This window comes from Pseudorasbora parva, chromosome 11, assembly GCF_024679245.1.
Source record: "Pseudorasbora parva isolate DD20220531a chromosome 11, ASM2467924v1, whole genome shotgun sequence".
NCBI lineage: Eukaryota > Metazoa > Chordata > Actinopteri > Cypriniformes > Gobionidae > Pseudorasbora > Pseudorasbora parva.
Genome location: NC_090182.1, coordinates 47,169,524 through 47,241,612, shown reverse-complemented (window position 1 = coordinate 47,241,612; position 72,089 = coordinate 47,169,524). Strand labels below are relative to the sequence as shown.

Genomic DNA, 72,089 nt, shown 5'->3' with positions numbered 1-72,089 from the left:
AGAGATTCTAATTAACCCACTGATGTCACATATGGACTACTTTGATGATGTTATTATTACCTTTCTAGACATGGACAGTATAGTGTGCATACTGCATTATGCTCTGGGACTAAAATATAAAATATCTTAAACTGTGTGTGAAGATGAACGGAGGTCTTACGGGTGTGGAACAACATTAGGGGGAGGAGTTAATGACATCAATTTCATTTTTGGGTGAACTAACCCTTTAAATGACTCGCCTTGTCGCTCCACACCCGTAAGACCTTCGTTCATCTTCGGAACACAGTTTAAGGTATTTTATATTTAGTCCAAGAGCTTTCTGTCCCTTCATTGAAAATGTATGTACGGTATACTGTCACTTTTTATGTTGTTGTTTTTTTTGGACCAAAATGTATTTTCATTGCTTTCATTGCAAAAATTCTATCCAACCCACTGATGTCACATATGGACTACTTTGATGATGTTATTATCTTTCTGGTCCTTCTGGACATGGACAGTATACCGTACATACATTTTCAATGAAGGGACAGAAAGCTCGGAGTAAATATAAAATATCTTAAACTGTGTTCTGAAGATGAATGGAGGTCTTACGGGTCTGGAACGACATTAGGGTGAGGAGTAAATGACAGAATTTTCATTTTTGGGTGAACTAGCTTTTTTTAACCTTAAAAAAAAAAACGGCCCAAACATTGGGCAACATTAAACACAGCTGGTTAAGTCTTCCTTTCTTGTTACTTCTTTCTGCTACCGCCACCAGTCCTCTCAGGTGCATATTTCAAGTCTTTGGCCATGTATTCGTCTACTTTCATTGGCTTTAAGCTCAAGACCACATCTGATGAGAAAAACCAAAAAAACAGATCAGTATTAGCAAACACTACTCTCTCAAATTAAAATATTTAGCAAATATCAACTTTTGTGGCATTGCCAATGATCAAAGTATATCAATTAGTATTGATCAACATGCAAGGTCATTGATAATCATGTGCTTGAGCGAGCAACAAAAGGCAGTTGGTAGTAACCCCTGCTGCAGGTAGAGAAGTTAGTCTAGAGCCCAGAATGGAGTATTTTATATATATATATATATATATATATATATATATATATATATATATATATATATATATATATATATATATATATATAAAAGTTTGGACACATTACTATGTGTAATGTTTTTGAAAGAAGTTTCTTCTGCTCATCAAGCCTGCATTTATTTGATAAAAAATACAGTAAAAAAAAAAAAAAAAGTAATATTGTGATCTTATTACAATTTAAATATTTGGTTTTCAATTTATTATATGTTAAATTACAATTTATTTCTGTGAAAAGCTGAATTTTCAGTATCATTCCTTCACCGTCACATGATCCTTCAGCAATCATTCTAATATTCTGATTTATTATGAGTGTTGGAAACAGTTCTGCTGCTTAATATATTTGATGAATAAAAGGTTTAAAAGAACTGCATTTATTCAAAATAAAAACATTTTCAAATAATATAAATCTCCTTTACTATCAATTTAACACAGTGTTTCTCAAACTTTTTCAGCCAAAGGACCACTTTATCTTCCAATTTTTTTCTGAGGACCACCTACAGAATCCCACTCTAACACGCCCCCCAAAACCAACAAAATAGGAAGGATAAGCTAAATTTAAGTTTAATATGCAACTGTTTCAAGTCAAAAACGAATCATTCAAACATAAATGCAATGATTTGATCAGAAATTATTATATACATTTTATATATAAAAAGTCTTCCACATAAACCTGTATTTAAATTTTACAAAAATGTAACAAAAAAATAAGTTAAGGGTTAGTTACTTTCAGATTCAAATAGATGGTTGGGTTAGGTATGGGGACAACTTAACGTTAAAGGAGACTTTCAGGTCGTTTTTCCAAATCTCTGGAAAAAAGAAGAAAGAAGAATGTGACGTGCTAAAGATGTATAGATATTCTTATGCCTCTCCCTGATTGGGTAACGGTAGTACAAGACAAAAACATTCAAACTGATCTAATATGTATAACGTTAGCTTCATGGAGCGTACACACATACACGCCGGTGGAACGACGGACTAACGGCAGTTCGCGGTTAAACTAGTCTGCCCGTAACACTTAACGACGGTTCGCGGTTAAACTAGTCTGCCCATACGTCTACACACACACAGATAAGAACGGCGTTTGACGGTTAGCTAGCACTAACTCCGGTTCGTGGTTAAACTACGTTAGTCTGCCCATATAAACACATTATTAATTAACACAATACGTATATGGACCAGAGTCAGGCACACTCAACATTTATTTAGGAATTTTCTAGTTATAAAATGTGACTTCAAAAACTTTGCTTACCGTCTGAGCTGTTATGCCCAAATTCAGTCGAATCGGTCCAGGTCAGAACCTGCGAGGCTGACGATGACGACACAGACCCACTTCGCGCACGCGCAAGCAGGTGTTGTGTGGAAGTCGCTGTCCTCCAATCAAGCCATACATCTTGTATTCGTGTGTGTGTGTGTGTGTGTGTGTGTGTCCGTCCATATGTGTGTCTATATATATATATATATATATATATATATATATATATATATATATATATATGTGTGTGTGTGTGTGTGTGTGTGTGTGTGTGTGTATGTTTGTGTGTTATTTTTTTTATTTTAAGCGGTCTGTTAATTTTTTTCCAGAGCTGTGTAGGATATATATATATATATAAAAATTGGAAAAACCAACTGCTCTGGAAAAAAATTAACAGACCGCTTAAAATTAAAAAAAATAACACACAAACATAGCTTAATTTTTCTTCTAGCTCTGGAAGAAAAATTAAGAGACCACTTAATATAAAAATTAACTTAATATATACAACTTAATATATAAAAATTAAAATGCACCAGAATGCAGGAAATCACATCTACAAAATGTAAAATTGTATGGGGGAAATGTATATCCCCAGACCCCCACACAAACAGCCCCACATATAATATTTTCACCAGCCGCCACTGCATATATTGTTCTTGTATGGAATGACTAACCAAAATGATCAATCGGACTTGCTGTCAAAGTAAGCCATAAGATGTAGAAAGTGCTCAACAAACGTTTAATTCAGAGTTGATATTTCAACGTTGTATCATTATTCATGTATCAACTCTTTTTCAACAGTTAATTGATCAGCATTGTTTGGACGTTGTTCCAACGTTATTTTTCTACTGATATATTTCAACAAAATTTTTAAAAGTCATGGTTGTAAAAATAATGTTGATTTGACGTACAACTCAAAACTTGTTGATATTTCTATGTTGACTTCTTAGTGAGTTAACAACACCAATTCAACTATTTGGTGTTCAACGTTGTTTTGAAGTTGAAACAATGTTTTTTCATAAACTGACATTATTTCAACTACATTTAAACGTTTAATGTCAGTCGAATGCCAGCTGGGTATGGGAAACGCTCAGCGAACCAACAGTTTGTATGGGAAACGCTCAGCGAACCAACAGTTTGTATGGGAACGCTCAGCGAACCAACAGTTTGTATGGGAAACGCTCAGCGAACCAACAGTTTGTATGGGAACGCTCAGCGAACCAACAGTTTGTATGGGAACGCTCAGCGAACCAACAGTTTGTATGGGAAACGCTCAGCGAACCAACAGTTTGTATGGGAACGCTCAGCGAACCAACAGTTTGTATGGGAACGCTCAGCGAACCAACAGTTTGTATGGGAACGCTCAGCGAACCAACAGTTTGTATGGGAACGCTCAGCGAACCAACAGTTTGTATGGGAAACGCTCAGCGAACCAACAGTTTGTATGGGAACGCTCAGCGAACCAACAAGCTCCTTTAGATCGCTTGATCACTGATCAGACGGTCTCTCACTGACGCGCCGTATCACCCGCACTGGCAGACTCTCTCACTCAACACTCTTTGACTCGTAGTCAGACACTCTTCGTAGGAAACAGTAAGCACTGCTCGGCTCCGAAGTAGAAAGCGCTGATCTATCATTCCACTTCCTGTTTTATACCCGCGCTGCGGGGCGGAGCGTGGAATGCGTGATCGCATGCCAAATTTCATTGGCTCGTTGTTAGATGCTCGAAGTAGGATTGGTCTCTAAAGTAAGATCCCATTCGTCGGTTCAGTTCTGACGTACGTCGAACGTGACCGACTGAAAGGGAACCTCAGCTACCAGACCCTACCAGATGAAACAGAAGACAAAAAGAAAATGTTAATTACATTAAATTGAGCTTGTTTAAAGTAAAAAATAATTCAAATAAAAACATTTATTAAAAATCTTTTTTTTAAAAGACTTTTCTGAGAATCATAGTGTTCTTTTTTTCTTCCCAGATGCACCAAGGACCCTGCTGATTACTGGTATTTTGAAGGATTGTTCTTTATCTGCTTTATCTTCTGGTAACAAATCATGGATCTTTTTTTTTGTTTCTTCTTAAAACGCTTGTTAGAATTATGAATAAAAGACTGTTATATTTGTAATCAGAAATCTCGAGTTAGAGAGACGGTTTGTGGATTGTACCCCCCTCATTTGTGTTGAAATCCGATGGCTCAGTGAGGCTTGCATCGCCAGCAATGACATTTCGATTCTCAAGATCCATTAATGTACTAAAAGCATATTTAAATTAGTTCATGTGTGTACAGTGGTTCAATATTAATATTATAAAATGACGAGAATATTTTTTATGTGTCAAAAAAAACTGACCGATTTCAAAACACTGCTTCCTGAAGCTTCAGAAGCTTGACACGCTGATCGTGTGTAAAACCGCCAAACTGCTGAAATCATGTGACTTTGCCGCTCTGAACTATGTGATTTGACACACACATCTATAATGCTCCAAAGCTTCAGGAAGTTGTGTTTTGAAATTGGGCATCACTATATAAGTCGTTATTTCGTTTTTTTGGAGCACCAAAAATATTCTTGTCATTTTATAATATTAATATTGAACCACTGTACTCACATGAACCGATTTAAATATGTTTTTAGTACATTAATGGATCTTGAGAGAGGAAATGTCATTGCTGGTTATGGAGGCCTCACTGAGCCATCGGATTCAACACAAATATCTTAATTTGTGTTCCAAAGATGAACGAAGGTCTTATGGGTGTGGAACGGCATGAGGGTGAGGAATAAATTACATTATTTTCACTAACCCTTTAACATTTAATAAATAAATGCTGTATAATTTTAATAAACGTACATTTTGTAAAGTGTTACACAGTCTTGTATAGCCATAATCCTAAAGTTTGAGAATTTGATGAAACTATTGTTAATTAATGATGTAGTTTAAATGTTGTATTTTATTTATATCAATATCAATAATTTAATGATGGAATCATTCCATTTCATTTAGATTGTTTTACATAAGTTAAACACTATTAAATTGTGTAAACAAATGCTGCAAATCAGAGTTTGAGTTGATTTGAATTCTTTTTATACTGTTTTCAGACTTATTTTATCTGCCAAAATAAAATTCTTAATTTTAAATCTTTATCACGTCTTTACATTTTATTGAAAGAGTGACTGTAATAATCTGGTAAATGCCTGTAAAATAACAGTAATTATCCGTAGAACTATCAGCGCCGTCATTTTATTGAAGGAGTTTGACTGTAATAATCTGGTAAATGCCTGTAAAATAACAGTAATTATCTGTAGAACTATCAGCGCCGTCATTTTATTGAAGGAGTTTGACTGTAATAATCTGGGAAATGCCTGTAAAATAACAGTAATTATCTGTAGAACTATCAGCGCCGTCATTTTATTGAAAGAGTGACTGTAATAATCTGGTAAATGCCTGTAAAATAACAGTAATTATCTGTAGAACTATCAGCGCCGTCATTTTATTGAAGGAGTTTGACTGTAATAATCTGGGAAATGCCTGTAAAATAACAATAATTATCTGTAGAACTATCAGCGCCGTCATTTTATTGAAAGAGTGACTGTAATAATCTGGGAAATGCCTGTAAAATAACAATAATTATCTGTAGAACTATCAGCGCCGTCATTTTATTGAAAGAGTGACTGTAATAATCTGGGAAATGCCTGTAAAATAACAATAATTATCTGTAGAACTATCAGCGCCGTCATTTTATTGAAAGAGTGACTGTAATAATCTGGGAAATGCCTGTAAAATAACAATAATTATCCGTAGAACTATCAGCGCCATCATTTTATTGAAAGAGTGACTGTAATAATCTGGTAAATGCCTGTAAAATAACAGTAATTATCTGTAGAACTATCAGCGCTGTCATTTTATTGAAAGAGTGACTGTAATAATCTGGTAAATGCCTGTAAAATAACAGTAATTATCCGTAGAACTATCAGCGCCGTCATTTTATTGAAAGAGTGACTGTAATAATCTGGGAAATGCCTGTAAAATAACAGTAATTATCCGTAGAACTATCAGCGCCATCATTTTATTGAAGGAGTTTGACTGTAATAATCTGGAAATGCCTGTAAAATAACAGTAATTATCCGTAGAACTATCAGCGCCGTCATTTTATTGAAAGAGTGACTGTAATAATCTGGGAAATGCCTGTAAAATAACAGTAATTATCTGTAGAACTATCAGCGCCGTCATTTTATTGAAGGAGTTTGACTGTAAAAATCTGGTAAATGCCTGTAAAATAACAGTAATTATCTGTAGAACTATCAGCGCCGTCATTTTATTGAAGGAGTTTGATTGTAATAATCTGGTAAATGCCTGTAAAATAACAGTAATTATCTGTAGAACTATCAGCGCCGTCATTTTATTGAAGGAGTTTGACTGTAATAATCTGGGAAATGCCTGTAAAATAACAGTAATTATCTGTAGAACTATCAGCGCCGTCATTTTATTGAAAGAGTGACTGTAATAATCTGGGAAATGCCTGTAAAATAACAGTAATTATCTGTAGAACTATCAGCGCCGTCATTTTATTGAAGGAGTTTGATTGTAATAATCTGGTAAATGCCTGTAAAATAACAGTAATTATCTGTAGAACTATCAGCGCCGTCATTTTATTGAAGGAGTTTGACTGTAATAATCTGGGAAATGCCTGTAAAATAACAGTAATTATCTGTAGAACTATCAGCGCTGTCATTTTATTGAAAGAGTGACTGTAATAATCTGGGAAATGCCTGTAAAATAACAGTAATTATCTGTAGAACTATCAGCGCTGTCATTTTATTGAAAGAGTGACTGTAATAATCTGGGAAATGCCTGTAAAATAACAGTAATTATCCGTAGAACTATCAGCGCCGTCATTTTATTGAAGGAGTTTGACTGTAATAATCTGGGAAATGCCTGTAAAATAACAGTAATTATCTGTAGAAATATTAGTGCATCATATTATTGAATGTGTTTGATTGTAATAATCTGGGAAATGCCTGTAAAATAACAGTAATTATCTGTAGAAATATTAGTGCATCATATTATTGAATGTGTTTGATTGTAATAATATGGTAAATGCCTGTAAAATAACAGTAATTATCCGTAGAACTATCAGCGCTGTCATTTTATTGAAAGAGTGACTGTAATAATCTGGGAAATGCCTGTAAAATAACAGTAATTATCTGTAGAAATATTAGTGCATCATTTTATTGAAGGAGTTTGACTGTAATAATCTGGGAAATGCCTGTAAAATAACAGTAATTATCTGTAGAAATATTAGTGCATCATATTATTGAATGTGTTTGATTGTAATAATCTGGGAAATGCCCGTGAAATAACAGTTTTAAACTGTAAAAAAACAATCATAAAAAAATGGTAAGTGACTGGCAGCAGCGGCTGCCAAACAAAAACCGTAAAAAAAAGGTAAAACACCTTAATTTAAACAAGGAAAAAATCTGTAAAATAACATTGTTTTTCAATAAATCTTTTAATGAAAATTTCTGTAAAATTATTGTTTTTGCATTTTATTTGAATTAAGATATTTTACTTTAATTTTACGGTTTTTGTTTGGCAGCCGTAGCTGCCACAGGGTATCCGCGGGGTCTTGAAAAGTCTTAAAAGGTGATAAATCAATTTTGGGAAAATTAAGACCCTTATAAAGTATTAAAAAGTCTTATCACGGCTTTATAAAGTCTTAAATTTTGAAAGTATTTTGTTCAAGCTTTGTCAAAAGAGTTTGACTCCAAAAAGTATTTATGAATATATTTATTTTCATCCCCATAAGTGTTAAAAAACAACGGGGCGCTCAGTCTGAGATGAGCTCGGAGCGCGCGCGCCAGGGATGGAAATTAATAATAATAATAATAATAGATTTTATTTATAATGCACTTTTCATTCCGAAGAATCTCAAAGTGCAACAAGGGGGGGGGGGGGGGAATAACAAAAAAAATGAATAACAAGTAAAAATATAGAATACTACAAACAATCAACCAACACAGAAAACAGAACAGAAACAGAGCTGATGGTGAACAGAAACAGAGCTGATGGTGAACAGAAAACAGAGCTGATGGTGAACAGAAACAGCTGAAGATGAACAGAAACAGAGCTGATGGTGAACAGAAACAGAGCTGATGGTCAACAGAAACAGAGCTGATGGTGAACAGAAACAGAGCTGATGGTGAACAGAAAACAGAGCTGATGGTGAACAGAAACAGAGCTGATGGTGGACAGAAACAGAGCTGATGATGAACAGAAACAGAGCTGGTGGACAGAAACAGAGCTGATGGTGAACAGAAACAGAGCTGATGGTGAACAGAAACAGAGCTGATGGTGAACAGAAACAGAGCTGATGGTCAACAGAAACAGAGCTGATGGTGAACAGAAACAGAGCTGATGGTGAACAGAAACAGAGCTGATGGTGGACAGAAACAGAGCTGATGGTGGACAGAAACAGAGCTGATGGTCAACAGAAACAGAGCTGATGGTGAACAGAAACAGAGCTGATGGTGAACAGAAAACAGAGCTGATGGTGAACAGAAACAGAGCTGAAGATGAACAGAAACAGAGCTGATGGTGAACAGAAACAGAGCTGATGGTCAACAGAAACAGAGCTGATGGTGAACAGAAACAGAGCTGATGGTGAACAGAAAACAGAGCTGATGGTGAACAGAAACAGACCTGATGGTGAACAGAAACAGAGCTGAAGATGAACAGAAACAGAGCTGAAGATGAACAGAAACAGAGCTGATGGTGAACAGAAACAGAGCTGATGGTGAACAGAAAACAGAGCTGATGGTGAACAGAAACAGACCTGATGGTGAACAGAAAACAGAGCTGATGGTCAACAGAAACAGAGCTGAAGATGAACAGAAACAGAGCTGATGGTGAACAGAAACAGAGCTGATGGTCAACAGAAACAGAGCTGATGGTGGACAGAAACAGAGCTGATGATGAACAGAAACAGAGCTGGTGGACAGAAACAGAGCTGATGGTGAACAGAAACAGAGCTGATGGTGAACAGAAACAGAGCTGATGGTGAACAGAAACAGAGCTGATGGTGAACAGAAACAGAGCTGATGGTGAACAGAAACAGAGCTGATGGTGGACAGAAACAGAGCTGATGGTGGACAGAAACAGAGCTGATGGTCAACAGAAACAGAGCTGATGGTGGACAGAAACAGAGCTGATGGTCAACAGAAAACAGAGCTGATGGTGGACAGAAACAGAGCTGATGGTCAACAGAAACAGAGCTGATGGTGGACAGAAACAGAGCTGATGGTGAACAGAAACAGAGCCGATGGTGAACAGAAACAGAGCTGATGGTGAACAGAAACAGAGCTGATGGTGAACAGAAAACAGAGCTGATGGTGAACAGAAACAGAGCTGATGGTGAACAGAAACAGAGCTGATGGTGAACAGAAAACAGAGCTGATGGTGAACAGAAACAGAGCTGATGGTCAACAGAAACAGAGCTGATGGTCAACAGAAACAGAGCTGATGGTGGACAGAAACAGAGCTGATGGTGGACAGAAACAGAGCTGATGGTGGACAGAAACAGAGCTGACGGTGAACAGAAACAGAGCCGATGGTGAACAGAAACAGAGCTGATGGTGAACAGAAACAGAGCTGATGGTGGACAGAAACAGAGCCGATGGTGGACAGAAACAGAGCTGATGGTGGACAGAAACAGAGCCGATGGTGAACAGAAACAGAGCCGATGGTGGACAGAAACAGAGCTGATGGTGGACAGAAACAGAGCTGATGGTCGACAGAAACAGAGCTGACGGTGAACAGAAACAGAGCCGATGGTGAACAGAAACAGAGCTGATGGTCAACAGAAACAGAGCTGATGGTCAACAGAAACAGAGCTGACGGTGAACAGAAACAGAGCCGATGGTGAACAGAAACAGAGCTGATGGTCAACAGAAACAGAGCTGATGGTGGACAGAAACAGAGCTGATGGTGAACAGAAACAGAGCCGATGGTGAACAGAAACAGAGCTGATGGTGAACAGAAACAGAGCTGATGGTGAACAGAAAACAGAGCTGATGGTCAACAGAAACAGAGCTGATGGTCAACAGAAACAGAGCTGATGGTGGACAGAAACAGAGCTGATGGTGGACAGAAACAGAGCTGATGGTGGACAGAAACAGAGCTGATGGTGGACAGAAACAGAGCTGATGGTGAACAGAAACAGAGCTGATGGTCAACAGAAACAGAGCTGATGGTGAACAGAAACAGAGCTGATGGTGGACAGAAACAGAGCTGACGGTGAACAGAAACAGAGCTGATGGTGGACAGAAACAGAGCTGATGGTGGACAGAAACAGAGCTGATGGTGGACAGAAACAGAGCTGATGGTCAACAGAAACAGAGCTGATGGTCAACAGAAACAGAGCTGATGGTCAACAGAAACAGAGCTGATGGTGAACAGAAAACAGAGCTGATGGTGGACAGAAACAGAGCTGATGGTGGACAGAAACAGAGCTGATGGTGAACAGAAACAGAGCTGATGGTCAACAGAAACAGAGCTGATGGTCAACAGAAACAGAGCTGATGGTCAACAGAAACAGAGCTGATGGTGAACAGAAGCAGAGCTGATGGTGAACAGAAACAGAGCTGATGGTCAACAGAAACAGAGCTGATGGTCAACAGAAACAGAGCTGATGGTGAACAGAAACAGAGCTGATGGTGGACAGAAACAGAGCTGATGGTGGACAGAAACAGAGCTGATGGTGGACAGAAACAGAGCTGATGGTGGACAGAAACAGAGCTGATGGTGAACAGAAAACAGAGCTGATGGTCAACAGAAACAGAGCTGATGGTGAACAGAAACAGAGCTGATGGTGAACAGAAACAGAGCTGATGGTGGACAGAAACAGAGCTGATGGTGGACAGAAACAGAGCTGATGGTGGACAGAAACAGAGCTGATGGTCAACAGAAACAGAGCTGATGGTCAACAGAAACAGAGCTGATGGTCAACAGAAACAGAGCTGATGGTCAACAGAAACAGAGCTGATGGTGAACAGAAAACAGAGCTGATGGTGGACAGAAACAGAGCTGATGGTGGACAGAAACAGAGCTGATGGTGAACAGAAACAGAGCTGATGGTCAACAGAAACAGAGCTGATGGTCAACAGAAACAGAGCTGATGGTCAACAGAAACAGAGCTGATGGTGAACAGAAGCAGAGCTGATGGTGAACAGAAACAGAGCTGATGGTCAACAGAAACAGAGCTGATGGTCAACAGAAACAGAGCTGATGGTCAACAGAAACAGAGCTGATGGTCAACAGAAACAGAGCTGATGGTCAACAGAAACAGAGCTGATGGTGGACAGAAACAGAGCTGATGGTGGACAGAAACAGAGCTGATGGTCAACAGAAACAGAGCTGATGGTGAACAGAAACAGAGCTGATGGTCAACAGAAACAGAGCTGATGGTGAACAGAAAACAGAGCTGATGGTGAACAGAAACAGAGCTGATGGTGAACAGAAACAGAGCTGACGGTGAACAGAAACAGAGCTGATGGTGAACAGAAACAGAGCTGATGGTGAACAGAAACAGAGCTGACGGTGAACAGAAACAGAGCTGACGGTGAACAGAAACAGAGCTGATGGTGAACAGAAAACAGAGCTGACGGTGAACAGAAACAGAGCTGATGGTGAATAGAAAACAGAGCTGACGGTGAACAGAAACAGAGCTGATGGTGAACAGAAAACAGAGCTGACGGTGAACAGAAACAGAGCTGATGGTGAACAGAAACAGAGCTGACGGTCAACAGAAACAGAGCTGATGGTGAACAGAAACAGAGCTGATGGTCAACAGAAACAGAGCTGATGGTCAACAGAAACAGAGCTGATGGTCAACAGAAACAGAGCTGATGGTGAACAGAAACAGAGCTGATGGTCAACAGAAACAGAGCTGATGGTCAACAGAAACAGAGCTGATGGTGAACAGAAACAGAGCTGATGGTCAACAGAAACAGAGCTGATGGTCAACAGAAACAGAGCTGATGGTCAACAGAAACAGAGCTGATGGTGAACAGAAACAGAGCTGATGGTGGACAGAAACAGAGCTGATGGTCGACAGAAACAGAGCTGATGGTCAACAGAAACAGAGCTGATGGTCAACAGAAACAGAGCTGATGGTCAACAGAAACAGAGCTGATGGTGGACAGAAACAGAGCTGATGGTGGACAGAAACAGAGCTGATGGTCAACAGAAACAGAGCTGATGGTGAACAGAAACAGAGCTGATGGTCAACAGAAACAGAGCTGATGGTGAACAGAAAACAGAGCTGATGGTGAACAGAAACAGAGCTGATGGTCAACAGAAACAGAGCTGACGGTGAACAGAAACAGAGCTGATGGTGAACAGAAACAGAGCTGATGGTGAACAGAAACAGAGCTGACGGTGAACAGAAACAGAGCTGACGGTGAACAGAAACAGAGCTGATGGTGAACAGAAAACAGAGCTGACGGTGAACAGAAACAGAGCTGATGGTGAATAGAAAACAGAGCTGACGGTGAACAGAAACAGAGCTGATGGTGAACAGAAACAGAGCTGACGGTGAACAGAAACAGAGCTGACGGTGAACAGAAACAGAGCTGATGGTGAACAGAAAACAGAGCTGACGGTGAACAGAAACAGAGCTGATGGTGAACAGAAAACAGAGCTGACGGTGAACAGAAACAGAGCTGATGGTGGACAGAAACAGAGCTGATGGTGGACAGAAACAGAGCTGATGGTCAACAGAAACAGAGCTGATGGTGAACAGAAACAGAGCTGATGGTGAACAGAAAACAGAGCTGATGGTGAACAGAAACAGAGCTGAAGATGAACAGAAACAGAGCTGATGGTGAACAGAAACAGAGCTGATGGTCAACAGAAACAGAGCTGATGGTGAACAGAAACAGAGCTGATGGTGAACAGAAAACAGAGCTGATGGTGAACAGAAACAGACCTGATGGTGAACAGAAACAGAGCTGAAGATGAACAGAAACAGAGCTGAAGATGAACAGAAACAGAGCTGATGGTGAACAGAAACAGAGCTGATGGTGAACAGAAAACAGAGCTGATGGTGAACAGAAACAGACCTGATGGTGAACAGAAAACAGAGCTGATGGTCAACAGAAACAGAGCTGAAGATGAACAGAAACAGAGCTGATGGTGAACAGAAACAGAGCTGATGGTCAACAGAAACAGAGCTGATGGTGGACAGAAACAGAGCTGATGATGAACAGAAACAGAGCTGGTGGACAGAAACAGAGCTGATGGTGAACAGAAACAGAGCTGATGGTGAACAGAAACAGAGCTGATGGTGAACAGAAACAGAGCTGATGGTGAACAGAAACAGAGCTGATGGTGAACAGAAACAGAGCTGATGGTGGACAGAAACAGAGCTGATGGTGGACAGAAACAGAGCTGATGGTCAACAGAAACAGAGCTGATGGTGGACAGAAACAGAGCTGATGGTCAACAGAAAACAGAGCTGATGGTGGACAGAAACAGAGCTGATGGTCAACAGAAACAGAGCTGATGGTGGACAGAAACAGAGCTGATGGTGAACAGAAACAGAGCCGATGGTGAACAGAAACAGAGCTGATGGTGAACAGAAACAGAGCTGATGGTGAACAGAAAACAGAGCTGATGGTGAACAGAAACAGAGCTGATGGTGAACAGAAACAGAGCTGATGGTGAACAGAAAACAGAGCTGATGGTGAACAGAAACAGAGCTGATGGTCAACAGAAACAGAGCTGATGGTCAACAGAAACAGAGCTGATGGTGGACAGAAACAGAGCTGATGGTGGACAGAAACAGAGCTGATGGTGGACAGAAACAGAGCTGACGGTGAACAGAAACAGAGCCGATGGTGAACAGAAACAGAGCTGATGGTGAACAGAAACAGAGCTGATGGTGGACAGAAACAGAGCCGATGGTGGACAGAAACAGAGCTGATGGTGGACAGAAACAGAGCCGATGGTGAACAGAAACAGAGCCGATGGTGGACAGAAACAGAGCTGATGGTGGACAGAAACAGAGCTGATGGTCGACAGAAACAGAGCTGACGGTGAACAGAAACAGAGCCGATGGTGAACAGAAACAGAGCTGATGGTCAACAGAAACAGAGCTGATGGTCAACAGAAACAGAGCTGACGGTGAACAGAAACAGAGCCGATGGTGAACAGAAACAGAGCTGATGGTCAACAGAAACAGAGCTGATGGTGGACAGAAACAGAGCTGATGGTGAACAGAAACAGAGCCGATGGTGAACAGAAACAGAGCTGATGGTGAACAGAAACAGAGCTGATGGTGAACAGAAAACAGAGCTGATGGTCAACAGAAACAGAGCTGATGGTCAACAGAAACAGAGCTGATGGTGGACAGAAACAGAGCTGATGGTGGACAGAAACAGAGCTGATGGTGGACAGAAACAGAGCTGATGGTGGACAGAAACAGAGCTGATGGTGAACAGAAACAGAGCTGATGGTCAACAGAAACAGAGCTGATGGTGAACAGAAACAGAGCTGATGGTGGACAGAAACAGAGCTGACGGTGAACAGAAACAGAGCTGATGGTGGACAGAAACAGAGCTGATGGTGGACAGAAACAGAGCTGATGGTGGACAGAAACAGAGCTGATGGTCAACAGAAACAGAGCTGATGGTCAACAGAAACAGAGCTGATGGTCAACAGAAACAGAGCTGATGGTGAACAGAAAACAGAGCTGATGGTGGACAGAAACAGAGCTGATGGTGGACAGAAACAGAGCTGATGGTGAACAGAAACAGAGCTGATGGTCAACAGAAACAGAGCTGATGGTCAACAGAAACAGAGCTGATGGTCAACAGAAACAGAGCTGATGGTGAACAGAAGCAGAGCTGATGGTGAACAGAAACAGAGCTGATGGTCAACAGAAACAGAGCTGATGGTCAACAGAAACAGAGCTGATGGTGAACAGAAACAGAGCTGATGGTGGACAGAAACAGAGCTGATGGTGGACAGAAACAGAGCTGATGGTGGACAGAAACAGAGCTGATGGTGGACAGAAACAGAGCTGATGGTGAACAGAAAACAGAGCTGATGGTCAACAGAAACAGAGCTGATGGTGAACAGAAACAGAGCTGATGGTGAACAGAAACAGAGCTGATGGTGGACAGAAACAGAGCTGATGGTGGACAGAAACAGAGCTGATGGTGGACAGAAACAGAGCTGATGGTCAACAGAAACAGAGCTGATGGTCAACAGAAACAGAGCTGATGGTCAACAGAAACAGAGCTGATGGTCAACAGAAACAGAGCTGATGGTGAACAGAAAACAGAGCTGATGGTGGACAGAAACAGAGCTGATGGTGGACAGAAACAGAGCTGATGGTGAACAGAAACAGAGCTGATGGTCAACAGAAACAGAGCTGATGGTCAACAGAAACAGAGCTGATGGTCAACAGAAACAGAGCTGATGGTGAACAGAAGCAGAGCTGATGGTGAACAGAAACAGAGCTGATGGTCAACAGAAACAGAGCTGATGGTCAACAGAAACAGAGCTGATGGTCAACAGAAACAGAGCTGATGGTCAACAGAAACAGAGCTGATGGTCAACAGAAACAGAGCTGATGGTGGACAGAAACAGAGCTGATGGTGGACAGAAACAGAGCTGATGGTCAACAGAAACAGAGCTGATGGTGAACAGAAACAGAGCTGATGGTCAACAGAAACAGAGCTGATGGTGAACAGAAAACAGAGCTGATGGTGAACAGAAACAGAGCTGATGGTGAACAGAAACAGAGCTGACGGTGAACAGAAACAGAGCTGATGGTGAACAGAAACAGAGCTGATGGTGAACAGAAACAGAGCTGACGGTGAACAGAAACAGAGCTGACGGTGAACAGAAACAGAGCTGATGGTGAACAGAAAACAGAGCTGACGGTGAACAGAAACAGAGCTGATGGTGAATAGAAAACAGAGCTGACGGTGAACAGAAACAGAGCTGATGGTGAACAGAAAACAGAGCTGACGGTGAACAGAAACAGAGCTGATGGTGAACAGAAACAGAGCTGACGGTCAACAGAAACAGAGCTGATGGTGAACAGAAACAGAGCTGATGGTCAACAGAAACAGAGCTGATGGTCAACAGAAACAGAGCTGATGGTCAACAGAAACAGAGCTGATGGTGAACAGAAACAGAGCTGATGGTCAACAGAAACAGAGCTGATGGTCAACAGAAACAGAGCTGATGGTGAACAGAAACAGAGCTGATGGTCAACAGAAACAGAGCTGATGGTCAACAGAAACAGAGCTGATGGTCAACAGAAACAGAGCTGATGGTGAACAGAAACAGAGCTGATGGTGGACAGAAACAGAGCTGATGGTCGACAGAAACAGAGCTGATGGTCAACAGAAACAGAGCTGATGGTCAACAGAAACAGAGCTGATGGTCAACAGAAACAGAGCTGATGGTGGACAGAAACAGAGCTGATGGTGGACAGAAACAGAGCTGATGGTCAACAGAAACAGAGCTGATGGTGAACAGAAACAGAGCTGATGGTCAACAGAAACAGAGCTGATGGTGAACAGAAAACAGAGCTGATGGTGAACAGAAACAGAGCTGATGGTCAACAGAAACAGAGCTGACGGTGAACAGAAACAGAGCTGATGGTGAACAGAAACAGAGCTGATGGTGAACAGAAACAGAGCTGACGGTGAACAGAAACAGAGCTGACGGTGAACAGAAACAGAGCTGATGGTGAACAGAAAACAGAGCTGACGGTGAACAGAAACAGAGCTGATGGTGAATAGAAAACAGAGCTGACGGTGAACAGAAACAGAGCTGATGGTGAACAGAAACAGAGCTGACGGTGAACAGAAACAGAGCTGACGGTGAACAGAAACAGAGCTGATGGTGAACAGAAAACAGAGCTGACGGTGAACAGAAACAGAGCTGATGGTGAACAGAAAACAGAGCTGACGGTGAACAGAAACAGAGCTGATGGTGGAAGTCTCTGTAAGCTCCGCAGCACACTGTGGTCCACTCCATGTTTTAAATTTCTCCCAGCGGCAGTGTGTCCTGATGACATCGCCGAGGCAGGACAGCTGAAGACCAGATGATGGGTCTTCATGACGATTCAAATTGATGGGGATCGCCGCAGCACCATGCAGGAGGCAGAACATTTTTTCGGGCACTTCTGTGGACACACCGGGGTCGGCGCAGAAGTCCAAACCGCTCCACGGCCGGAATGCAGGACGGAACAGCGGCGCAGCCGAGAAGCGGAACATCCCAACATCATGCCGGACGCCGATTACGATGGCCCAGATGACGCTAGCCTGGTGCAAACTTCAGCCACCATGCAGCCTAAGCCCGAGGGAGACCACCAGTGAGCAGTCGCGGCGAGAAACATCAAATGTCCTCCAAACCAGAACCAACCAACCGCAGCAATTCAAACGTAAACATTAGGAGCGGTGGAAAACGGCGAAACGACGAACAACGTCCTCTCAGTGGCTGCCAGCAATCAGCAACAGCCCCAATTGTAGCTCTGACTGTTAGACTAGTCACAAACATAAGGAAATAAAATAAAATCTAAATCTAATAGTACATTAACATGATCATTTGTGGGTGGAGAAGCGGCGAACAGACAACGCCAGCGTCCTCTCCCCCCTAGCAACCAACTCAAAAAAAAAGTTATTAGCACCAATATCAAATTAGCGCCGCCACCAGCCAAATGCGGCTGATTTTGAGTTGTGGCGGTAAACTCGCTTCACCTACCGAGCTGTTTCACCTCTTTGTAAACTTTGTTCAATGCATGCGAGTGCTACCGTATGTGCGCATATAACCACTCGTTTTCTCCGTCATCACTCGCGTGCGCTGAGAGAAGATCTGATGCTGTGCATCATCCGAGAGCGCGCGCGAGTCTCACAGCGCGCAAAATGATTTCTCTTTCAAGTCTTGCGCTTAAACGGACAAGCTCACACAAGAAGTGTGTCAACATGTCCATCTTGATGAGTATCCTAGCAGACATAGTCTGAATATGCCTTAAGTGAACTGTATAGTATGCACAGTCGAGAAAGACGAGCATGTCCCTGCATCTGGTCTTAAAGGCGCAGTAGCCTTTACTGCTGCCTGAGTGATGTCCTTATATTTAGTTTGACATTAAACAATGCTCTTGATTGAATAGCTTTTGTAAGTTTAAAAAGGATTAATCTTTCATTTAAACGGTTAAATATGCAGTTATTTTACATTTGATTACTTTATTCAATTTCTGTACCTTTCTGCAGGCCAGTAGGCATGTACATTATTATGTAATGTACACGTGTGAGGTCAAGTTAAACATTTTAGTTTGAATTTTATTTTTCGGTTTTTGGCTTTGGTTTCTTCTTTTTTTGTTTTCGGCCAAGAATTTAGATTTCGGTGCATCCCTACTGACAATGTTCTGCTCGGTGTGTCGTCAACACGCTTCAAAGATGCCAAACTAATAGTTTCATTCTTGGGACTAAAAACCATAAAACTGGAAGCCATAAAAGACCACAAATCTTTGTGAAAATGTCAGTATTTCATTGAGACTTGAGATTAAATAAACTGCTTAAGTATTGTAGAGCTTGTAGTATTAATTTGTTAAAAACAAAAAAGTGGCTGGTAAAAACATGGAGTGGTATTTTCCATCCCTGGCGAGCGCTGTCTACGGGTGACGTCATGTATTTTGCGAAATGCGCAGTTAGGTGATGTGTCGCCCTCCATGTGTTGTGAAACAGATATGCAATATGCACTGTTAATTAAAGGTTTGTTGCCGATTAGAACTTGAAGTGCGATGAGGTCTTAAAATATTTTGAGAAGGTCTTTAACAAGTCTTAAAAAGGTATTGAAATTAACTTCAGGATTCCTGCATATACCCTGTGCCAGTCATTTACCATTTTTTTACGAGATTTTTTTTTACAGTGCAGTTGGGGACACTAAAAATATGATTAAAGTTATTCAACTTATTATACAAATAAAATGTATGAATTAGGTCTTATTTAATTCTATAAACTATAATACTGATCTGCCAACATTGTCTCTCTCTGATAAATTAAAATAAGCTGATAACATCACTGTTTACTCCAGTACGACTGTACAGCCAAATCTAATTTTGTCGCAATATTATCCTGTTTGACACTGAAGCTGCTTTGACACAATCGTGATTGTAAAAGCGCTATATAAATAAAGTTGATTGATTGATTGATTGATTGATTGACATTGCACATTCGTACTATTTATACGCATTTACATGTGATCGGGTTGAATTTGAATTACTTTCCGAGTTTGAATTACTACCATCAAATCGGAGGCACAGAGTCCCAAGATCAAAAAAGTGTACCAGGCTTTTGTGTATCAGGCTATCATAGAGTTGAATAAATCACTTAAGTAGAAATTTGCACTAACACTTTACAATATGGGTGCACTAATATGGATTAGTTCCTGCTTAACTAATGCACAGATAATAATGAGTTAATGTATTACTAATGGTGAACTAACCCATTTATTAATGATTACTTTATTAGCAACTAATGAAAATTCAACATGATTAATAGTGTCATAATGTATTAATTTCCTAATAACATATTATATTTACTAATAATGTAAATTAACATGTTAATTACCACAAGGGGTCCGAGCCATGCATTTCAATTTCCAGTTGTCTGCTTTAATTAATCATTAGCTAATGATTTATAAAGGTGTCATTATGTCCTGACTTTACTTATTGGGGCACATGACTATTAACTAATTCAAAACCCATAACCACAATTACATATTACTTAATCAATTAGTTAATAGTAATTTGCCCTCCGCCAGGGCCATCGATGACTAGAAGATTATGTACGGGACTTTTGTGGACTTTGCTATCAGGTAGAGTTTAATGATGCTGCCTTAAAGGGCATGTTCCTTACTTCTTGGGAGTTTTGGTGTAGGTTTCATGTTTCATGTTTTAAGGTTTGGGGTGACATGTCAGAATAATTTAGAGGAAACAAATTGATTGAATTTTCCAAGATTCTATCCTGCCTAATTCATTGGAGTTTGGGTGTGATGTACAGTATTATGTCATTTGTAACATTTCAGTCCTTTCATTTTTGGTTGTTGTGAAAGCCTTTGTTGGACAAAAGAAACTATAAGTGTTGCATTTCTTCACAGAATACTAACTGATGAACTGAATAAAAAGAGTGAAAATGAAAGACTACAGTGTTTTATATAAAGTAGACTAGTGTGTTCCCCCTGATCATTAAGTGTATTCATATGATGCAAGTGTGTATCATTTTGTCATCAGAGTTACATTTTCACAAAGGAATGTTAGGCTTTGATAGCAGAGTTTAGGTTTTGATAGTAGAGTTTCACAGATGTTGTGTCATGTTTACTTGTGTGTAGAGTTTTGGCACAACGAGCAAAGTTTTGCTAAATGTGTTCAAGCAACGGGAAAAAACTGTAAGTGAACTCAAATATACAAGACTCCTTTTCTCTCTGTTAAATTGAGGGAACGAGTTTACTCGATCGAGTTCAGTCATACTGGTTCATGACATCAGGAGAGATATGTAAGTCTGTTCCTCTTTCACTGTTAGCTCTTTCAAAGGTCTACCATTGTAACTGCCAAAGACTTTATCAGCTTCTACAATGACAGTTAACCCAGTTTTGTTTTAACAAACTTCATGATAGCATAGTACAAGGAAAATATTGAACGTCTTTATGAATAATCTAGGTAAATTAAAGACAAGTTGCTATATATTCTACCAAGATAACGGCAATTACAGTGCTATACTCGGCAGTGGAATTGCAGGAATTCAAATTCATCACTTTGAATATTGAGAGAGAGAACATTTAGGACAGAGGCAGTGAAATAATCTGTATGGCAAACAGGATTTGAACATATATTTCTCCATCAATTGGATGTTCTGCACCTAGAATACATTTCCAAAATATATTTCTGAATCCTATGACCCTAAACACATGAAGATCTTATATTTCCTTATGTCCATTGAACTAATCCAGCTATATATGGTTTAGACGTGTCTCCCTGTCATATTCTCTGCCTTAGAAAGAATAATAAATAAATAAATCTATCAATCAACTGAATTTCAAACCTCTAATGTAAAACCTTCTTATTGATGCCTTTATTGTTTTTTATACATTATATGAACTAGGGATACCAGACAAAGAAACACAGACAACAGAGCAAACATAGAGCACAATGGTAATTGTAAAGAAGTTTAACCACTGGTATATTATACAATGATGTCTTTTGTTTTTTTTTTAGGTCTGTATTTTTAGGGATTTAAGGATGTTTGTTGGAAACCTTTGCTTGTGTTCAGGAAGAATTAGTGGATCTGAGACATGAATTATTTTCACATTCAAAATGCACAGAAACTACCAAAACCACTTGTTAATTATGGTGCATTGTGAATGTAAATGAACTGCTGTGAAGCTGAAAGTTGGTTATGACTGTGTGTGTGTGTGTGGGGGGGGGGGGGGTACAGACTCATCTCAAGGGCAAACTCCTGTCACAGTTTTACAATCAGCAAACAGAGCTTTAGCAGAAAAGGGCAACAGGTTAGCTCTTCTGTTTTGAAATTGTAAAAATATATTTGTTACCGTGTACAAACCCAAGGCCATGTTTCCCCCTGTGTGTCATCCCCTCTTCTTTTTATATCAGTCTGCAAACGTCTGGGCACTGAGGAGACGAGTTGCTCAAGTTTAGGAATAGGAATGTTGTCCCATTCTTGTCTAATACAGGCTTCTAGTTGCTCAACTGTCTTAGGTCTTCTTTATCGCATCTTCCTCTTTATGATGCGCCAAATGTTTTCTAATGGTGAAAGATCTGGACTGCAGGCTGGCCATTTTAGTACCCTGGATCCTTCTTCTACGCAGCCATGATGTTTGTCTATTCATACGATGATTTGTATGTCATTTGGAAACAAAATACCAATTTTGAGAAGAAATAAGATTGTTTTGAATGTAAAGTCTCCTTTTGCAGGAGAATTGAGGGGTTTTGCTCATTGTGTGTGTGTGTGTTTTATGATTTGTGTGTAGAGTTCTGAGTTTATGAGGCATGCTTTTAGAAAATGTGTGTAAACAATCGAGAAAAACTGTAAGCATCAGTAAATGCTTGTTAGTAATTGTTAAAACTGTTATCGATTACTAATAATGGCATACCTGGGTCAGCTTTCATCGGAAATTGCAATTACAGTAGTTGTGTTTGGAATCATTTTATTTAATTCCATTGTAAATATTTATATTTCAAAATAATTCCTGCAGAAATGCACAGTTTGCCATCATTCTAGTTTTAATGTGTTTTTATCCATTTTGAAAGTGTGTTAAGGTCTTATATTAAGGTCCGATATTTTCGCATGCGTTTTTTCATATTCGTGATCCAAAAAATTTGTCACACACAGAGACCTTGCACACTGAGTCCGATGCGTATTAATGAATGCGTTACGGGAAAAAAATGCAAAACAAGACAAAGTGACGTCTAGTGTGGATGATTTGTTTGTCCTGAGGAGATATTGTGTTCATCCACTCCTGCGATCGCGTAGAGAAGAGAGTTTCCTCCTATCCAGCGGGATTATCCAGAACGACAGATTCAAAGTTTCAGCGGCTCAGTTTGAGATTTGCGATACTGCAATTTCCGTGAATCAATTGATCACGAACACCTGGCAGTATGGATCCGATCACACACACACACAGCCTTACAGAGACTTGATGTGCTATAATTATAGCTGTGATATAAGAATATTTGTGGTATTTTTGCTAGAATAATATGTATGGTGGCTCTGAGTTGTCAAAACCTCTCTCAAAACGCGTTTTTACCGATGAGAAAATACAGAAAATCGAACCTGTTCCGAATTTTTTTTTTGACGGACAAAAGTTTCGGAGGCAGTGTGCAAGCGTGATTGACCTAATGTGAGGTCGAATTTATTTTTTGACGTACGTAAATTTCGCATGTGAATTACGGGCTCAGTGTACAAAGGCCTTTAGTGTTTGAAAATTGTGCTGTAAATATATAGTGTTTTGCGGATGGTAAAGTATGAATATAAGAAATGTGCTCATCGAATACTTGTTTGTGTAAAAGCAATGAAAAATGATTCACGGTTCAGTCCAAACAGACTTCTGTTCCTCTGAATTTGAAAAGTTTTGATCATGCGGCTCCATTATTGACCAATGCTTGTTAGCAACTGAAAAAAAATAAAAGGACAGTTCTGACCACATATGAAAACGTGATAGTGCACGACTGTATTTGCATCAGGGCTGTGATATATACGAGTGCATTGCACTGCACAGGTGTCAGGAAGCTGAGAAGTGCTTTACGCTCATCAACTCTACAATTACAGGTGATAGCTCACAGGTAAGACATGGCACAATATTTCATATGTGACTTCAAACAAGCTGTCTCGTTTCTTATTTTATTTTAGGAATGTTCTGTCGAAATTTTGATATAAAAGATTCAATCATTATATAATGTGAGGCAAAATAGTTCCATAAAGTAAAATTTATTATAAGCAGTGATGTGGGTAATGCATTACAAGTCACATGGCTTATGTAATCCGAATACTTTTTTCAAGTAACTAGTAAAGTGATGCATTACATTTAAATTTACAGCAAAAGTAGTTACTTTTTAAAAAGTCACTTTGTTTTCCCATGTATTGACTGACAGCTCCTCGTGTTGAGGGAATCGAGAGTGCAGAGGCAGTCCATGTTATAGGAGGCTCTATGACACATCTTCTGAAAGAGTCCTAAATCTCATGATCAAAACACAGGTAAAGAAGAAGCAAAAACGAGTGATAGAAGCACATGTGAAATAACATAATTTCACATGTAATAAACACATTGTAAATCAAAACTGCCTAAGTACTGAATGAAATGTTGACCCAGGACGAGCTCTAGGACCGTGAAGCTTTGGGCTGTTGATGTCTCGATGTACTCCAGCTAAGTTTGATCATTGCTCTGAATCCGTGTCAATTGCTGTCTTCTCTGAATTTGCCTCGCTGGCACATCATCCTCAATAAATACGTCTGTGGCGTGATAGCCAGAAATTTTGAATATTCTGATATAATATGATTTCTGACTTGTAATGTTGCCAGAATAATAATCATCCACTGTGTGTTAATAGGCCAGAGGAGAACTGAGTCTGGTTTCTCTAAGGTTTATTTTTCTCCATCATGCCCTGATGGAGTTTTGGTTCCTTTGATCGCCTTTGGCTTGGCTTGCTCAGTTGGGGACACTAACATTATGATCCAAGTTATTCAACTAAATATACAAATAAAATTAATTTATTGGGTCTTAATTCATTGTATAAACTGATCTGCCAACACTGTCGCTCTATGATAAATTAAAATAAGCTGATAACATCACTGTTTTCTCCAGAACGACTGTACAGCCAAATCTAATTCTGCTGCAGTATTGCCCTGTTTAACACTGAAGCTGCTCTGACACAATCATCATTGTAAAAGCGCGATATAAATAAAGATGACTTGACTTGAATCCCATCTGGATGTAGTCTATGACTAAAACTAGGGCTGGGTTTCGATTCAAATTTCAAGAATCGTTTCGATTCCGATTCTCAAGATCTTGAATCGCAGAGAAGTCCAAATTAAACAATCCCCCATCGTAAGTACACACCGATGGCCTAAGACACCAAACGAGCGGTTTGTGTGAGAAAACGAACAGTATTTATATCGTTTTTACCTCTTGTACACCACAGGAAACATGCACGCGCGCCCTCGGATCAGTCGGACGTAGTTGTGTACAAGAGGTAAAAACTATATAAATACTGTTCGTTTTCTCACACAAACCACTCGTTTGGTGTCTTAGGCCATCAGTGTGTACTTACGATGGGGGATTGTTTCATTTGGACTTCTCTGTGTATGCTCTTTGAGGTGGTGACCATAGACCTGCATTATGTGAGGCACAGACAAGAACGGTTTGACCTAAAATGATCAAAATTGAAACTACTGGGGAAACAAACACTCCTACATCTCAGATGCCCATGAGGTAAGCTAAAACATATCAGAATTTAATTTCAAAGTGAACTATCCCTTTAAGAGCCATTTGAATAAATCTTGCATACAATATTATCAAGACGCTGCCATCTAGTGGAAACAGCCAGATCTACCTGCAGGGTGCTAGAGCACACAGGGCCTGATTTATACTATCTCAGACAATACTTAAACGCTTTAGCTGTGTTTTATGTAACTTCAAAGGGTTTCCTGTAAAACGACACAAAAGTTGTGTATTTAGAGACCACTGTATGTGGGTATGGGAAGCCTTTCTATTTGGGTAGGCCAAATCAAGGTAGAAATCCCCAAAGTGGTCCCAGAGCGCTGTTCCTTCTTTGATACATTACATGTTCAGATACACTTTTGTCGAAATGTGAATGTCCATCGGTTTAATCAAATGTCTCTCCTTCTCGTGTCTGTTTGGTGATATTTCACAGATACTGTGACAGAAAGGGACGATGGGTTTCAGCACGCTCTTCATCTTTGCTCTGCTACAGATCAGTCTGCTGTTGTCTACAGTCGACTCTACTGGAGTTAACTCTACCACAGAGGATCTCTCTAACATTCATAGCAATGGTAGTTCAGCTCCGGTTCTTGTGTTTCAAAGTTCTGCTCACGTAAACTAAACTATTATCCATGTGTGAAGTGGTAATCATAATTATTGTTAATAATCATTATATAATCAGTCTTGGGTTTGTGTAATCCATTTTGATTTTTCTTGCAGGTTCTTCTAATCACCGCCATGGTCGTTCATTTTCTCGTGATTATCGAATACGTGCGAAAAAAGAGGACCAGAGCATTCTTGACTCAACAACTTACTTGGAATTGTCAAACGATTCAGTTTCAATTTCTATTGAAAACGAATCTTATTACATTTGTATAAGTCGGACATGTGATAATATTAAGATAAAAGTGAAAGAACAAAAATCATCAGATGCACCGGCCATAGATGATAAGAAGTGTAGATTTCTAGTGAATAAAGACAACTTTGAAATGTTAGAGTGGAACACATGGGGAGATGTACACAATGGCCAAATTCCAGTTAAGCCAGTACTGATTTGTAAAAAATTCTACATTACTAAAGGGAAACAAGGTTTTGTTTCAATGATAAAACGCCGTTTTAAAATGACAGACATTAACACTGAAATTCTCACCCTAAACAATGACATAAAATCAGAGTATTTAGAAATTGATCAATATGATACAAACAAAGAGAAATTGTTCATCACGTCACAAGTGACAAAATTTTTCAAAGCTGAAAACAGGGACTGCAAGTCCGCCAAACATGTGATGAAGTTGGATCAAGGCAGAGACAGAGTAATCGCTTTACTAAAGGGCCAAACGATTACATCTGGAAAGGCGAAAGAGTTTTCAGTCACTGGAAAAATTCCAAAACTTGAAATTGGTTTAGGTGGAAAATATTCTGTGAAATATGATGAGAGCCGCTTGACTTCTGAAACGATATCCAAGTTTGATAAGGTCCTGCACTCCGTGAGTATGGAGATAGAGGTCCCATCCAATCATTCTTGCTCCGTTGACATTAGTAGCGAAACCATCCTTTTTCAAGTCCCGTACTCTGGTCAGCTCATCCGAGAATACGGGGACGATGAAGAACGCACAACAACTATTACTGATATGTATGATTATCAGGAAGTGGTAGATCTCCTAACATTTGTGAATCCCTGCACACCCCTAATAAACGGGACGAAATGTTGAAAAGCATGAAACCTGCGCAACTTCTCAAAAATAAATGGCTTGTTGCCATGTGTGTGTGTGTTCTCAGCAGAATGTCAAAAAAAAAAAAATCCTTGCTTTCAAAATGATTTCAAGATTAACCATTAAATTGCATTTTAACATGTAACCAGTGTTGTTATTTTATCTTTATATTGATTCTTTTCACTGCTAATTTTTTATTTTTTATTTTTACAAGCAGTTAAAAGCTATGTTTAGAAGAGCACATTTAAAACTACTAACCATAACCCGTGCTATTCTGATGCACTGATAAACCAGGGTTATTCAGGTACAGGTCCAAGAGGTGCAGTATCTCAGTCCCAGCGGAGGTCAGGACAATACTTTTGTTTATTTTTATAGTTATACATTTCTATCTGAGCAGCATTAGTAATCCTGGGGGCGGCAGTGGCTCAGTGATTCCTGTAGGTTGTCTACAAACCGAAAGGTTGGCGGTTCAATCCCCGGTTCCACCTGACCAAGTGTCCATGAGCAGGACACCCAACCCCAGCTGCTCCCGACGAGCTGGATGGTGCCTTACATGGCTGACACTGCCGTCGGTGTGTGAATGGGTGAATGTGAGGCAAAAATGTAAAGCGCTTTGGATGGCCATAGGGTCTGTTAAAAGCGCTATATAAATGCAGTTCAGTCCATTAACATTTGGTTAAAAAAAAAGAAAAAAAGTCAAAAGGTTCATCAAAGATGAGTATAGGGTCCAGGGTTTTGCTTTCTTCTACCACAATGTAACACTTTCTATAAAGCCCATAATAAATTATAGCCCAATTTATACTCATAAGTAAGTATTACTAATCTATACCTTTATTTATAGAAACTGTGATGGAAAATTGTAATCACTGATGAAGAATATGGATTATTTAGAGTTTGTTTGTATTCATACAGGAGCTAATATCTGTCTCTGCCATGCAGGACTCTTCTTTTTAACACTCTTACCATGTGTGGAAAACTACTGAGAGGGATTGTTTTGACCAGGGCCGGCTCTAGCTCTTTGGTTGCCCTAGGCAAGATGGATGCCCCACCCCACTCACTTTTATCGTCTCTATTCTAATTCAGCACATGTCTGTTTTCCTAGGCCTACCCCTAACCGAGAAGCACTTATTATTAAACACGTCCGACACTTTATTTCCACTTTTCAAACATTTTCTCACTTTTTATTGAAAATAAATGCCTTTAAATGCCTTATAGAGCGAGTGTGGCTAAAGGTGGGATCGAACCTCGATTTGCATCAAATCTTGATGCCATGTGTCTTACCACTACACTACAGCCACTGTAAAGAATTTGGTGAACACAGCATATTTGTGTTTAAAGTAAATAATATGGCATCTTTCGTTAGGCTGCTCCAGTAAAAAAAAAAAAAAAAACGAGAGGCCGTATTTATTTCCTTCCGACGCCCACGTAGAGAGCGTTTGTACTTTTCATAACTAACATGCATACGTTATCCATATTTATAACGAACTGGACTTTTGATATTTAAATGACATCCATGTAGGTTATTGTAGATTATTGTCAGTGAAGTTATGTTTGCAATTAGCCTAGAAATCTAGACGCACCCTAGCGGCAGCTAATTTAATTTGCCCGCAAAGTGTGGTCTAGCAACTCTCAATTCCTATCTGAGCTGTATTCCTCAGAATCTGGACGGCCCAATCACATCGTGTAGGTAGGCTATAGAGTCAGTGGGCGGGGCCATAATGACGACGGCCGAGTTGCGTTTGCGTGCTTCTAGTAACACAGTCTTCTAGTAAACACAGAAACTGGCGAACTGCGGCGGTCTTTCGAATCAGCTCTGACCGCGACTCTAGAAGACTTGGAGTTAAGCTTTCCTCTGAGAAAAGAACAAAGAGCGGCACTGAAGTCATTCTTAAAAAGGGAAGATGTGTTCGGAGTTTAGCCGACCGGATACGGCGAATGTTTAATCAGTCAGCGAGCTCCGCTTCACCGTCGTTGCTCCGGTTGGTGTAGCGCTATCCTATCGCGTGCAGAGGGAGTTTGAAAGACAACCGTTTATCCGCCCCTCGGACTGAGCCCTGTCTATGGTGAGTTTCCAGACCAAACATCTTGATGTGGGTCTGGCTTATCAGGCTAGTTTGCAATACGTATAGTATTTATGTAGAAAACTAGCAAGTGATAGCTTAGTGACAATATTAATAATATTTATAAAATAAATATTAGTTGATAAGATTGATACTAAGTAATTTTATTTAGTTTGACAACTTATTGGCTGAGATAAGAAGACTAACCTCTATACTGGGCTTTCTTTCGATTTTCTTCCTTTCTTTTTTTCTCTTTTTCCGTCCATGTGCATCCGCAGGTTTAGACGCCTTATTTTTGATGAACGCGCAAGATGAGCACTTGCTTGACCTAACGCCTGAACTAATAATCAATAATCACCATCAATTCAATCTAATAATCAGGTTGATAAGTAATTAAACGTGTGGCTGAGGGGGCGCCCTATGATGATCATGTTTAATGAACATTATGTTGTATTTCGCTTGTTCCGATTCTATGCTTAATGGGAAGTAATGGGCGGCACTAGAGCGCGCTCGCGCCCCTAACACAATTGTCGCCCTAGGCAACCGCCTAGCTCGCCTATAGCAAACGCCGGCCCTGGTTTTGACACTGGGGGTATAATAGAGATTCTGACTTCTGTTATGTCTTCAGTTCACACTCGATGCAGGCACTGATGACAGTGTGTTGACTGTGGCTTTTTCTTGCAAGAAATAAACCTTTATAATCATAATTGGCTAATGTTTGTCTCTTATTCAGTGAAGTTAATTATTTTGCCATTACAATTTGGTGTCAGAAGTGGGATTCCTTGGATGTGCCGTCTGGACCCCGTGAGCGGACGGTGACTGATCATCCTTCACGTTAGAGTAACAGCCTTACCCCGACAGATTGAGGGAGAAGGCCCGACCGCTCAGGGGGGTCCGGAGGGTCCGAACACTGGAATCAGAGAAACCCGAGGTGGCAACGGGACGCTTCTGATAAGAGACTTACTTAAAATTCAGGGGAATTTTAATTTGTTTAAATGAGTTTAATTTGAGAATTTGGTTTAATTTGAGAATTAGGTTTAAGAAAAGTTTTTATGAAAAACTTTATGCTAAAAGAGATAACCATAGTGGGGGTCTGACTCTGTGATCACCGTGATTATGATATTCTGAGAGAACTGAGATCATGGAACGTGGTCAAGAAGTTTGGGAGAATTGAGGTCACGTGGGTGATTAAGATATTCTGGGAGAATTCAGACCATGCAAGTGGTTAAGAAATTCGAGAGAATTTGAGATCACATAGAGGGCGCTTGGAAAAGCATCCGACCCTTCTGTCCTGGGTCAGAATCTGTACAAGACGTCCTACAGATTAATAGCGTGCACATGAAAGATCACAGAGATAGACTGCCAATATGGGGAAATACTAAAGCAAGCTAGCAGAATATACACCGGAATTTTGATAAATGAGAAATTATATGGCCAAAAATGCATGCAAGGTATAGGGAAGTAAAAATAATTTGGAGGGGAGATAAATCGAAGAGCTGTTGTGGGAAATGTGTGTGAGAAATGTGAAATGTGCTATGTGAAGCAGATAACAGGGAAAGGGAAAGCGTTGTCTCGTCACACAGAAGCCACAGCTGTTTAAAGATCGCTGGCGAGTATGAACTTTGATTAAGCTATGGATAACAATTTGTGTTAACTAAATTACAGCTAACAATTTGAGTGACATGATCAGTAACGTGATCAGTCGGGAAAAAGATTGAGACAAGAGAGAGCAAATGCCATAAGCAGCTCTGCTCTGAAGCCCACAATTTAAAGAAATAAGCAGATACTTATTAAGAAAATGGGCAGCAATGTTTTAATTATGTTTAAGAAAAGTAAACAGCAACTTATCAGGCTTCAAATAAATTGAGAACAAGAGAAATTCAAATTTCTAGATGTAAGAGCTTATTCATGGATTTTAAAACGGCCGGGGTGCCATTAAACCCCGGAGGGAAAATCCCACTAACTGAGGGATTGTATAATTGGATTACCAAATGTGATGTTTGTTTTGAAAAGCAGATGCAGGATACAATTAATTGCGAGGCAATGTATGTTTTATTGGACCCAAGCTCTCCTCTCTGACTGTCCAAGCAATCGCCGCTTTAGGCACCGCCTTAAAGACCGGAAGCCAGACTGAAAAATGCAAGGTTCCTGAAGTACAAAGATTGTTTTAATTGTGGTCAGCAGGGCCATTTTACACGTAACTGTGTACATGCACCCATAAGGTGTTGAAAATGTGGCAAATGAAGCCACCAGACTACATTCTGTAAACAAAACCAAGTAAAGATTTACACTCTATCTAAGAAAATAATGAAATAGCAATAAGGTTAATAAATGTAATTATTTTCGGAAGGAAGGAGCTTTGATGATTTTGTAGAGGGTTTTAAATGACAAACAACAAATTATAATAAATAGGTTCATGCTCTTCTCACTTTTGCAAAACTCTAATAATGCTTATTGGAATACTGGTTGTTGTTGAAATAACTATAGGTAGGTTAATATATTGAAACCATAGTTTTGGTTTCAAATGATAAGCTTGGGCTAAGCTAATAAAACAATTTGCTTATCTGAATCTAGCACCACCATTTAATTTCTGACTGGTTCTGTGGCCTAGCTTGAGTAACAGAGACTCAATCTGAATGGAAATGGATAGATTCATAAAAATATAAATGTATTGTGTGGGCAAAAGACAATTATAAAATTATGATTATTTGAAAATGTGTTTTCAGTCTAAGGTAAAAGGAAAAGTCTGATGTGTTTGATTTGAAAACAATTTTAATTTCTAGCCAGATCTAACACTGAGCTAGTGTGAAGAGTGAAAAGTTTATGCCGCATTACAAGAGCCTGCAAAAACAATACGTAACAATATACATGTAGTGAAGATCATCCAGGTAGTGCATTGGCTGAACCACATGTGTGGCTCTTAATGCTTAATATATTTCACCAGGAGGGCCTTTAACGAGCGTCTATTTCGCTTCAAATGCTTGATTTCTATGCGCCTCCAATTAGCTGCGGACGCGCGAATGGATTAAAAATGTTCAAACTAGACGCGGTAGACGCGATTTTGACGCCCAAATCGTATTTGATGTGAACACAGCGTAAAACTTAGGAAAATAAAGATATAATAAAGACACGACACACCACAAGTTGTTCACTGTGTAACTGTTTTCTTACTCTGTCATTTTAATGTCACAACAAGGATACAAGTGTAGAGGGCTCCACCTAGTGGTAAGTACCAGAATACATCACAATAGTTATGATTCTCCGATGTTTCTTGATTAAGTGTCAGTTGTTTATCAGATGGTTCTCCTAAAATTCCTTAGGAGAAACAAATATAGATACAAATGAGAGATGTCTAAGAGAGTCAAAACTGAGATTGTGGTGAGAGAAGCTTGGAAAATCTCTTTATTATCTAAATTAGGTGTCAGCTTTGTCTTCCCATGTTTCTCCCAAAATTTATTAGGAGAAATAAGAGTAGACACAACTGAGACATGAGAAATAGATAGATAGATAGATAGATAGATAGAAGTTTATTTGTCATAACAAATGTACAAGTACACTGCATGAAATGTGTCTTTGGAGCAAGCCTCCGGGCTGCAGCCATTTACCAGCGCTGCCACACGCTCTCCGAAGAAAAAAAATGCAGATTTTGCAAAGCATAGCATACGTACATACAAGAAACACAACATAACATAACACAGCACACGTGGTCACGTGATGGAATTTTTTGTTTGGATTTGGTAAGGGAGGAAGGGGGGGAAGAGGCAGACGGATGGAGGAGGGGATGGGATCGGGGTGGGTGTGTATGGTGCGAGTAAGAGTCTGAGATTGTGTTGTGAGAATGTCAGCCATAACTTAAGATGTTTACAGTTCAGTTCTGTGGCTTGCCCTTGATATGAGACGGATCTCACGAAAATGCGTATAAATAATACGAGTTTGCAATCTCGTGGAATGTATACGCCAAAATGAGTTTTGGCGTGCTTATGGTACGCGGTTTTTCGCTTGCATATGATACGCACTTTATGGCGTATTATACATACGAACCCCCCACCCCACCACCCTAAACCTACCCAAGAGCGTGTCATATACACGCCATAAAGTGCGTCTCATATGCACGCGAAAAACCGCGTACCATACGCACGCCAAAAATTAATTTGGCGTATACATTCCACGAGATTGCAAACTCGTACTATTTATACGCATGACCATGAGATCGTGTTGGAAATATCTGAGACTTAATTGAGATTCTTATTTAGCTCTTGTTGTAGTTAAGATAATTATCAGATAATTATCCTAATATCCATTAAGAGAAATAAGAGTAGACACAACTGAGACATGAGAAATATCTGAGAAAAAGGAGTGCAAAATGAGAAACATGGGCGTTCTCTTTATTGTCTTGCTGTGTTTTTGTTTTTGTTTTTTTGTGACATTGGGGTTTTTCACCTTTAATGGACAGGACCGTATGATAAGCGACTGGAAACAATGGGAGAGGAGGGAACAGGAGCAGGAAAGTTTACCTTTAGCTGGGACTTGAACTTGTGCTGTCTGAGGTGCTGCTGTGCCTCAATGTGCTGTCCACAAGGCTATGGCTCTGACAGAGCGTTCCCTAAGCTCAGGATACTAAGAGCTTATTATCTCTTATATGTCTCATTTAGGTTTCAGCTTTGCCTTCTGGTGTCAGCTGCATAAACTTTGACAAAGAAGTTCCTAAGTTACTATGTGTAATAAATGGAGGCCAGGCAGTGTTTAACAGAACTGTGAAATCTTTACTTAGTGCCTTTCTTCAGCATAGCAACAACGAACACGTACATTGTTCTGCAGTTACTTCCTCTCTATACTAGTGCGCGAACACTCTTAAAGGGGCCACGTAACATAAACTTAAACCTTCCTTAAAGGTACAATAACTCATTATATAACATCTCTCCCCCCTAAGAATCAACGTTACCACCCCCACACAGTCCAATAAGAACATTCCCTTCTTTTCCTTTTTTTTTTTTTTTTTTTACTTTCAGCAACCCATAAATCTATTTAACTGTGACTCTAAAATCTAAAGATTAAGCCTATTAGGTGCTTTCTTTGGGCGTTGTGATCTCCTTAAAGTTCCTGAAGTTTTCCCTGGGAAGGTTGGTACGCTTTCCAGAGGCGCCGTAACCCCTTGCAGCACAGCAACAGCAGTTACCCCAAGACTCTGTGTGGATGGCAGCTGTTGAGGAACGTGGCTTCCTTCAAAGTCAGAACTCCCCCTTTCCTCAGCTCCTCCAGACATCATGTCCATCTGACAACCTTACTACACATGAGCGGGGAACACTTCTTTTCACAATGGCTCCCGGTAACCAGCGCTGACCCGGGCAAAATTCCTGACAAAGACAGTCTCACTTTCCCCACAACTCCGTTCTCTCGCATGCTTGTCATGCCTAGCTTTCTGCTTCTCTTGCTGGACTCTCACTTTCTCCCCAACATCAGGAGGCAGCAAATCCAGGTGGGATTTTGGTTTCCGTCCCAGCAACATCTCTGCGGGTGCCAGGCCTGTAGTAGTCTGTGGCGTAATTCGATACTGAAACAGGAAACGAGAAAGGTTGGTTTCAACATTTGCCCCTGACATTTTCTTTAAGCCATCCTTCAATGTCTGCACCGCTCTCTCGGCCAGCCCGTTCGATGCAGGTTCCTGCGCTGTACAAATATGTCTGATTCCATTACGCTTTACAAATTCTTGAAACAGCTCTCCCGTAAAGGTCGGTCCATTATCAGTTATGACTACATCTGGCAGCCCATGTATGGAAAACACTTGATGCAGTGTATCAATTGTGACGGCCGCTGTGATGTTTTTCAAAATGTGTGCTTCCAGCCACTTTGAGCGGGCATCCACCATGACCAAGAACATCAGACCCATGAATGAACCTGCGAAATCCAAGTGCAACCTGGACCAAGGCCTGTCAGGCCACTCCCAGGGCTGAAGCGACACAGGTGGGGGCATTTTTTGGTTTTCTTAGCACTCCTTGCAGTGTTGGACCTTGTTTTCGAGATCTCGATCCATATTAGGCCAATATACATATGCTCTTGCTAAGCTTTTCATGCCTGATACCCCAGGATGGGCAATGTGGACTTCCTGTAACACTTTAGTCTGTCCTGGCTGCGGTACTACTCGTGAAACCCCCCAAGATCCAACCATCCTGAACTGAGAGCTCATCCTTTCTTTTCTTAAAAGGTTTCATCTCAGCATCCACAACGATGGATGGCCAACCCTGTAGCACAAATCTTTTGACTTTTGACAAGACCTTGTCTCTCTCCGTCCAAGTTTTGATCTGCTTTGCGCTCACTGGTGAGTCACTCAACTTTTCCAGTAGGAAAACAGTTTCAGGAGCCAGAGGAGTGGACACCGGGGTGTCTGGAAGTGGCAACAGGCTAAATACGTCTGCATTGGCACTTTCCTTCCCTGCTCTGTATTCTATGCGATATTGATAGGCCGACAATGTCAATGTCAGCCATCTCTGGATACGGGCCGACGCCATGGAAGGAATGCTCTTATGCTCACTGAACAGGCTCATCAATGGCTTATGGTCCGTGAAAACTGTGAAGGATCGGCCGTACAGATATTGGTGAAAACGCTTCACAGCAAATATGATGGCCAAGCCTTTCTTGTCTAGCTGAGAATACCCCTTTTCTGCTTTTGTAAGCGTCCTGGATACAAATGCAGTGGGTTTCTCTGAGCCCTCCTCCATCACATGTGACAGTACTGCCCCAATGCCATAAGGAGAGGCATCACATGACACTGTAAGCTCTTTCTCAGGGTCAAAATGGACTAACGCTGGCTGACTAAAGCAGATTTTTGACTTTGGTGAAAGCAGCTGTTTGTGCCGCTGCCCACTTCCACTGGCAATTATGATGCAGTAACTGGTACAGCGGAGCTAGCACAGTTGATAAATCAGGTAAGAACTTCCCATAATAAGTCACCATACCCAGGAATGACTTAAGCTCTGACACATTTCCTGGCTTGGGGGCATCATTGATGGCTCTTACTTTTTCTGGCACTGGATAGAGGCCCTGGGCTGATATTTGATGTACAAGGTAAGTTACACTCTCTGCCTGGAATGTACATTTACGTTGTTTTAGCTGTAGCCCTGCATCCGACATCCTCTTGAGCACCTGGTCCAGGTTACTGAGATGCTCCTCTTCTGTTTTCCCTGTGACCAGAATGTCGTTGAGGTACACTGCCACATGTGGAATCCCCTGCAACAGGTTTTCCATTGTCCTTTGAAAAATGGCCTGGCTGGATGCCACCCCAAACACCAGCCTGTTATATTTAAACAGTCCTTCGTGCGTGTTGATCGAGACATCCAGCAACAAATGGAGCTTGAGTGATCGAATGGAATTCAAGCGTAGTTCAGGCAGAACACTGATCGCTAAACGTTATCAGCTGACGCTCAGCTGATTTGTTACTCCACCTACTCTAATCAATTATAGTATTTAAGCTCATTTAAACTCATGTTCCTCAGTCTGTTGCACAGACATTTAAACCCACCTCCACCCCTTCACCTCCTAGTATCTTCATTATCGAGTATTGGATTCTGTGTAGAACTCTTATTGTTACCATTTATATTTTCTGTAATATTTGCTAAGAAACTTTTGGTTATTATGAAGGCTGGGGGAATTTTGCTTCAAGGATGAATCTCGAGCTGCCTAGTATGGCAGCACGAACATCTTTGAGCCTAAGCCTTTCGCCAAATCAAAGATTGTCAATAAATGTAATTCTCAAAGTGGTCCTGACTGAACTGCTGATAAGCGTGACTCATATCAAGCTTAGTGAAAGTTTTGCCCCCAGCGAGCATCGAAAACAAGTCCTCCACCCTTGGAATGGGGTATGTCTCCACCTTTGCTGCCTGATTGATTGTCAGCTTATAGGCTCCACAAATGCGGACTGTACCACCCTCTTTCAGCACAGGAACGATTGGGGCTGCCAATTAGAAAACTGAATTGACTCTATGACACCCAGCTGCTCTAGCCTTTCAAGCTCCTTTTCCACTTTCCACTTCATTGCATATGGGACAGACCGGGGTTTAAAGAATCAAGGTGTCGCATTTGGCTCCACACAAAGTTTCACCGTGGTGCCTCTCAGGGTCCCAGTTCATCCTTAAACACATCTGGATACCTCGCAACCACATCCCTTGCACAAAATCCTTTAATGAGCCTGATCTCACGTCCCAGTAGGCTTGGGCCTTTTCCTTTGACTACAAGCAAGCGAGCTTCAGCCGCCTGACTGCCATAGGTGATGTTCACTTCCACTGCCCCCACTACCGAAATAATTTCTCCAGTATACGTTCTCAGTTTAACAGAAGACTCACATAATGTTGGTGTGTGATCATTTGTCCATAACTTCCTATAAGTTTCCTCACTGATGATCGATGCTGAAGCGCCAGTGTCTATTTCCATCTTAAGGCTTGCTCCATTAACTTGAATTGTTGCATAAAGTGGGTCTGAACGAGTTTCACTCAAGTTAAACATTGAATAGGAACAGGTCTCCTCTGGTTCAGCCTCCACAATGTGATGTGCTCTTGAGTGAGGTTTACCACCATCCTTTGAGTTTCTCATTTTAGATGTGCTGCCTCTGCATTTCTTTGCCAAATGTCCCATCTTGCCACAATTATGGCACACTGTGTCTTTGAATTTACAATCATTTGCATAGTGAGCTCCCCCACATCTGTAACATTCCACTGCTTTCACTTTAACCGCTTTAGTCACATGAAACACATCACTCGTCGCACTGCCACTTGCTCTTTGAATGTCTTTTGCATGTAGTGCTGCCGACTCCATACCTTGTGCGATTTCCATTGCTTTTGTAAAAGAGAGCGTCGCTTCCCCCAGCAATCTGCGCTGAATTACATCATCATTAATTCCGCACACGAGACGATCACGCAGCAGGTCCTCCAGTACAGCCCCAAACTCGCAATGCTCAGACAACTGGCGCAGCTCAGCCACAAACTTTGAAATAGTGTCTCCAGACTTACGAAAACGGCTGTGGAACTTAAAACGCTGCACATTCACTGAAGGTTTCGGGCTGTGGTGGTTCTGAATAAGGTCAATTAAATCTTTATAAGCCAACTCTCCCGGCTTCCGCCGTGCTGCCAAATTCCTCATGAGCTTATAAGTCTTTGCACCGCACACACTCAACAATATAGAGCGCTTATTATCCTGGTCCGTGATCTCATTCGCAGCTAAAAAATGCTCCAGACGCTCCGTATACTCCAGCCAGTCACTATTTTCTTCCACAAACTCACCCACAGTTCCGAACATCGCCATTTCATCACTGTGATGCGTTCCGTGCCTGCAGAGCTTCTCTCACGTGCCAACCCATACGATTCGTCAGCCGAAGTGCATTGTTTATCCTCGTCGCCAAATATGTAATAAATGGAGGCCAGGCAGTGTTTAACAGAATGTCTTAAATTTTATTTTAGGATAAACTTACATTTTAAATTTGTACTAATATTGTAAATACTGAAACTATCATTCAAAAAGCATTATGTGTTTTAGAATATCAAGGGACCAGAAACCGAGGGTAACACAGATATCGTCATCGACAGGCCACGCCCTCGCATGTCCCGGTTCATTAGATAAAATAGCAATTTTCTTACAATTTACAAATAGTTGGAAACATTTGGGATATTGTAAGACCTCAACTGAACTAAATATATAATATTGGTTTTTGGATATTTCACACACACAAAAAAAAAAAACATACTGCACCTTTAAGCTAAATCATGAGTTTTTGGTTGCAAAATGTACTAAACTTATCCAAGATGCAGGATCACAGAAGGAAACAATGACAATGAACACCATTAACACACTAACACACTCTCCCTCTCTCTCTGTTTTATGCTTGTATGTATATGAAAGGTAGGTTAATTTATTGAAAACGTACAGTTACCATAACATTATGGTATGCATACAGAACATTAACAACATATACCGGTAATTCAGGCTAAATTCCAGTGTAGAAATATGGTAACAAATACGTAGCAAAACTAGGCTACCAGAAGTGCACTGTAAACACTTAACCATACACGGTGATAATTATAGCTAGGTTAATAATCAGCGATAAGCGTTCACGTATGGCTTTATTTGAATGTTTCAGCGAGGCATTGTCATGTTCTCTTTACTGTCCGTGAGAACCTTTTACCTACATTTCCAGTTATAGACCCTTTTCACATTTCTGGGTTTCTTAGAGCGGAAGTCGTCATAGTTGGGTTAACTTTTAAAGCGGTGAATGAGAGATATTAAATATATATTTTTTTGTGAATAGAAAAAGAAAAACGCAACAATGTGAACACAGAGGGAACGAATAGAGTGAGATTGATAACGGCAGTGAAAAGAGAGAAAGATGTTATTTTTTACCATTACTCCCTGAATTAGAAACTCCCTCACAGCAGCGGTAAGTTGTTTTGTGTAATTTGATGCAAAAGTAAAATCATAAAAAACTGTTATAAATGTACATACAATTAAAAAAAATTAAAGTGCAAAAACGTTGCAAGATTTATACTATTGATGACCGTGTGAAAAGGGTAGCTGAGCGTGAGATAAATTAGTGATTAACCCTGTTGAAATGAAAAGGGCTCCTAAAGAGGAGTCGATTCCTCACGATGGAATCGATTCCAAACTTTAGAATCGACTCTCAATTCACAACGCCTTTGAATCGATTCTTTTTGGAATCGATTCCCAGCCCTTCAACACACTTAGTTCAGTCGGAATAGCGATCTCTCACAGGCAGAAGCTGATCGTCAGAAGTAGCTGTACTTTTCAAGGTGAGTATGTGATGACAAATGACTATTTGGGGCTCATGACCATTCTTTTTCTAACAGATGCCTTTGTTGGTATCTTTGTAAGCAAGGAGTCAACAGGACAGCCAATGTATGACGGGCAGACATAGACTACTTGTACAAATGGAAAAAGGATTTCTGGTGAATTAACTGTAAAAGTATTTTAATGTCTTAAGAAAGACAAACAAAGGAGCTTTTTGTTGAAAGCTTTGTAGAACAGCAAGAACAGGCACTTTTATTTTCTCATACGGCACTTCCTGAACTCTCCTCATTAACCCCATAAATGCTGGTGCTAATTTATTTATCTATTTATTATAGTGTTTTGTGTAGCTTTGAACCACAATTTTGTGATCAAAGACTGTTTGTATTACCATAGTTCTTTTTGGACAAATATCACGATTAAATGGTGCATAACATTGTATCTAAAATATATAAGAAAAAAACAAAAAGACATAACACTAGCCTGGTTAAAACCAGAGCATTCTCAGTAGCTGAGTTATGGTCTGGCAAAGCTTCATAGACAAATAATTTCCAAAGGTGTGTGTGTGTGTGTGTGTGTGTGTGTGTGTGTGTGTGTGTGTGTGTGTGTGTGTGTGTGTGTGTGTGTGTGTGTGTGTGTGTGTGTGTGTGTCACCAACGGACGATGACGTATGCAGAGTGACGGAGAAACATCTGAGATGGCAATTCTCTGTTTTTGATTTTGAGGAAGATGTTGCTATGGATTCTGACGACTTTAGCCGTTATTGTAAAAGAAATATGATAATAGCTGATAATAGTGTCCACCGCCACTCCATCAACATTTGTGCCAAATTTGGAAAACCTAATCGCATCTCAGAGCGACTGAAACATCTCGAACTGACGGTCGAACAGAAAACGTCGAGCTCTGATTGCATTCGCCCCCACTGTAAGGCATCTGTATTACAATTAGAACGCCATTTGCAATATTTTGAAAATAAAATAATATTGATGAGAAAATTGTTTCACAAACTGTATTCAAATTCAGTAATTTCAGACTATTTCGCCACCAAAGGGACAAGCTGTTTTATCAGACTTTTGCCTTATCCAGTCGGTAAGACAGCGATCAGGGCCGTACCCACCATTGAGGTCCCCGAGGTCCGGCCCTCGGTAATTCTCGGTTGCAAAATAATAGCCTATTAAGGCGGTGTGTACAAACAGGTGTTCTTGCCTCGTCCGGCGGATGTTTCCAATTGTTTCTAATCCACAACTTTCCCGAACTCTGACCTTTTCCATGATTGCTATGGCAACGTAGAACACGCCGGTAACGAACTTCCGGTTTACGTTAGTGTGTACTGTTATTTGCTAAACGTTGGTTGCAGGGATGGAAATTAGCACCCGCCACCAGCCAAATGCGGGTGATTTTGCGTTGTGGCGGGTAAACTCGCTTCACCTACCGGCCACCGTGGCGGGTAAATAAAAATAGCTGTTTCCCCTCTTTATAAACTGTGTTCAGTGAATGCGAGTGCGGCCGCACTATGTATGTCCGAATATGACCAGTCGTTTTCGCCGTCATTACCCGGATGTAGTGCCAGAAGACGCGAATAATAACCATAATAACTCGCGCGCACTGAGAGAAGATCCGTCACTCATCCGGAAGCGCGCACCCGTCTCACAGCGCGCAAATATTGAGTTCTCTTTCAAGTCTTGTGCTTAAACGGACAAACTCACACAAAAAGTATGCCAACATGTTCATCTTGATGAGAATTCTAGCAGACATAGTCTGAATATGCCTTAAGTGAACTTTATACAGTCGTGAAAGATGACGCATATCCCTCTATTAGGTCTTAAAGGGGCAGTAGCCTTTACTGCTGTCTGTTTAATGTCAAACAAACGATAGGGACATCACTCACTGCTCTTGATTGAATAGCTTTTGTAAGTTTAATAAGGAATAATCTTTCATTTAAACAGTTAAATATGCAGTTATTTTACATTTGATTACTTTATTACATTTTTGTAGGCTAGTAGACCTGCCTAATTTTATTTTATACTGTTTGATGTTGCAATGTGCTAAATAAATATTTGCATAATTTGTAATTGATTTATTATTTGAAACCTTAATATTAATTAATGCAATGCCTTGATTTTTAGTAAAGTTACTCAGTCATAGCATTAGCCATAAATGCAATGGATAATTGGCATAATTTCTTTTAGTGCTTCGGTTTCAGCCAATAATTTTTATTTCGATGCATCCCTACTGACAATGTTCTGCTCGGTATGTCGTCAACACGCTTCAGAAGATGCCAAAACTAGTAGTTTCATTGTTGGTACTAAAAACCTAAAACTGGAAGCCATAAAAGACCAAGAATCATCCAAATGCCACATCCAGGTAAAAAAAAAAAAAAAAAGAGAGAACATAGAGCCCTACTCATTTAATGAAATGTATATCAGTTCATGGTTTGTGTGTGTATAAGAGTGAAAAAATGTCAGTATTTCATTTATATTTGAGATTAAATAAACAGCTTAAGTATTGTAGAGCTTGTAGTATTAATTTTCACGTGCAGTTACACATTGTCGGTTAAAAACAAGAAAGTGGCTGGTAAAAACGTTGAGTGGCTGGTAGATTTTGAAATCCACCAGCCACAGTGGCCGGTGGACAAAAAAGTTAATTTCCATCCCTGGTTGGTTGTATTATCAGGATTCAGGAGTAAACTTTTATAACAACGCTTCAGGCAAAATGATCACATGTCCCAGATGGTCTCATGGATCTGACTATCTTACAAGAACTTACTAAAATCTTTGGCACTAAGCGGTTCATCTGAGTTATGCGGTGCAGACATTTTGCCACTGTTTGGTGGTAGGCTTGGCTGTTCCTATGAACCATGTGAGAGTTACCTTCCTTCCATGCGCCTGTAAATCAATTTTATTTTATTATAAATAAAGGTTTATTTGTTTCTAGTTATTTATTTTGTTCACCCGCATCCGCATTCACCATCAGATATGATCCCGCGCCGCACTCGGTTGTGCTGGGTCCCGCGGGAGTGCAGGTCTCTATTTAACGTTAGGCTGTTAGAGCGGTCCTGCTACACAATAAATCTGTAAATTATTGAAAACAATAAACATACCCCTTGCAAAAAATTAAACAGTTTTACTGCAGTATTTTAAATAGGTTAAACTAATATATAAACTCAATAATTACATTTACGGCAATTAAATGTTAATTTTTATAACAATGCATTTAAATTCATTGTAGTTCATCATCTATTTTCATGTTGATTAAAAAAAAGTACTGACATTGTCTGACATGAACATTTCAACAATTACAAAATACAAATATTACTTCTACATCACAATTCTTGAGTTTATTTGAAGCTCGTTGGGCATTGAATGGAAGGTGTAGGGTGGTGCTAGCAACATGTCAAACGGGTCCGTTTATGTGGCATGGTTTATGGAAGCAAGGTTTCGTCGACCCAGACGATCAGCAGCACTCAGCGCTCATTAACCCCGGCGAGAGCAGCCTTAACTCGGCTCGTCCTTCTGCCGACTGCCGCTGCCTGGCAGAAGCCCCTCCCGTGACGCAAATCCGCATCTGTTGTGTAGTGAATGAAGCGAATGGATTCAAAATGTTTACACATCCAACTTCGCACGAATTGCACTATTTATTCGCGCCACTCGCGTCTGGTGTGAACGCTGCATAACTGTTATGTGTGCTAAACCGGAACTGAGATACCGTCAACCGGAAGTATCGAGTGTCATGGCGACACCCACGAAGACTTGCAGGAAAGTTGTGGATAGATGCGCCACACTTTTCAATAGCGCCAACAGCTGGCAGGTTTTGTCCAGTTTTACGCGTTGAGCGCCCACAGTTTAACTTTGGGTGAACATCAATGTCCAATCACAGTGGAGGAGAGGCCGGACAAATGCCACAACCACCAACCGGCGCTTCGAACAACGACTGATGTTTGACATCACAACACCGCGAGAGCGCTTAATAATCAGGGATGCAAACTAATAACGTTTTCTTTTCCTGATTTTCTTGAAAGCCTTCAGTAAATTTACCTTTACAACTTAATTTTTACCGATACAGACGAAAATGACAAGACTGCTTCAAACAAAGCTCAGCTTTGAAAAGAGAAAAGATACAGGGCAAGAGAAGGAGACTGGGGAAAAAAGAAAGAGAGATGATGGCGATGAGACAGAAAGAGCAGGTAGCCCACTGTGCTCAGAATAGAGAAAGCATTAGCCTACAATATATTCCTAATTGCTACACATAATGTGACTCTTGTCTGTGAAAATCCAGACTAAAGTCTCATAATCTAATATTGAGATTAGGAGCATCACATTTTGATTTCACTCATTGGTTATATTTTCACATTGATTTCTATCTTTGACATGATCTTACTCATTCAACATTAAATATATCAAGGTTATATGTTCAAATAATGTTCTTTACATATTGTAAATCACAAAAAAATAACTTTAGCTAGGTTTTCAAAGACGGTGTCACACATATGTCGTCTTTGGCTCAATTTAACAAAACTGATTTTCAGATTTTTTAATTTGGAGTCAATTTTTTTTTTGCAACATTTAACCAGATTCTTATTTATAAAAATCTGTTGTGTTCTTAAAATAATTTATACTGCACACTGACATGGTTTTAAAGCTACAGTTAGCTGTACTGTTATTCTGTACTGGTGATCCGAAAGATCGAACGTGTCCGATAGAAACGGTTCTCGATTCTGTACTGGTGATCCGAAAGATCGAACGTGTCCGATAGAAACGGTTCTCGATTCTGTACTGGTGATCCGAAAGATCAAACGTGTCTGATAGAAACGGTTCTCGATTCTGTACTGGTGATCCGAAAGATCGAACGTGTCTGATAGAAACGGTTCTCGATTCTGTACTGGTGATCCGAAGATCAAACGTGTCTGATAGAAACGGTTCTCGATTCTGTACTGGTGATCCGAAAGATCGAACGTGTCCGATAGAAACGGTTCTCGATTCTGTACTGGTGATCCGAAAGATCGAACGTGTCTGATAGAAACGGTTCTCGATTCTGTACTGGTGATCCGAAAGATCGAACGTGTCCGATAGAAACGGTTCTCGATTCTGTACTGGTGATCCGAAAGATCAAACGTGTCTGATAGAAACGGTTCTCGATTCTGTACTGGTGATCCGAAAGATCGAACGTGTCCGATAGAAACGGTTCTCGATTCTGTACTGGTGATCCGAAAGATCGAACGTGTCCGATAGAAACGGTTCTCGATTCTGTACTGGTGATCCGAAAGATCGAACGTGTCTGATAGAAACGGTTCTCGATTCTGTACTGGTGATCCGAAAGATCGAACGTGTCTGATAGAAACGGTTCTCGATTCTGTACTGGTGATCCGAAAGATCAAACGTGTCTGATAGAAACGGTTCTCGATTCTGTACTGGTGATCCGAAAGATCGAACGTGTCCGATAGAAACGGTTCTCGATTCTGTACTGGTGATCCGAAAGATCGAACGTGTCTGATAGAAACGGTTCTCGATTCTGTACTGGTGATCCGAAAGATCGAACGTGTCCGATAGAAACGGTTCTCGATTCTGTACTGGTGATCCGAAAGATCAAACGTGTCTGATAGAAACGGTTCTCGATTCTGTACTGGTGATCCGAAAGATAGAACGTGTCCGATAGAAACGGTTCTCGATTCTGTACTGGTGATCCGAAAGATCGAACGTGTCTGATAGAAACGGTTCTCGATTCTGTACTGGTGATCCGAAAGATCGAACGTGTCTGATAGAAACGGTTCTCCATTCTGTACCGGTGATCCGAAAGATCGAACGTGTCCGATAGAAACGGTTCTCGATTCTGTACCGGTGATCCGAAAGATCGAACGTGTCTGATAGAAACGGTTCTCGATTCTGTACTGGTGATCCGAAAGATCGAACGTGTCTGATAGAAACGGTTCTCCATTCTGTACCGGTGATCCGAAAGATCGAACGTGTCCGATAGAAACGGTTCTCGATTCTGTACTGGTGATCCGAAAGATCGAACGTGTCCGATAGAAACGGTTCTCGATTCTGTACTGGTGATCCGAAAGATCGAACGTGTCCGATAGAAACGGTTCTCGATTCTGTACTGGTGATCCGAAAGATCGAACGTGTCCGATAGAAACGGTTCTCGATTCTGTACTGATGATCCGAAAGATCGAACGTGTCCGATAGAAACGGTTCTCGATTCTGTACTGGTGATCCGAAAGATCGAACGTGTCCGATAGAAACGGTTCTCGATTCTGTACTGGTGATCTGAAAGATCGAACGTGTCCGATAGAAACGGTTCTCGATTCTGTACCGGTGATCCGAAAGATCGAACGTGTCCGATAGAAACGGTTCTCGATTCTGTACTGGTGATCTGAAAGATCGAACGTGTCCGATAGAAACGGTTCTCGATTCTGTACTGGTGATCTGAAAGATCGAACGTGTCCGATAGAAACGGTTCTCGATTCTGTACCGGTGATCCGAAAGATCGAACGTGTCCGATAGAAACGGTTCTCGATTCTGTACCGGTGATCCGAAAGATCGAACGTGTCCGATAGAAACGGTTCTCGATTCTGTACCGGTGATCCGAAAGATCGAACGTGTCCGATAGAAACGGTTCTCGATTCTGTACCGGTGATCCGAAAGATCGAACGTGTCCGATAGAAACGGTTCTCGATTCTGTACCGGTGATCCGAAAGATCGAACGTGTCCAATAGAAACGGTTCTCGATTCTGTACCGGTGATCCGAAAGATCGAACGTGTCCGATAGAAACGGTTCTCGATTCTGTACTGGTGATCCGAAAGATCGAACGTGTCCGATAGAAACGGTTCTCGATTCTGTACTGGTGATCCGAAAGATCGAACGTGTCCGATAGAAACGGTTCTCGATTCTGTACTGGTGATCCGAAAGATCGAACGTGTCCGATAGAAACGGTTCTCGATTCTGTACTGGTGATCTGAAAGATCGAACGTGTCCGATAGAAACGGTTCTCGATTCTGTACCGGTGATCCGAAAGATCGAACGTGTCCGATAGAAACGGTTCTCGATTCTGTACTGGTGATCTGAAAGATCGAACGTGTCCGATAGAAACGGTTCTCGATTCTGTACTGGTGATCCGAAAGATTGAACGTGTCCGATAGAAACGGTTCTCGATTCTGTACCGGTGATCCGAAAGATCGAACGTGTCCGATAGAAACGGTTCTCGATTCTGTACCGGTGATCCGAAAGATCGAACGTGTCCGATAGAAACGGTTCTCGATTCTGTACCGGTGATCTGAAAGATCGAACGTGTCCGATAGAAACGGTTCTCGATTCTGTACCGGTGATCCGAAAGATCGAACGTGTCCGATAGAAACGGTTCTCGATTCTGTACTGGTGATCTGAAAGATCGAACGTGTCCGATAGAAACGGTTCTCGATTCTGTACTGGTGATCTGAAAGATCGAACGTGTCCGATAGAAACGGTTCTCGATTCTGTACCGGTGATCCGAAAGATCGAACGTGTCCGATAGAAACGGTTCTCGATTCTGTACTGGTGATCCGAAAGATCGAACGTGTCCGATAGAAACGGTTCTCGATTCTGTACTGGTGATCCGAAAGATCGAACGTGTCCGATAGAAACGGTTCTCGATTCTGTACTGGTGATCTGAAAGATCGAACGTGTCTGATAGAAACGGTTCTCGATTCTGTACTGGTGATCCGAAAGATCGAACGTGTCCGATAGAAACGGTTCTCGATTCTGTACCGGTGATCCGAAAGATCGAACGTGTCTGATAGAAACGGTTCTCGATTCTGTACCGGTGATCCGAATGATCGAACGTGTCTGATAGAAACGGTTCTCGATTCTGTACTGGTGATCCGAAAGATCGAACGTGTCCGATAGAAACGGTTCTCGATTCTGTACTGGTGATCCGAAAGATCGAACGTGTCCGATAGAAACGGTTCTCGATTCTGTACTGGTGATCCGAAAGATCGAACGTGTCCGATAGAAACGGTTCTCGATTCTGTACCGGTGATCCGAATGATCGAACGTGTCTGATAGAAACGGTTCTCGATTCTGTACTGGTGATCCGAAAGATCGAACGTGTCCGATAGAAACGGTTCTCGATTCTGTACCGGTGATCCGAAAGATCGAACGTGTCCGATAGAAACGGTTCTCGAATCTGTACCGGTGATCCGAAAGATCGAACGTGTCTGATAGAAACGGTTCTCGATTCTGTACTGGTGATCTGAAAGATCGAACGTGTCCGATAGAAACGGTTCTCGATTCTGTACTGGTGATCCGAAAGATTGAACGTGTCCGATAGAAACGGTTCTCGATTCTGTACCGGTGATCCGAAAGATCGAACGTGTCCGATAGAAACGGTTCTCGATTCTGTACCGGTGATCCGAAAGATCGAACGTGTCCGATAGAAACGGTTCTCGATTCTGTACCGGTGATCTGAAAGATCGAACGTGTCCGATAGAAACGGTTCTCGATTCTGTACCGGTGATCCGAAAGATCGAACGTGTCCGATAGAAACGGTTCTCGATTCTGTACTGGTGATCTGAAAGATCGAACGTGTCCGATAGAAACGGTTCTCGATTCTGTACTGGTGATCTGAAAGATCGAACGTGTCCGATAGAAACGGTTCTCGATTCTGTACCGGTGATCCGAAAGATCGAACGTGTCCGATAGAAACGGTTCTCGATTCTGTACTGGTGATCCGAAAGATCGAACGTGTCCGATAGAAACGGTTCTCGATTCTGTACTGGTGATCCGAAAGATCGAACGTGTCCGATAGAAACGGTTCTCGATTCTGTACTGGTGATCTGAAAGATCGAACGTGTCTGATAGAAACGGTTCTCGATTCTGTACTGGTGATCCGAAAGATCGAACGTGTCCGATAGAAACGGTTCTCGATTCTGTACCGGTGATCCGAAAGATCGAACGTGTCTGATAGAAACGGTTCTCGATTCTGTACCGGTGATCCGAATGATCGAACGTGTCTGATAGAAACGGTTCTCGATTCTGTACTGGTGATCCGAAAGATCGAACGTGTCCGATAGAAACGGTTCTCGATTCTGTACTGGTGATCCGAAAGATCGAACGTGTCCGATAGAAACGGTTCTCGATTCTGTACTGGTGATCCGAAAGATCGAACGTGTCCGATAGAAACGGTTCTCGATTCTGTACCGGTGATCCGAATGATCGAACGTGTCTGATAGAAACGGTTCTCGATTCTGTACTGGTGATCCGAAAGATCGAACGTGTCCGATAGAAACGGTTCTCGATTCTGTACCGGTGATCCGAAAGATCGAACGTGTCCGATAGAAACGGTTCTCGAATCTGTACCGGTGATCCGAAAGATCGAACGTGTCCGATAGAAACGGTTCTCGATTCTGTACTGGTGATCCGAAAGGTCGAATGTGTCCAATAGAAACGGTTCTCGATTCTGTACTGGTGATCCGAAAGGTCGAACGTGTCCGATATAAACGGTTCTCGATTCTGTACCGGTGATCCGAAAGATCGAACGTGTCCGATAGAAACGGTTCTCGATTCTGTACCGGTGATCCGAAAGATCGAACGTGGTTTTAAAATGTGTATCGACTTAGAAATAAGAAAAAAGCTGTTCCTGAAAAATCTTGCATTATTGATAAAACAAATAAATGTTTAATTTGAACGTTTTACAATCCATTGTTTCCAAACTTTAAAATAATACAGTGATGAGACAGCTTTGTTATGATGTTTCCAAACGTGATTAGATTTATACACTTAAAACTCCTCTGAACAAATAACACGCATGCGCAGCTCATCGGCTCATCGGCTCTCAGTATCGAACGTGTCCGACAGAAACGGTTTTCGATTCTGTACTGCTGATCCGAGGATCCGACAACTGGTACGTTCGGTTAGACGCGCATGCTCAGTATCAGCTGCTCGTGAGCTCTCACAGCAAGTCTCACTTCGGCTAATGGTTGGAGTTAATACACCTACTTCAAGATATTAGTTTATTTCTAGTCGGAGAAACTGTCACTCATGTCAGAAAGTTATAACTATAGAAACTTGTGGGATCAGCGCTGATTTTAGACGCGAACCATTTAGAACGATTCAGTCCGATTTGGTGAAATTGACGCCATAATTTATATTATAAATTAGGGCTGCACGTTTTCAAGTTTTTCATTATCCGTTAACCGAGGCCCTTAGCAGTTAATACTTGGTTAACCATAGTGTGCGTCAGGGTTATTTTTAGTTTATTAATTTGACGACCGCCATCTCCGTAGTGAACGCGCCTATAGAGAGAAATGAACATCATGGAATACATAATCAGAGAGTAGCCTATTTCTTTTCGTTTTAAATTGTTAAAAGACATTTCAAGCTTTCTTAAGATATATTTCATGTCTGTGAGACCTACACTGAGTTTCGTTAAATTAGGATGAGATGCGCTCCAGTTCACGAGCAATGCGAGTGGCCGTGAGGGCCCCTGCATGATTAGGGCATTAGTAAAATATGCAGCCGAGAATGATTCCCACAGCGTTTGACTCGCGCGGCGGAGCCTCTCCCGGCAGAGTGATCAAGCATCTGTGGACTCGTTCCTTCAGCTCTGGCCATCTTGCTTTCAGTCCGCGATTAGCTTTTTTTGTTTTCTTCATTACAGTTAAAGTAACGTCTGCTTTTCTCTAGTCATTCACAAGTTTCTCACTTCAAACTTTCTTTCTTCTGATCCGTTATGCACAGCGGGTGCGGCTCCCGCTCTGCTTCTGCCCTAATGCGACTGTTAGTCCAGTGCGACGCATGTTATTTTCCTCTTCATGACGCATTTTTTGACTGATGCGACTTATTCTCCGGAGCGACTTATAGCCTGAAAAATGCGGTAAGCATTGCATTGCAATTACCGTTTTGCCCCGTCACTCTCAATTTTAAAGTGCTCCCACGCTGTACTTTTCTTTACCCGCTTCATGTTAGAAAGCTGGTCATGACTTCTTCTTGTGGATATTACAAATGTCTGGGAGCGCTCTGGCGGTCTCTAGTGGTGCAAAAATATATTACAACTAAATTCAAAGCACGTCATTGACGCCACTTAACCGAGCAAAATGTTTCACTCGGTTACGCAATTTTTAACGGTTAATCGGTTAACCATGGACACCCCTATTATAAATATAAACTCGCAACACACTGGGCCAACTGACCAATCATTTTGTATTTCTGATGGAGGGGCTTCATCAAAACGAGCGAGAGAGAGAGAGAGAGAGAGAGAGAGAGAGAGAGAGAGAGAGAGAGAGAGAGAGAGAGAGAGAGAGAGAGAGAGAGAGAGAGAGAGAGAATAAATGTTAAATATACAAAAATCATGTTGTTGTTTTTTTGGGACAATCCAGCATGAAAACATTCTTGTACAGCCCAAAAACGAAATCAAGACTTCGTTAAAAGGTTCTTGAAAGAACGGAGGAAAAATAGCTCAAAACCATATATTCAATTTTCTTTGAATTTTCTATACCATTAGATCTGAATATTGATTGATTTGTTTGTTTGTTGTCCTGTGTTGCAGGTTAAGGCAGGATGGCAGGTATTATTCCCAAACACAAAATAAGAGGTGTTGACTTCTGTGGAACAAAAGACTACCAATATATAATCCGCTCTGATCTTGGCTGCTATATGAGGTCGACTGATTTCAAACAAGGGTCAGACCTCAGTATTTATGATCTGCACCCTGCCTGCCAAAATGGAGACCATTACTTTGCTGACGGATTAAACCAGTTTTACATCATTAAGGGTAATTCCTACCGCAGAGCCACTGACCTGTCAGCAGGCTATGACTCTGCAGTCTTCACCCTTCATCCTAATTGTCAGGCTGGAGATCACTACCTGGCAGCCTTTGGCTGGTTTTACATCATCTTCCAGGAAAAGGCCGTTTTCAGAAGAACAAAAGACCTGAGTCAAGATTTGAGTTCTGAAGAGTTTCCGCTGCATCCCAATTGCAGAAATGGTCTCTATTACTGGGGTCTGCCAGATCACTACAACTTCCTCAAGCCATCCTCAGATTGGGGAGTTGAATACTACAAAGGTGACGACTTTGAGAAAGACAGCTGTGTTGGTGTCTATTCGGTTCACCCCAGTGTTCTTAACTTCCTGCCAGGCGGGCTGGCGATAACCAGCGGCCCAACATATGCCAAGTGGAAATACATTCGCACTGTTATTAATGACAGTACCACACCAGTGACATGGCAAAATAAAATTACTAAAAAAGTTGGATATAATAAGGAGATGATGTCCCAGATCACAAAGAACTGGAAGATAAAAACACAAGGCAAGATCACAGCTGAAAAACTTGCAGGGCTAATTGCACAGTGGCAGTTCTCCTTTTCGGCAAATTATGGAGGTCCAAGTGTAAATCCTGAGAAGGAAAACTGGAATGAAGAGACTACGGTGGAAGAGCAACTATCATTTGAGCTGAAGCCAAACCAGTGTCTGCATCTGTGGCAGTACCAGCTGGGTCTCGGATCAGATCCGGTGTTGTTCTACCAGAATTTGAAGATTACCAATCAGCCGTACGCTTAGATTTGTTAATAACGGGTGCATCAAGAAAATACCTTATTTCTGACTTTGTTAGCAATTATTAATACTCTATATCTGCCACAAGCATTGCTTTAAAAACGGGCAAAGAGGAGGCTGGTTTATAGCAGAATATACACTCACCTAAAGGATTATTAGGAGCACACACTAATACTGTGTTTGACCCTTTCGCCTTCAGAACTGCCTTAATTCTCCGTGGCATTGATCAACAAGCTGCTGAAAACATTCTTTAGAAATGTCGGCCCATATTGATAGGAGAGCATCTTGCAGTTGATTGGGATTTGTGGGATGCACATCCAGGGCACGAAGCTCCCGTTCCACCACATCCCAAAGATGCTCTATTGGGTTGAGATCTGGGGACTGTGGCGGCCATTTTAGTTCAGTCAACTCATTTGCATGTTCAAGAAACCAATTTGAAATGATTCAAGCTTTGTGACATGGTGCATTATCCTGCTGGAAGTAGCCATCAGAGGATGGGGACATGGTGGTCATAAAGGGATGGACATGGTCAGAAACAATGCTCAGGTAGGCCGTGGCATTTAAACGATGCCCAATTGGCACTAAGGGGCCTAAAGTGTGCCAAAAAAACATCCCCCACACCATTACACCACCACCACCAGCCTGCACAGGGGGAACAAGGCATGATGGGTCCATGTTCTCATTCTGGTTACGCCAAATTCTGACTCTACCATCTGAATGTCTCAACAGAAATCGAGACTCATCAGACCAGGCAACATTTTTCCAGTCTTCAAATGTCCAATTTTGGTGAGCTTGTGCAAATTGTCGCCTCTTTTTCCTATTTGTAGTGGAGATGAGTGGTACCCGGTGGGGTCTTCTGCTGGTGTAGCCCATCCGCCTCAAGGTTGTGTGTGTTGTGGCTTCACAAATGCTTTGCTGCATACCTCGGTTGTAACGAGTGGTTATTTCAGTCAAAGTTGCTCTTCTATCCGCTTGAATCAGTCGGCCCATTCTCCTCTGACCTCGAGCATCAACAAGGCATTTTCTCCCACAGGACTGCTGCAGACTGGATGCTCTTCCCTTTTCACACCATTCTTTGTAAACCCTAGAAATGGTTGTGTGTGAAAATCCCAGTAACAGCAGATTGTGAAATACTCAGACCGGCCCGTCTGGCACCAACAACCATGCCACGCTCAAAACGGCTTAAATCACCTTTCTTTCCCATTCTGACATTCAGTTTGGAGTTCAGGAGATTGTCTTGACCAGGACCACACCCCTAAATGCACTGAAGAACTGCCATGTGATTGGCTGATTAGATAACTGCATTAGTGAGAAATTGAACAGGAGCTCCTAATAATCCTTTAGGTGAGTGGATATGCGACTACAGATCTACCACGTTATATAGTATATTAGTGGTCTTATTAAATGTTTTTTGTTTTACTTGCTTTCTGTGTAAAACGAATGGGTGTAACCTGTATCCAGCATAATAATTTACTGTCAATAATCTGCATTATATACTGTAATTCTGTTAATCATTTTGGTCATAAGTTTATCATCTATTATTTGGTATCTTACAGCTGTGATAACACTTATACATTAATAAAGTAATGATGAATCTTGCAAACTATTAGTTAATTCATGGTTTATTAATAGTATTGTTAACACATTAACAGGACATATACAGTGGGTACAGAAAGTATTCAGACCCCCATTCATTTTTCACTGTTATATTGCAACCATTTGCTAAAATAATTTAAGTTCTTTTTTTTTTTCTCATTAATGTACACACAGCACCCCATATTGACAGAAAAACACAGAATTGTTGACATTTTTGCAGATTTATTACAAAAGAAAGACTCTTTATATCTCATGGTCCTCAGTATTCAGACCCTTTGCTCAGTGTTTAGCAAAAGCACCCTTTTGATCTGATACAGCCATGAGCCTTTTTAGGAAAGATGACACAAGTTTATCACAGCTGGATTTGGGGATCCTCTGCCATTCCTCCAGCAGATCCTCCCGTTCTGTCAGGTTGGATGGTAAATGTTGGTGGACAGCCATTTTCATGTCTCTCCAGAAATGCTCAATTAGGTTTAAGTCAGGGCTCTGGCTGGGCCAATCAGGAACAGTCACGGAGTTGTTGTGAGGCCACTCCTCCGTTATTTTAGCTGTGCTTTGGGTCATTGTCTTGTTGGTGAACCTTCGGCCCAGTCTGAATTCTTGAGCACTCTGGAGAAGGTTTTCGTCCAGGATATCCCTGTACTTGGCCATTCATCTTTCCCTCGATTGCAGCCAGTCGTCCTGTCCCTGCAGCTGTAAAACACCCCCACAGCATTATGCTGCCACCACCATGCTGCACTGTTGGGACTGTTTTGGACAGGTGATGAGCAGTGCCTGATTTTCTCCACACATACCGCTTAGAATTAAGGCCAAAAAGTTCTATCTTGGTCTCATCAGACCAGAGAATCTTATTTCTCACCATCTTGGAGTCTTATTTCTACTCTAATTATACAATATTACCTGTAAAAAAGGAGGGGTTAATTTTACAGTATGTATTCAGTAGTGCACTGTATTTTTAGAATACAATTGTAATTCATGTTTTACAGTACCCTTGTAAATTTAGTGTTACTAACAACTATAATTGCCAGTAAGTTGCTGTGAATTTACAGTAAATTTTTTACAAAGCTTGCGTCACTCACTCCGTTGCTCTGATTGATTGGTCTATCCAATTGAGTGCAGAGGCGTTTTCACCCCTTAATTGCAGCCATATCACTCATTCTGACTAGAATCCAAATATGGCGATGTCAGGCTACATGTTTTATTGAAAAAACAAACACAAAAAAACACCTTTATCCGACTCAATTGCGTGCATGAGTTACGTGCAGCTTGGTGTTTCCATCCAACGGTTCTTAAGCGATATTACAAAATGCGCATAAACACTGCAGTAGGCAACATTTTCACCAACATTCAGAACATCTGAATGCATCTGTATGTGCAAATCAAAATGGCACAACACCAAACATACCAGAAAGACCAGACCTTACTTTAATATAATTTGACAGGTTCATCATAAACCACACATTCATAGAAAACAGTAACACCACATGGATAGGAACAGAGCAGAGAACTACAGCGATACAAGACATTGTGAAAGAAATTACATCTCAGGCTCATTAATGGTCACAAAGAGCTTAACCAATTAATGAGACAGACACACACACCACACACGTTTTTGACAGTGTGAAAGAGCTGAGAACAAACTTTAGCATTTGTTTACATCAAACATCTCAGGCTCATTAATGGTCACAAATATCTTATTAATAATACAATTAATGACACACACACGATCATGTGTTTGTGACAGCACATGCCACTAGTGAAGTGAAACCAGTGGACTCCTGGATGTCTCAAACAGGTTCTTTAGCCCATGTCCTCAGTGCTGTGGGTTGTAGACTGGCGGCAGAACTCTGCGTGAGTTTGCTTTGACCCATGCGTGCTCGATCACGCTCTTGAGCGGCAGACGCATGGACGGACTGTGGCGGAGCAGCTTCGAGATCAGATCACGAGCCCCGTCAGAAACCACTTTAGGAAACTGAAGATCCACCTGCGGCAAACAAGAGAACCTCTACATCAGCATAATGTGAACATGATAAGATAGCAGTCGAGCGTTAAGTTAAAGGAAGTGTATGTAAGATTGTAACCAGAACTGGTACTGCAGGTGTATCCCCCTTCCCCCTGACTCGAGGTTGCCAGATTGGCTGCAGGATCAGCAGATGTGGTAACCCCAAACACTACTGACTTGGTGATTGGTTGATAGGTGGAGGGCGGAGCTTCAGGCCAAAACACATGACATCATCAACATTAGCTGAGCTGCAACAACAACTTTATAATGACGATATCTTGGCCGGACTACTGTTGGCAGTGATAGAAGTATCAGGGAACTACACTGCCACCAAAATGGTCGCATATGTGACCTTTTGAAATGCCATTGCGACCCTAATTTCTATGGGGTCACAAATGTATCCCTGATTATTTTTGTACCTACCATATGTTTTATGCAATATACTATGATATGATTTACTATGAGCATTTATTAATACAGAAATGTGTATTTTAAGAATACGTTTTACAACGTGCTCTGAGCATTCAACACATCAAGTTGTTTTCAACCCCGCGACCCCCGCCCCCTCCCGAAATGTAGGCGAGGCGTAGCCTAACGTTGATTTAGAAAAATATACCTCTCGTTAAGACATACACAGCAAGCGCATATATATCTCAACATAGCCTACAATCTGTACGTGTTGAAATGAAGCGGATAATTGACTCATATTGTAAGAAGGGAAGCTCAAGTGTAACAGAACCATCACTTGATGTTGATGCGACATGTCAAACGGAGCCTGTGAGTGAGAATGATGAGGCTGAGAAGGATTCGTCAGGGAAAGCACACGCGGGAAAAACGAAACGGACATATGAATTTCGACACCAGTGGCTCGAAGAATACCAGTGGTTAAGGAACCAAAACGGAGCAATGCACTATGTGTACTGTAAATTCTGTGGGCCATGAATTGCGGGACTGTCCAAATTTGTAACTGCGTCAAAACAATTCAAACACGAATCATTAGCCGCCACGTTTACATGCACACTTTTTTTGTCATTTCAATTAAAATAATTCTGATTGAAAGATTCAGTGGACTGTTTACATGAGACGTTATCTAAACCGATCTGGGGTTTACATGAGCTGACTTTCAATCGCAATCATCACAGAGCAGTTTGTCTGCCGCATCAGAAATGTCGACGCTTCTCTCCAGCAGCTGAATGTGTTCACGGATGCCATTGTAGCAACTCTCAACGGCCACCAGGACTTAACCGGTTTTATAAAAGCTATTTATTTGTTGTAAAGTGTAATAATCATCTCAGAAAAAAATGTATTCTTCTGTCAGGCGCAGTTGAAGTAAAAAGTGCCTGGGACAAACGCTGTCAAGACGAGAGGATGTAGCCAGGCTGTCTTTGTCATTATGCCAACATTATCTTCATACGTTCTTAAGAAATAAAAAGTTCACCCCTCAGAAAAATTAACTTTCCTCTCAACATTATAGCCTGCGTTTAAACCATAGACTGTAAAAAAACGCGGCGCGCGGTCAGTGGTGAAGACACGCGCTGTATCTGTATCACGTCATATAAGGACGCACACTCAAAAGTAATCCGGTCAGGTCGTTTACATGGTTACATTTTTCATGAAAGGGTTTATCCCACCCCTCTCAAACCGATTACAATTTCATTCGGTTTGGGCATTTTTATTCAGATTGAGGTGTTTATATGGAGCATTTTCATTCGGATTGGACTTTTAAACCGATTACAGTGCTTCATGTAAACGCACTGAAGCTTCACAATGACAGTATGAAGCACGCGAAGTTTAGAGACAGGTACATATCCCGTGACGCAGCGGCACTCTCTACTGCATTTCGGTGTCGAGATTTAGCAAACCGATGCATTTGCTAGTGAGGAATCTGAATTGATAATTAAGTTCAATGTAGTTTATAATGTAACCAAAGAGGAAATGCCTTTCACCAAATTTAAATCGCAAATTATTCTTTTGAAGAAGAAAGGGGTGGCCATTAATCCAACATACGCTAACCACAAATCATGTGCTGAATTTATTGGAGTAATCTCAGACACTCAAGCAAAAGACCTGTGCCAAAATGTGGATTATATTTATTTTATTTTTCCTTAAAAGTTCAGGAGTCTGCCCATCTGTGCCCACCACAGCATGTTGAAATGCAAAAGAAATTCATTTTGCACTTTGTGTACTGTATTTTTTATTGCAATAAATCTATCCCAACCAATGTTAAAGAAAACAAGAAGGCATGTGGTTTAAAAGATGGCAAGTAAAAAAAAAAGCACATCTATATGCAATACAGTTTCATTATTGTTCATTATTATCCAGAGTGGCTTACTATAAATAATTTGTGCGACCAAATCATGTTTTGTGCCAGTAACTGAAAAAGTTAGTAGCGCAAGTGCCACCAGTGGAAAAGGTTAGTGTAGTTCCCTGAGTATTAGAAATTAACATGATTTATTAATGTCTAGAGACATATCAGGGCCATTTTATGATTAATTGAAATGCATTTCTTACATACAGTTCCTTTAAGATTTTTGAGAAGCCATTTTCAGCAGAAATAAGAGGCAGTAATAAACCTTAGTGATGCGCTTGTATGTTTCCGAGTGGCTGGCCGTCTCGAAGGGAGGGTTTCCCACCAGACACTCGTAGCACAGCACGCCGATGCACCACAGATCCACCTTCTCATCGTGTGTGTGGCCTTCGATCATCTCTGGAGGAAGATAGTCCAGCGTGCCACACATGGTGCGGCGTCTGAAACACACACTAAAGATCAGCTGGTTGCATTGACACGACTGTGTTCTGGTTAGTGATCGACCGATATAGATTTTTTTTATAACCGATACCGATTATTTGCATGTTTATGTGCCGATATATAGAACCGATATTTATTTATTCTGTTATTTCTGTTTTTTTACAATTACAGCAACAGCACCGAACTGAACTTTTTAAACACTGTAATAGAGATCGCTAAGACATGTGACCAACTGGGCGGCAACCTCGTCAGAACAAAGAATTATGGGTATGTTCGGCCCGTTTACATGGCCTGGCATAGCAGGATAGTGTTCTGGCTTGATAATAATTAAAAATTAGAGAGAAAAATCTGAATATAATGAATATAATCATACAAAATGCAGCTACTAATACAAAAAAAAAAATCTAGTTAAAGGGGTCATATAATGGCATTTTTGTACAAGTTAATATGATTCTTTAGTGTCTAAATGAAAGCTTTGTAATATACTTTAATTAAAAATTCTCATTAATATTGTAAGAAAACACTCATTTTACCTCGTCAAAAACAGCTCTGTTTTCAGCCAGCCGTTCTCGTGCATACGGCTTTAAATGCTAATGAGCTTTGCTCACCCTGCCCCTCTGTTCTGTGGGTGCTTTCACTCACTCACACACACACACACACACACACACACACACACACACACACACACACACACACACACACACACACACACACACACACACACGTCGCCGTTGACAATAGTAGAGCCGAAAGAATAGCGAAGCGAGTCTCTGAGGAGATCTGTGCAACTTTAGTAATATGAACCGCAGGGATGGAAATTAACTTTTTTTGTCCACCGGCCACTGTGTCTGGTGGATTTTAAAATCTCCCAGCCACTCAATGTTTTTACCAGCCACTTTCTTGTTTTTAACCGACAATGCATGTGAAAAAATAATACTACAAGCTCTACAATACTTAAGCAGTTTATTTAATCTCAAGTCTCAATGAAATACTGACATTTTCTCTTATACACACACAAACCATGAACTGATTTACATTTCATTAAATGAGTAGGGCTCTGTGCTCTCTCTTTTCTTTTTTACCTGGATGTGGCGTTTGGATGATTCTTGGTCTTTTATGGCTTCCAGTTTTAGGTTTTTAGTCCCAACAATGAAACTATTCGTTTTGGCATCTTCTGAAGTGTGTTGACGACATACCGAACAGAACATTGTCAGTAGGGATGCACAGAAATAAAAATTATTGGCCGAAACCAAAACACTAAAAAGAAATGCTAATTATTAGTACCATTGCATTTATGACTAATGCTATGACTGTGTAACTTTACTAAAAATCAAGGTATTGGAATTGCATTAATTCATATTAAAGTTTCAAATAATAAATCAATTACAAATTATGCAATATTCATTTAGCACATTGCAACAACCCACAGTATAAAATAAAATTCAAACTAGAATGTTTAACTCGACCTCACTCATGTGTACATTAAATAATAATGTACAGGTCTACTGGCCTGCAGAAAGGTACAGAAATTGAATAAAGTAATCAAATATAAAATAACTGCATATTTAACTGTTTAAATTAAAGCTTAATCCTTATTTAACTTACAAAAGATATTCAATCAAGAGCAGTGAGTGATGTAATTTTGTTTGACATTAAACAGACAGCAGTAAAGGCTACTGCCCCTTTAAAAGCTAGTGCAGGGATATGCTCGCCTTTCTCGACTGTATAACGTTCACTTGAGGCATATTCAGACTGTCTGCTAGGATACTCATCAAGATGGACATGTTGGCTTACTTCTTGTGTGAGTTTGTCCGTTTAAGAGCAAGACTTGAAAGAGAACTCAATATTTGCGTGCTGGGAGACGTGTGCGTGCTTTCGGATGATGCACAGTGACGGATCTTCTCTCAGCGCGTGCAAGTTCTTATTCGTTCTTACTCGCACTACATCTGGGTAATGACGGCGAAAATGACTGGTCATATTCGGACATACGGTCGCACGGGGGTGAAACAGTATGCTATTTTTATTTACCCGCCACGGTGGCTGGTAGGTGAAGCGGGTTTACCCGCCACAACTCAAAATCACCCGCATTTGGATGGTGGCGGCTAATTTCCATCCCTGATGAACCGGTGTCTGACAACGGGACAAGACGACAGCTCCAACGAAATTCAACATTTAAGGCTAAACAGGACGTTTCTGAATGGGTGGTTAACGTAATGTCACTGATCTGCCTTTATGAACAGGCAGGGTAACGTTAGCGATGAATGCTATGTGTTTACTGAGGTTTACATTAGTTCATTGACAGATTGATGTTACACCTAATGCCAATAAAAACGTTTTTTCTATAAATGTCGGCCTGTCAGTGATGCTTAATGTTATCAATGCAGTGTAACTGTTACAACACGATTTATTTATTTTTTGACAGTAACTTATAAACCATCTACATAATTAAGCTTATGTTAGTTACCACGTCCACGCTAACTTCATCACCAGCGTACACAGTTTGTAATAACAATAACCATAACACTTTGTTCATTATAAACGTGGGATTATGAATTATATTGAGAACGTCATACATAGAAAGCATGCCATAATGTAACTTACCAACTTTAGCCGCATTCATCCTGAAGCGTGTACGCGTTTCAAACTACTCACTGGTGAGAAATGGTTCGCGCAGACATAAAAACATTGACGAAAACAAAACTCAGCCACTGCGTCTTCAGCAGTTCGGATTTAGGAACATCAGAATGACTGCTGTGTTCATTATTACACCCAAGAACAGAACACTACAATCGCTTAGACGCCATTCGGCTCCAGCCTATCCACAATGGCGGACTATGATGAGCTTGCTCAGGGCGGGTCTGAGATGAAACGCTGCTTGTCAATCAACAGTCGTGGGAGGGGTGTCGGGTCGTGTGACGTCACACGGCCGAATGGCTCGATTTGAGACAGGGGAAAACATACGGATTAAAAAAAACACTGGATGGATTTTAATCATTATAGGATGGTTGTGTACAGGCAATGCCAACACACATTTCCATACAATCAGCTTGTAAAAGTGCATGTACCATTATATGACCCCTTTAACTAGAAGAGCATAATTTAATTCGTTTGTTAAATAAGAGGCGATCTATCGCTCGTTGCCACTGTTATCAGTGCCGCGGATTTCTCTTGCATACTGCAGCCATCGCAGAGATTTTCTATGTGTTCTGGTGAAATCAGGAAACAAAATGCACAAAAACTGTCCTTGCTCGATGTACAATGTGATGCTATTCGGTTTTGATGAGGAAAAAAATACGAGGGCAGATTAGAAACCAGAGCTGAGAAACCAAGATGCATTAGGGATTATAAGCAAAGTTTGCGAATCTATGCCTTTATTCACGTGAAAAATCTTGGCACTAACGCCTGTTTCACACCGCAAGCGTGAGTGGCGAGTGAGCAGCGCGTATTTTTTTCGGCGCCCATGTTAATCAATGAGTGCATTCACACCGGGAGCAGGAGCAGCACGTGAGCGTCAAGCAGCGTCGTGTGAGCAGCAGTGAAGCGGGGGTTTCGGCGGCGAGCCTATTTTTGCTGCGCTGCTGACGCTCAATTAAAGTGAAAGCACACTTAGGACAAAATAAATGTGATTTCACACAAAAAGTGCCTAAAATGCACACAGGAAGCACGTGTGGTGTGTTTTAACAATAACTGGAGTATGTCATTAAAGAAAACAAAGAATAAAAATCATCTGTAGAAGATTACCCATTTAAACTTGTTTTAATTATTCAGTTTGGGTGAAGTATTATAAAAAGTAAAGTAAACTACCCAGAAAATATAATAATTTATTTTAGTTTAGTATTTAATACTCAGACAGGAATAGGCTCTATCATTGTGGGAGCCGCTGCTGTGACACTGCACCAACGCTTCTAGTGTGAATACTCTCGCGCGTCTGCAGCTGCAGTCACGGTGTAGTGCTCTCACTGCTCACGCTTGCGGTGTGAAACAGCGCTAACGCTATATTGTGTTTAGATGCAAGAATTAAACATGAGACCTATATATCAATAAAATGTATCCAACCCCATTTAATGTACAATATACTGTCAATGCCATCTTTTGGACATTCATCATATTGCATAGATTTTTTTTCCTCAAACACTCTAATCTGTTTATTTTTAAGTTATACTTAGATGAAAAAAAGAAAATCAATTGTTTTATTGGTTGTATTACGAAGGTAATCTTAGGCCTCCTTACTGCTGCCATCCATGCCATTCGTCGCCTTTTTGTCACCTCGGAAACATGGCTTAGTTTTACTATTATTTTTCCACGCTGGAAAGCGATAAAAGGATATCCCGTTCTTAAGCTTTATGCCACTTCTATTGTGAGGATGACTATTGCAGTTTATAACACAGCAGGTAGACGGCATCTTGAACACTGCATTCTTCCTCCATGCAAATAAGAAGTCTGGCGCCCGTTTGTGCCGCAGATTCCCAACATGCTTTGCGTTCACCACTGAGAATACGTCATGATGACGACACATTTGTAATCTCTGTTGCAATTTCACTCCCTTACATACAGAACAAAAGACACTTCTTCATTAAAGGGGTGTTTGCATGCGATTTGACTTGTGTAACTTTAGTTAGTGTGTAATGTCGCTGCTTGAGCATTAACAGTCTCTGCAAAGTTACAGCGCTGAAAGTTCACTGCAAACGGAGATATTGTCTTTTAAAGTTACGGCAGTTTATTGCCTACAAAAATGGCCGGTTTGGACTACAACGAGCTTCTTCCTGGGTTGGTGATAGGGCTGTCAACGAATATTCTAAATTCGAATATATATTCGAATAGGTAGTAGAGGCGTGGCTGTCTGCTTTGCGAGGGAGCGCGCGCATGGGGGTTCAGGGACAGGTCACAGCAGGAGTCGCACTGTCACTGCTGAAAGCTGACGTGTCTTGCAGGGAAGATGGCAGAAAGTGCAGAGCCCAACTCGACCGCGGCAGAGAAAGAGATTTTAACTCCATAATCTAAAAAGCCATTTCTGGAGGTACTTTGGATGTTGGTCGGTAGGAGGTAAAATTGTTTGACTGCGGGATAAAGTTATATGCAAGCTATGTAAGATACAGTTAGCATACCATGCCTTGTTTTATTTAACGTTAAATAGAAACATTACTAAAGTGTACGCTACTGTACTGACTGAAGAGATATTGCAGGAATAAAGGATAAATGCACTGCTTTCACTGGTGTGATTATTCACCATTTCATGTCAGGGAAAAGCTCCATGTTTAGCACAGCAGAGCTCGCTCAGAGCGCTCAATATGCTGTAAAACTTCAATCAATATTAATAATATTTCTTTCAATCACTGAATGAAGCCTGCTATATTGAGGACAAGAGTTGCGCCCTTAAATCGCTTTGATCAGCACTCTGGTCAAGGTCTGCGGTCGTGGCCATTAGTTGATTTACTTGTTTTTGTGTAAGTAATACGTTGTCAAATATGTTTAAACTTAAATTAGACTACCTAGATAGATACATAGTAAATATTAATAAGTCAAATTTGAACATTTAATATTTGAATAGAATTCGAATATAAAAAAAAAAACAAATGAATGAAATTCAAATGGGATAATGGAGGAAGATTGACAGCCCTAATAATTACACAATAGCATCTCATAACATCTTATTTGTGCATTACCATTATATTAAATACAGTTTATTAATTAAGGGAAAAAGGTTATTTTAACGGTCATGAACCAGCGAATTGATTCATGATTCGGATCGCGTGTCAAGCTGCTGAAATCACGTGACATTGGCGATCCGAATCATGAGTCGATTCGCTGACTCATAACCGTTTGAATCTTTATTTGAGGATTGAAAACAAACCCAGAAGAGAAGCCAATGCTGAATAAAGTCGTAGTTTTTGTTATTTTTGGACCCAAATGTATTTTGGATGCTTCAAGAGACTCTAATTAACCCACTGATGTCTCATATGGACTACTTTGATGTTTTTATTCCCTTTCTGGACATGGACAGTATAGTGTGCATACACTTGCATACGCTCTCGCACTAAATATAAAATATCTTAAACTGTGTGTGAAGATGAACGGAGGTCTTACGGGTGTGGAGCGACATTAGGGGGAGGAGTTAATGACAGACATTTCATTTTTGGCTGAACTAACCCTTTAATGACAGCCTTGTACGCGATTCTCAAAACGTCCACAAGATCTAATGAATCCAATATTACAAAACCAATACCCGATTATGGAAAAATGCTTAAATATCAGGAAACGGATATATCGGTCGATCACTAGTTGTGGTGTATTATGGGGTGTTTGTTACCGTAGTGATGGCGCATGGACGGACCAGCCGAAGTCTGCGATCTTGAGTTCTCCTCTGAAGCCCAGCAGAAGGTTCTCTGGTTTAATGTCTCTGTGGATCACCTTCTTTTCGTGACAGTAGTTCAGAGCATCAGCCAACTCCTCCATGTACTATAAACACACACACACCAGCTTAAACACCAGCTCTGCACAACAGACGATGATAACACTCACTACACGAGTGTGTTTGATCACTCACGGTGGCGGTGCGCTGATCGTCAAATCGGCCGCAGCGCTGGAGCTCTTTGTACATCTCACCGCGTGGAGCATACTCCAGAATCAGATACACACGCGTGTCGTCATAGAAGTAGTTGTAGAACTGCAGGATGTTTGGATGCCTGTTCTCACACACACACACACACACACACACACACACACAAATTGGTTTTTACACTGTACAAACTTTACATTCTATCCCCCTACACTGCCCCTACCCCTAAACCTACCCATCACACACCCACACACACACCCTAAACCTACCTATCACACACCCTAAACCTACCCATCACACACCCACACACACACCCTAAACCTACCTATCACACACCCTAAACCTACCCATCACACACCCACACACACACCCTAAACCTACCCATCACACACCCACACACACACCCTAAACCTACCCATCACACACCCTAAACCTACCCATCACACACCCACACACACACACCCTAAACCTACCCATCACACACCCACACACACACCCTAAACCTACCCATCACACACCCACACACACACCCTAAACCTACCCATCACACACCCACACCCTAAACCTACCCATCACATTAAACATTCTGCATTTTTACTTTCTTAAAACAAAAAAAACAAACAAAAAATAAACTCCTCCTGTGTGATTTATAAGCCTTTTGAAAAGTGGGGCCATGGGTAATGTCCTCATATTTCACCCTCTCCTGTAATGCCTGTGTCATACCCATGGCATTATACACATTTGTGTCCTCATATGTCACAAAAACATGCCCACACACACACATACGGATGTGCCACATCATACCGTTCATGATAATACCAGTATACATTTTTACATGATATATATATAAAAAATTAAATAATAATAAATAAATAAAAAAGTGTCATATCACAATATCAAGGATAAAGCAACATGATGACCTATGGCGCATTTACTTTCCCTAGCGCGCACAACAACAACAACACTTGTCAGAGACACACGAAGAGCAGCATGTCAGCCTCCGATGATGATTTAGAGCCTAAAAAGTGAGCCACTGGGAGCTACTAAGAGGTCAGCCCTCCTGACAACTGACATAACATTGACAACTTAAAGCTGTTCTTGATGTTTGCAGCGCAATATTTGACCGGAAGGATAACATTGATGGCTATTTTTGTCAGTTACGGCTCGTTAGATCCAGCATTCTGCTTCCTTTGAATCAGACACAGAGATAAAGTAATGCGTAAGATTGCGTTTATTTGAAGAAATGGATTAGATCATTTATTTGAATTAATTCGATCGAGAGAGATTCATGACTGCATCTGTTCAGCGTCTCTTAACAATGAAGATGTGTTTATTACTTAAAAATAGCAATGTAACCCCATCATTGATGAGAAATATAATGTAGTGATCCAGTAGATTAGCTATTTTATTGCTAAAAGTCGTGGGCCGGCGTTGATAAGTTTCTGTACTCCTGAATCTGCGGCGCGATCTCCGCTCTTTGTATGCGAGTGACGCGCGTGTGTGTGCTTCATAATGACAACAGCGCATTATTATCGACCAATGATTCATCAGACTTGGAACTACGTGTGCATTAAACAATTTTATTGCACACCTTCCAGCCAATCAGAATCGAACATTCAGACAGACCATGGCATAAATACTATAGTTATTGTTAAACTAAAATGTTGTTATAGTTTAACTTAAGATGTCCAGTGAAAACGCTAATAACTTGTACCTTTCATTTTTTACTTGTGCTGTGTGTGACTATAAGGCTGCTGCCACCTCACCTGTGTGTGTGTGTGTGTGTGTGTGTGTGTGTGTGTGTGAGAGAGACTATAAAGCTGCTGCTGGCACCTTATGACAACACACTTTGAATTAAACGTTTGCACTAATAAATTTTGCTGCTTATCAGCTGCAATAACCAGTAAAACTTTGCTCCATATATTTTTTTCTAAATCGGCATAAATATCGTTTTCCCCAATATTCTTGAAATATCGTGATATAATTTTGAGGCTATATCGCCCGCCCCTATGGATCAGCATCATCTCACGACATGACTTGCTCAGTTGGGGACACTAGTAAAATTTCAATGCAAGTTATTCAACTAAATATCCAAATAAAATTAATTTATAATACTATAATACTGATCTGCCAACATTGTCGCTATATGATAAATTAAAATAAGCTGATGACATCACGGTTTTCTCTAGAATGACTGTACAGCCAAATCTAATTCTGCTGCAGTATTGTCCTGTTTAACACTGAAGCTGCTTACTGTGAAGTAAAAGCGCTTTATAAATAAAGGTGACTTGACGAGCGCTTGTATAGGAAGCAGCTCAAACACACACCTGAGATGCGACTGGATCTCGATTTCTCTCCTCAGCTGATGCTCGACTCCTTCCTTCTCCATCTGAGATTTGAACAGGACCTTCAGAGCCACGACGGCCTTCAGCTTCCGCTCTCTCGCCAGGTACACGTTGCCAAACTTGCCCTTTCCGAGCGGACGGCCGATGTCGAAGTCTTTCATGGAGAATTTTCTGGAACAGCAGTTATTATTATTAAACACACTGGAGGAAACTAATGTGCTTTCCAGTACACACATCTAAACATTGTTAACTCAAGATACATTTAACTCTTGGGTTTTAAGTAGGGATGCTCATTTTGACCGATTAACACTATCAGTATTATTCAAGTAATAAAGTATTCTCGTAAGTTTATAATATGCCATTGAAAACCCATACGGGTGAGGGGTTCGAATGCCGGTCGCCATGTTGCTCTTCCATCTTGAAAGTACAGTAGCCAAAGAGGGACATACCCGTAAATTCAAGCTTCGCCTTTCGCGTTTTAACACTCGATGGCACCGTGTCGAAGGTGAAGAGGGGGATTGCCATGTTAATCTTGGACTAAATCAGCCACCGTAGGAGTTAAAACGAAATCATAAATGAGAGGAACAGAAACTAATATTCACTGGATGGTCATAAACCTTTACACCGCTAGATGGGGGAAAATATCACACGGTGGAGCTTTAACCTTACGGAGCGCTTCGACACATGCAACCACACGTGCCGACACAGACATTTAGCAAAATGAAGCAATGGGAAAGAAGAAGCCTACTGTGTGGGACTATTTCGACAGAAAGGGTGACAAAGTTACGTGCAAAATAAGCTACGCTGTATTACAACACAGTAGTAGCACAGTCAGCAGATCCGCGGAGCCTCGAGGCTCGCGCTGCGGAGACAGACGAACGTAAACGAAGACTAGACTAACCCACATCACTTAGACGTGTTACTTTTTAACAATTAAAAACCAGTTAAGGTGTGGATTGAGGTAGGCCTGCTATTTTTATTTGACTGAAAGGAAAAAAAACTATTCCGGCTTCAAACGGATTCAGTGTATTTTCGTTTTGTCTCAATTTGGTAATTAATTTAGTGAACATATTTAGTGTAGGCCTATTTATTTTATACATTTAATTTAAATGATTTTATTGTTTTTCTCTATTGTCAGAGACGCTGCAGGTGCGTGAAAATGTGATAATGTGTGACTCGAGGTTCTGTTGTTCAGCTGTTCTGCTGTTTGCACAGTAAAATAAACATGTAATAAAAGTATTTTTATTGAGTCACAGACACTCGTCAATTGTATTTTTATTTAATGCCAATTCAATATTATAATCTTATCAGTTAACGGTTAATAATAGAACTTTTTCACACTTCCGCTTTTTTAACTGGAAGTTAGTTAAGGACGTGCAAAGACACTTCCTGTTACCGTAGTAGTAGCTCGCGGGAAATGCAAAAATGGGTGAGTCAAAAAACAGGAGTTTTTATTGTGTCCCGGGTTGTTTGTGTTGTACCCAAAAACAACCATACCTGTCTTTTCACTCATTTCCGTCTGATCAAGCAACAAGAAATTTGTGGATTCATGCTGTTAGAAGAGAAGGGCCGAATTTCGAACTGAGAAAAGGCAGCACTTACGTCTGTAGCAGACACTTTGACAAGCAGGATTACTCCGGTGGAACAACCATCAGTCGCCTTAAAAGTGGTGTTGTCCCAAGCATTTTCCCTTGGAACAATTTTACAGTACCACCCAAAAGGGAGTCTGTATTTGAAAGGGTGAACAAACGTCAGCTGGTCCCTCCCAGGCGGATGACAACGGAGCAGCTGCTAAAATGGATCACGATTATGTGACACACCCACCCGCAGGTAAGGTGTAAGTAACGTCTAAACATTACAGTTGTGTTATAAATATAAAATGTACACATCATTTGCAAGTTTTCTTGCCATATTGACGCTTTTTATAGTTAGTCTTTGCAAAACAACATGTTTTAAGTGGTTTAAAATGATACATCAGCAATTCAGCATCCTCTAATGGTATTTATGGTGTCTGCGAAATTTGTAGCCTTTGTCCAGTTTATTGGTCTTGGTCGAAGAATTTGCGTCAAGAAAGGCTCAGAGAAAACACACTGCCGGTATACATTTTGCTGAGTATAAGCGCGAAGCGGAAGAACGCCTACGCGTCAGTGACGTATTTCCGTTTTTTGTGGAAAAAGGTCTATTGATTAAAAAGCATCGGTTGTCGTTCGGGAAAATTAACCGAAATGAGCATCCCTAGTTCTAAGACAATCAGCAAGTGAGTTTATGCATAAAACAAGAACAAACATAAACGGTTATTTTTTACACTATCGACAGATGTGATTCATTTCTCCGAAAAATTAACCATAGTTTTGCTTCAAGTAAATGTAAATTAACTTCAGTGAACTCTTAACTACATTTACTTAAAGGGTTGGTTCAACTAAAAGGAAAATTAGCCCATGATTTCCTCTCCCTCAAGTCATCCAAAGTCTATTTGACTCTTTTTTTTCAGACAAATACAATCAGAGTAATGTTAAAAAATATCCTAGTTTATAATGCTTTATAATGGCAGAGAATATAACATGGAAGGCCAGTGGAACGAGCAAAACAAAACACTGGTCATAAATTGGAAGTCTAAAAGAAGAATTGCAAAAGGGGCTGTCTAATGTTATGCTAAAGAATCGGTTCAGTGCATCTTATAAATATGATAAACTACTCTTGTGAGATATGAACGATCAATACTACTCTATAGATACTCCAGTTAACACGAGACTGGCAGAAACGGTGTGTGTTATGAGCCTTTAAGCAAAAACTCACCTGTGAAGAAGTTATTTTGCTTCGAATAAACGTAACTTCAGTTAATTTTTATATACATTTACTTAAAGGGTTGGTTCACCCCAAAAAAGTAGATCCATCCACCATATAAAAGTAATTCAGACGTCTACAGGTGGTTATTAATGGACTTCTGAAGCTAATGAAAATATCCAGATTTATAATTTTATAAACTATTACCGCTGGCTCCTGGCATGATGTATTGAGGACCTGAGCTTACTCTACGCCTACATCATGCGAGGGGTCACTCTTCTGCCGGAACTAGTCTCTCATACAGCCATTACCGGAAGCCAGTGATTATACAGTTATAAATATGGATATTGTTCTTTGCTTCAGAAGGCCATTATTAACCCCCTGGAGCCGTGTGGATTACGGTTATGATGGCTGAAGCACTTTTTGGGGCTTCAAAATATAAAGTACCATTCACTGCCATTGTTTATTTATTATTTAATGCCATATCAGCAACAATGGCTATATTCATGGCAATCCGCAGTATCTTCACTGCCATTATAAAGCTTGGAACTATAGTTGGCTGAAAGAAGCACGTCATACACACCTAGGATGCCTTGAGGCTGAGAAAATTATGGATAATTGTAATTTTTGGGTGAACTAACCACTAATTTCTCACACATTTACATGATCTTCATCAGGACGGAAAGATAAAACACTCCTTGTTGTGCAGCTTCATATTCATCCAGTGGTTTTAAAGGTGAACTCACTTTGAGCTTGACTTCACTGGAACTCTTCCAGGACCTGAAAGAACACAATCTATCAGAGGCTGTCACAATACCATGCAGCAAAACTTGTGTTTTAGTATGTCTATTAGAAATAACATCTTTTATTGTCTAGTGGAACTAAACAGTTTCACCAGCCAGACAATAAAGTAACTTAAGGAATGTCAAACCACACCTACATAGTTAGTTTATAAAGGCGAATCGTGATACATTCTGGAGGTTTAGTTACCTGTAACGGTGTGTGTGTCTGGATTCATCTCACCAGCAGTCTGAACAAACACAAACACACATGAGCATCACACACACGAGCATCGCAACACACACACACACACACACACACACACACACACACACACACACACACACAGCTGGAGAAGGGCACCTGATCTCTGTAAACTGCACTATGACTCGCTGAATTAACAGAAATAGTAAATGAATAGAAATGGCATGTTAATGTTTATCACCTGTGTTTGCAGAGCTCTGGGTTCCCTGTTCTCTTTATTCTGATAAAAAAAAACACAGACATCTCAAACTCAACAATTAAAGCACTTAAATCAATGAAAACAAGACAGTCCACATATGGATAACCTAAAAACACAATTATTACTAATGTATAATAACGTCTGACTGGATGTCGCACTCGTAGTTTCGCTCGGACAACTACTTCTGATTCGATACAGGCCAATTCCTTCACTACTCTAACACCTCCTACATACAGATATAAACACAAATATATGCACTTGTACTCAAATTAGATTATTATTATTATTATAAGATTATTAAACCTGCATGATGATGACTCTTCTGCCCTCGCGACTGCCTCAGTTCTTCCGTTTAACCGCCTGGAT

The 72,089-nt window shown here is 40.7% G+C and overlaps 2 protein-coding genes and 1 long non-coding RNA gene across 3 annotated transcripts in view; 1 reads left to right on the top strand and 2 right to left on the bottom strand.

Annotated features, from left to right (window-relative positions):
* Positions 1–575: 575 nt before the first annotated feature.
* Positions 576–2,424, bottom strand: LOC137092468 (uncharacterized). The gene is made up of 3 exons (XR_010908294.1): positions 2,344–2,424; positions 1,819–1,900; positions 576–832 (listed from the first exon to the last, which is right to left on the bottom strand). It is a non-coding gene; the product is annotated as an uncharacterized lncRNA (long non-coding RNA).
* A 37,413-nt stretch (positions 2,425–39,837) lies between these two features.
* On the top strand, positions 39,838–52,868 carry LOC137092467 (uncharacterized). The gene is made up of 2 exons (XM_067456711.1): positions 39,838–39,931; positions 51,445–52,868. The coding sequence occupies exon 2, from the start codon at positions 51,456–51,458 to the stop codon at positions 52,452–52,454; it is 999 nt and encodes a 332-aa protein (XP_067312812.1). The 5' UTR covers positions 39,838–39,931; positions 51,445–51,455; the 3' UTR covers positions 52,455–52,868.
* Positions 52,869–55,465: 2,597 nt separating this feature from the next.
* The window catches only part of aurkb (aurora kinase B), a 16,637-nt gene continuing 13 nt past the window's right edge, over positions 55,466–72,089 (bottom strand). The window contains exons 1-9 of the mRNA XM_067456710.1: positions 72,027–72,089; positions 71,706–71,744; positions 71,471–71,510; positions 71,227–71,260; positions 67,679–67,867; positions 65,340–65,478; positions 65,103–65,251; positions 58,620–58,794; positions 55,466–56,028 (exon numbers count right to left, since the gene is read on the bottom strand). The exon at positions 72,027–72,089 is cut by the window's right edge and continues 13 nt beyond it. Of these exons, the coding sequence (XP_067312811.1) occupies positions 55,858–56,028; positions 58,620–58,794; positions 65,103–65,251; positions 65,340–65,478; positions 67,679–67,867; positions 71,227–71,260; positions 71,471–71,510; positions 71,706–71,744; positions 72,027–72,032 (942 nt within the window). The 5' untranslated portion in view covers positions 72,033–72,089 and the 3' untranslated portion in view covers positions 55,466–55,857. The remainder of the gene's footprint in view (positions 56,029–58,619; positions 58,795–65,102; positions 65,252–65,339; positions 65,479–67,678; positions 67,868–71,226; positions 71,261–71,470; positions 71,511–71,705; positions 71,745–72,026) is intronic.

What these genes read in the sequence shown, in the direction of transcription:
- LOC137092467 (XM_067456711.1), top strand. Translation starts at nt 51,456, where the DNA reads ATGGCAGGTATTATTCCCAAACACAAAATAAGAGGTGTTGACTTCTGT.